General features: G+C 42.2%; 3 protein-coding genes and 1 pseudogene across 3 annotated transcripts; 3 read left to right on the top strand and 1 right to left on the bottom strand.

The window, feature by feature from the left end:
- Positions 1–42,044: 42,044 nt before the first annotated feature.
- Positions 42,045–44,113, top strand: LOC138605290 (uncharacterized; annotated as a pseudogene).
- Positions 44,114–46,987: 2,874 nt separating this feature from the next.
- Positions 46,988–57,182, bottom strand: mkrn2 (makorin, ring finger protein, 2). The gene is made up of 10 exons (XM_069678938.1): positions 57,096–57,182; positions 54,612–54,740; positions 53,237–53,367; positions 51,625–51,756; positions 51,302–51,477; positions 49,376–49,441; positions 49,152–49,300; positions 48,480–48,590; positions 48,252–48,396; positions 46,988–48,151 (listed from the first exon to the last, which is right to left on the bottom strand). The coding sequence occupies exons 1-10, from the start codon at positions 57,119–57,121 to the stop codon at positions 47,993–47,995; spliced, it is 1,224 nt and encodes a 407-aa protein (XP_069535039.1). The 5' UTR covers positions 57,122–57,182; the 3' UTR covers positions 46,988–47,992.
- A 2,188-nt stretch (positions 57,183–59,370) lies between these two features.
- Positions 59,371–61,107, top strand: LOC138606552 (MKRN2 opposite strand protein-like). Its single transcript, XM_069679018.1, has 4 exons — positions 59,371–59,573; positions 59,745–59,794; positions 60,302–60,470; positions 60,873–61,107. The coding sequence occupies exons 1-4, from the start codon at positions 59,371–59,373 to the stop codon at positions 61,105–61,107; spliced, it is 657 nt and encodes a 218-aa protein (XP_069535119.1).
- A 2,567-nt stretch (positions 61,108–63,674) lies between these two features.
- tsen2 (TSEN2 tRNA splicing endonuclease subunit) lies at positions 63,675–70,473 on the top strand. Its single transcript, XM_069678677.1, has 12 exons — positions 63,675–64,041; positions 64,262–64,328; positions 64,419–64,458; positions 65,094–65,357; positions 65,673–65,832; positions 66,389–66,463; positions 66,656–66,706; positions 68,024–68,168; positions 68,384–68,420; positions 68,604–68,715; positions 68,789–68,878; positions 70,057–70,473. The coding sequence occupies exons 1-12, from the start codon at positions 63,871–63,873 to the stop codon at positions 70,114–70,116; spliced, it is 1,272 nt and encodes a 423-aa protein (XP_069534778.1). The 5' UTR covers positions 63,675–63,870; the 3' UTR covers positions 70,117–70,473.
- Positions 70,474–72,089: the final 1,616 nt, after the last annotated feature.

Below are 72,089 nucleotides of genomic sequence, written 5' to 3'. Positions count from 1 at the left end.
CTGAAAACCTTTGGATGAGAACCACAATTATTTGGGGTATCTAACAGGTTCTTTTATTTTTCAAATATGACCAATTTTTATTCTGATTAAAATTGACGTGCCTTGGATTGGAACCAAAATTGTTAGCCTTAGAAACATACCCATTTCAATTGGAACAAAAATCATTGGTATGTACCCGCAATTCCAAAAAGGTATGACCATAATCATTTGGAGTGGAATTGAAATCTCTTGGATTTCAATGGAAATCATTTGGATTTTAACGTAAATCATTTGGATTGCAACCAAAATTGTTCAGGATTAGAACCAAAATAGTCTGGATCAGAACTGAAATCACTTGGTGGGAAAAAAAAGTATTTCCAATGGGAATTGAAATCTTGTTAATTTACAAACTAAATCATTTGGATTACAGCAAAAGTAATTGGATATGAATGCAAATCTTTTGGATTGAAAATAAAATGATTTAGATTTGATCCTAAATTGTTTGGATTAAAATGGAAACAATTTCTGTCTTAAACTGGCATTATTCAAGATCAAAGCACAAGTTGTTATGTTGGGATATCAATGATTGCGATGAAGAATAAAAAGTGGTGATTACCGTTATTTGCCCCACATGTTTTATGTCCACCTCAGGTAATCCAAAACTACAACACAAGACACAGGAGCATTTTCATCAGTTCAAAAGCAGACAGTCACACTGTCCATTACAGTAAAACTCAAACTAAACACCACAATCTTATTTATTGCAAACTCCTTTGGGGTCCTACTCCCAGCTAAGCTTGTATCACTCCTTCCCTACAATCTGTCCTCTTCCGGAAAATAATGTTTCATACCTATATCCATGCTCCTTCTTATGACCCTCTGGCCAAGCCCACGTCTCATGCTCGGATGTAGCAGACTGAAACCACATTAACAAACCATTCAGATGGATTAACACCTACATCTGATAACTGAAAACATTTTGCTTCCAAGTGACATCAGTTGAAGTGAATGGAAATCGTCTTTTTAAGAAGAAGCATATAATCACGATGGTAATAAAAACCCATTTGGATTACAGACTTGATATTGGATTAGACCCAAATCTTTTGGGTTATAACAAAAACAAATTTGGATTAGACCTGAAATCATTAAGTTTGAAAACAAAATCCTTTTTGATGGGAAGTGAAATTCTGTAGATTAGAAACAAAATAATTTGAACCTGATTGGAAATTATTTCGATTAGAAAAAAACCCCAACTCATTTTCCAAAAAATTTAAGACCACCAACATTTGGATTGGAATTAATATCTTTTGGATTTTAATGGAAATCATTTTGATATTAAGAGAAATCATTTTTGGATTAGAATGAAAATATTAAGGATTAGAAATTAAATACTTGGATTTCGAATATTTTCTGGATAAGAACAAAACATTTTCGGCTTAGAACTACAAACTTTTAGATTAGAACCCCAATTTCGTAAGGTTTAAAACTGGAAGAATTTCAATGTGACAAAGTTTCATTAAGATTATAATTGACGTAACTTTGATTGGAACAATAATTGTTAGCCTTAGAAACATACTCATTTAAATTGGAACAAAAATCATTGGGATGTAACCGAAAATCCAAAAAGGTAGGACCATTTTCAAGGGAATTGTAATCTTGTGAATTTCCAAACCAAATCATTTGGATTACAGAAAAAACAATTGGATATGAATGCAAATCATTTGGATTGAAAATAAAATGATTTAGATTTGATCCAAAATTGTTTGGATTAGATTGGAAATGATTTGCCTTCCAACTTAAACCATTTCTGGCTTAAAGTGGCATTACTGAAGATCAAAGCACAAGTTATGTTGGGATTGTCACACAGCGTTTACAGAAATGATTGTGATGAAGAATAAAAAGTGTTGATTACCGTTGTTTGCCCCTTATGTTTTATGTCCACGTCAGGTAATCCAAAACTGCAACACAAGACGCATTTTCATCAGTTCAAAAGCAGACAATCACACTGTCCATTACAGGAAAACTCAAACTAAACACAATGATCTTATCTATTGCAAACTCCTTGGGGGTCCTACTTCTTTTCTTCTCCTTCAAGTAACCTTGTAGCACTTCTGCCCTACAATCTGTCCTCTTCCCTAAGATAATGTTTCATACCTATCTTCAGGCTCCTTATGATCCTTTAGCAAATCCCACATCTCGTGCTCGGACGTCGGAGGCTGAAACCACATTAACAAACCATTCAGACTGATGAACATCTACATCTGATAACTGAAAACATTTTGCTTCCAAGTGAAATCGGTTGAAGTGAATGGAAATCATCTTTTGAAGAAGAATATCATCATCTCGATGGTAATAAAAAGCCATTTGGATCAAAACTTAAAACATGTGCAATTTAAACCAAATCCATTTGGAACAGAACGCAAACCATTTGGATTACGGACTCAATATTGCATTAGACCCAAATCTTTTGGGTTATAACAAAAACAAATTTGGATTAGACCTGAAATCATTTGATCCAAAAGTGTTTGGATTAGATTAGATATCATTTGCATTACAACATTAAGCAACGCTGGTTAAAAGTGGTCAAATTTAAGGTCAAAGCAGAAGTTGTTATTGTTTGGATCGTCACACAGTGTTTACAGAAATGATTGTGATGAAAAAATAGAAAAGTGTCCATTACCGTTACATGCTCCAGATGTTTTAAGTCTACCTCGGGTAATGGCAAACTACAGCAGAAGACACATGAGCATTTTCATCAGTTCAACAGCAGACAATCACACTATCCGTTACACTAAACTTCAAGAAAACCCCAATATTTCATCTATAAGCAACTACAGTCCGTCCGCTTCCCTTACGAAAAGTTCCATACCTTCCAACAGATCCCAATTTATGATGCCTCAACCATAGCCACATCTGGTACTGGGACATTGGAGGCTGAAACCACATGAACAAACAGTTCAGACTGATGAACATCTACATCTCATAACTGAAAACACTTTGCTTCCAAGTCAAACCACTCAGTGGAACTATTGTCACCTTTTCAAGAATTATAATCGCCCAGATGATAATTAAAAACTATTTGGATTCAATTTAACACGTTTGGAGAAAAACATCAAACATTTGCATTGGAACCCAGACCATTTGGAATAATACTGATTTAATTTGATCATCATCTAACTTTTGGCTCAGAATGGAAATGTTTGGACTTCAAACCAAAATAATTTGGATTAGGACCAAAATTGTTTAGGATTAGAACTAAAATCCTTCAGATTGGAATATCTTTTGGATAAGAACCATAAAGAGCTTAGAACTGAAAACCTTTGGATGAGAACCACAATTATTTGGGGTATCTAACAGGTTCTTTTATTTTTCAAATATGACCAATTTTTATTCTGATTAAAATTGACGTGCCTTGGATTGGAACCAAAATTGTTAGCCTTAGAAACATACCCATTTCAATTGGAACAAAAATCATTGGTATGTACCCGCAATTCCAAAAAGGTATGACCATAATCATTTGGAGTGGAATTGAAATCTCTTGGATTTCAATGGAAATCATTTGGATTTTAACGTAAATCATTTGGATTGCAACCAAAATTGTTCAGGATTAGAACCAAAATAGTCTGGATCAGAACTGAAATCACTTGGTGGGAAAAAAAAGTATTTCCAATGGGAATTGAAATCTTGTGAATTTACAAACTAAATCATTTGGATTACAGCAAAAGTAATTGGATATGAATGCAAATCTTTTGGATTGAAAATAAAATGATTTAGATTTGATCCTAAATTGTTTGGATTAAAATGGAAACAATTTCTGTCTTAAACTGGCATTATTCAAGATCAAAGCACAAGTTGTTATGTTGGGATATCAATGATTGCGATGAAGAATAAAAAGTGGTGATTACCGTTATTTGCCCCACATGTTTTATGTCCACCTCAGGTAATCCAAAACTACAACACAAGACACAGGAGCATTTTCATCAGTTCAAAAGCAGACAGTCACACTGTCCATTACAGTAAAAATCAAACTAAACACCACAATCTTATTTATTGCAAACTCCTTTGGGGTCCTACTCCCAGCTAAGCTCGATCACTCCTTCCCTACAATCTGTCCTCTTCCGGAAAATAATGTTTCATACCTATATCCATGCTCCTTCTTATGACCCTCTGGCCAAGCCCACGTCTCATGCTCGGATGTAGCAGACTGAAACCACATTAACAAACCATTCAGATGGATTAACACCTACATCTGATAACTGAAAACATTTTGCTTCCAAGTGACATCAGTTGAAGTGAATGGAAATCGTCTTTTTAAGAAGAAGTATATAATCACGATGGTAATAAAAACCCATTTGGAACAGAACGCAAACCATTTGGATTACAGACTTGATATTGGATTAGACCCAAATCTTTTGGGTTATAACAAAAACAAATTTGGATTAGACCTGAAATCATTAAGTTTGAAAACAAAATCCTTTTTGATGGGAAGTGAAATTCTGTAGATTAGAAACAAAATAATTTGAACCTGATTGGAAATTATTTCGATTAGAAAAAAACCCCAACTCATTTTCCAAAAAATTTAAGACCACCAACATTTGGATTGGAATTAATATCTTTTGGATTTTAATGGAAATCATTTTGATATTAAGAGAAATCATTTTTGGATTAGAATGAAAATATTAAGGATTAGAAATTAAATACTTGGATTTCGAATATTTTCTGGATAAGAACAAAACATTTTCGGCTTAGAACTACAAACTTTTAGATTAGAACCCCAATTTCGTAAGGTTTAAAACTGGAAGAATTTCAATGTGACAAAGTTTCATTAAGATTATAATTGATGTAACTTTGATTGGAACAATAATTGTTAGCCTTAGAAACATACTCATTTAAATTGGAACAAAAATCATTGGGATGTAACCGAAAATCCAAAAAGGTAGGACCATTTTCAAGGGAATTGTAATCTTGTGAATTTCCAAACCAAATCATTTGGATTACAGAAAAAACAATTGGATATGAATGCAAATCATTTGGATTGAAAATAAAATGATTTAGATTTGATCCAAAATTGTTTGGATTAGATTGGAAATGATTTGCCTTCCAACTTAAACCATTTCTGGCTTAAAGTGGCATTACTGAAGATCAAAGCACAAGTTATGTTGGGATTGTCACACAGCGTTTACAGAAATGATTGTGATGAAGAATAAAAAGTGTTGATTACCGTTGTTTGCCCCTTATGTTTTATGTCCACGTCAGGTAATCCAAAACTGCAACACAAGACGCATTTTCATCAGTTCAAAAGCAGACAATCACACTGTCCATTACAGGAAAACTCAAACTAAACACAATGATCTTATCTATTGCAAACTCCTTGGGGGTCCTACTTCTTTTCTTCTCCTTCAAGTAACCTTGTAGCACTTCTGCCCTACAATCTGTCCTCTTCCCTAAGATAATGTTTCATACCTATCTTCAGGCTCCTTATGATCCTTTAGCAAATCCCACATCTCGTGCTCGGACGTCGGAGGCTGAAACCACATTAACAAACCATTCAGACTGATGAACATCTACATCTGATAACTGAAAACATTTTGCTTCCAAGTGAAATCGGTTGAAGTGAATGGAAATCATCTTTTGAAGAAGAATATCATCATCTCGATGGTAATAAAAAGCCATTTGGATCAAAACTTAAAACGTGCAATTTAAACCAAATCCATTTGGAACAGAACGCAAACCATTTGGATTACGGACTCAATATTGCATTAGACCCAAATCTTTTGGGTTATAACAAAAACAAATTTGGATTAGACCTGAAATCATTTGATCCAAAAGTGTTTGGATTAGATTAGATATCATTTGCATTACAACATTAAGCAACGCTGGTTAAAAGTGGTCAAATTTAAGGTCAAAGCAGAAGTTGTTATTGTTTGGATCGTCACACAGTGTTTACAGAAATGATTGTGATGAAAAAATAGAAAAGTGTCCATTACCGTTACATGCTCCAGATGTTTTAAGTCTACCTCGGGTAATGGCAGACTACAGCAGAAGACACATGAGCATTTTCATCAGTTCAACAGCAGACAATCACACTATCCGTTACACTAAACTTCAAGAAAACCCCAATATTTCATCTATAAGCAACTACAGTCCGTCCGCTTCCCTTACGAAAAGTTCCATACCTTCCAACAGATCCCAATTTATGATGCCTCAACCATAGCCACATCTGGTACTGGGACATTGGAGGCTGAAACCACATGAACAAACAGTTCAGACTGATGAACATCTACATCTCATAACTGAAAACACTTTGCTTCCAAGTCAAACCACTCAGTGGAACTATTGTCACCTTTTCAAGAATTATAATCGCCCTGATGATAATTAAAAACTATTTGGATTCAATTTAACACGTTTGGAGAAAAACATCAAACATTTGCATTGGAACCCAGACCATTTGGAATAATACTGATTTAATTTGATCATCATCTAACTTTTGGCTCAGAATGGAAATGTTTGGACTTCAAACCAAAATAATTTGGATTAGGACCAAAATTGTTTAGGATTAGAACTAAAATCCTTCAGATTGGAATATCTTTTGGATAAGAACCATAAAGAGCTTAGAACTGAAAACCTTTGGATGAGAACCACAATTATTTGGGGTATCTAACAGGTTCTTTTATTTTTCAAATATGACCAATTTTTATTCTGATTAAAATTGACGTGCCTTGGATTGGAACCAAAATTGTTAGCCTTAGAAACATACCCATTTCAATTGGAACAAAAATCATTGGTATGTACCCGCAATTCCAAAAAGGTATGACCATAATCATTTGGAGTGGAATTGAAATCTCTTGGATTTCAATGGAAATCATTTGGATTTTAACGTAAATCATTTGGATTGCAACCAAAATTGTTCAGGATTAGAACCAAAATAGTCTGGATCAGAACTGAAATCACTTGGTGGGAAAAAAAAGTATTTCCAATGGGAATTGAAATCTTGTGAATTTACAAACTAAATCATTTGGATTACAGCAAAAGTAATTGGATATGAATGCAAATCTTTTGGATTGAAAATAAAATGATTTAGATTTGATCCTAAATTGTTTGGATTAAAATGGAAACAATTTCTGTCTTAAACTGGCATTATTCAAGATCAAAGCACAAGTTGTTATGTTGGGATATCAATGATTGCGATGAAGAATAAAAAGTGGTGATTACCGTTATTTGCCCCACATGTTTTATGTCCACCTCAGGTAATCCAAAACTACAACACAAGACACAGGAGCATTTTCATCAGTTCAAAAGCAGACAGTCACACTGTCCATTACAGTAAAACTCAAACTAAACACCACAATCTTATTTATTGCAAACTCCTTTGGGGTCCTACTCCCAGCTAAGCTCGATCACTCCTTCCCTACAATCTGTCCTCTTCCGGAAAATAATGTTTCATACCTATATCCATGCTCCTTCTTATGACCCTCTGGCCAAGCCCACGTCTCATGCTCGGATGTAGCAGACTGAAACCACATTAACAAACCATTCAGATGGATTAACACCTACATCTGATAACTGAAAACATTTTGCTTCCAAGTGACATCAGTTGAAGTGAATGGAAATCGTCTTTTTAAGAAGAAGTATATAATCACGATGGTAATAAAAACCCATTTGGAACAGAACGCAAACCATTTGGATTACAGACTTGATATTGGATTAGACCCAAATCTTTTGGGTTATAACAAAAACAAATTTGGATTAGACCTGAAATCATTAAGTTTGAAAACAAAATCCTTTTTGATGGGAAGTGAAATTCTGTAGATTAGAAACAAAATAATTTGAACCTGATTGGAAATTATTTCGATTAGAAAAAAACCCCAACTCATTTTCCAAAAAATTTAAGACCACCAACATTTGGATTGGAATTAATATCTTTTGGATTTTAATGGAAATCATTTTGATATTAAGAGAAAACATTTTTGGATTAGAATGAAAATATTAAGGATTAGAAATTAAATACTTGGATTTCGAATATTTTCTGGATAAGAACAAAACATTTTCGGCTTAGAACTACAAACTTTTAGATTAGAACCCCAATTTCGTAAGGTTTAAAACTGGAAGAATTTCAATGTGACAAAGTTTCATTAAGATTATAATTGACGTAACTTTGATTGGAACAATAATTGTTAGCCTTAGAAACATACTCATTTAAATTGGAACAAAAATCATTGGGATGTAACCGAAAATCCAAAAAGGTAGGACCATTTTCAAGGGAATTGTAATCTTGTGAATTTCCAAACCAAATCATTTGGATTACAGAAAAAACAATTGGATATGAATGCAAATCATTTGGATTGAAAATAAAATGATTTAGATTTGATCCAAAATTGTTTGGATTAGATTGGAAATGATTTGCCTTCCAACTTAAACCATTTCTGGCTTAAAGTGGCATTACTGAAGATCAAAGCACAAGTTATGTTGGGATTGTCACACAGCGTTTACAGAAATGATTGTGATGAAGAATAAAAAGTGTTGATTACCGTTGTTTGCCCCTTATGTTTTATGTCCACGTCAGGTAATCCAAAACTGCAACACAAGACGCATTTTCATCAGTTCAAAAGCAGACAATCACACTGTCCATTACAGGAAAACTCAAACTAAACACAATGATCTTATCTATTGCAAACTCCTTGGGGGTCCTACTTCTTTTCTTCTCCTTCAAGTAACCTTGTAGCACTTCTGCCCTACAATCTGTCCTCTTCCCTAAGATAATGTTTCATACCTATCTTCAGGCTCCTTATGATCCTTTAGCAAATCCCACATCTCGTGCTCGGACGTCGGAGGCTGAAACCACATTAACAAACCATTCAGACTGATGAACATCTACATCTGATAACTGAAAACATTTGGTCTTTAAGTGAATTCATGTTGGTTTGGATCGGAGTGTTGTTTCTATGGGTTCTCCAACAGTACCTTTTCGTGCTGCAGGTTTTGTAACTCAAGCTCAGATTCTTCTAAACTACAGCAGAAGACACAGAAGACAAAAATCACACTCACCACCAAATAGGCCTTTACAAAAATGCACATGATATTATTTAGTACACTTCTCCTTCTTCTTCCTCAGGTTAGACTGCATTCACTGTTGGGTACCTAAAGTTTCTAATGTAAACACATTACTTTTGGCCGTAACGAGTAATGTAACGCATTACTGTCTTAAATTCAGTAATAACATTACCGTTACTAATCAAGACCCCATCACTGACTGCATCACTAATTATCCATCACCATCATATCTTAAAGAGCTCATAGTGCCACATTACCCCTCTAGAACATTGCGCTCCCAGGATGCAGGCCTGCTTGTGGTACCTAAGAGTCGTGTGGGAGGAAGAGCCTTCAATTACCAGGCCCCCCTCCTCTGGAACAATCTACCAGTCAGGGTCCGGGAGGCAGACACTTCCTCTTCTTTTAAGAGTAGGCTTAAAACTTTCCTCTTTGATAAAGCTTATAGTTAGGGCTGGCTCAGGCTGGGACCAGCCCATAGTTATGCTGCTATGTTAGAATCATTATTATCAGCCATTACTATGCTGTTCATGAATGTTTATCTGTTGTTGTTGTAACAAGAACATTTGTTGTTGTTGTTGCTCTGTCTCTATCCTGCATCTCCTTCTATCCCATGTTCGGCCCATCCAGTCGAGGCAGATGGCTGTTCAACATGAGTCTGGTTCTGCTCGAGGTTTCTGCCTGTTAAAAGGAAGTTTTTCTGCCAATGTGCCGAATGTTGCTAAGTGCTACTCATGATGATTCATTCTTTAAATAACATAAAAAGAGTACGGTCTAGACCTGCTCTTTCTGTAAAGTGTCTTGAGATAACTTTGGTTGTGATTTGGTGCTATACAAATAAAATTTGATTGATTGATTGATTGATTCTGTCCTGCAATCTGTTCACTTCTTTAACTTTTCATACCTTTTAAGACAGTCCTCTACTTCCTCCTCATTTATTTCCTCGGACATCTGAGCCTGAAACCACATTTACAAAGAGTTCAGACTGATGAAGTAAACTGCATCCGATACCTAAACAATTCAGTTTGAAAAAGAATTACTTTTGTTTTACTGTTCAGACTGTGTTGACAGAAATGATGATGATGAAAAATTAAAATGTGTTGATTACCGTTTCATGCCCCACTTGTTTTAAGTTGACCTCAGGTACTTCCAAACTGCGGTGGAAGAAAGACAACATATGTTGTGGTTCTCTTTGCCACTGCTGCCAGATGTTGCCAAGTACTGCTCATGGTGGAGCACCACCTAAGTGGTGCGCCACTTTTAAATTAAACTTTGGGATTTATAAAAAACAAAATGGAGGGGAAAATATGCATTCCTCCACGCCAGCTCTGACCCATGCGCACGAATCTTTTGGCGACAGGGGAACTTGGCGACACAGATGGTGAGGTGGTGAACTGAAGCCAAGTTGTATATTGATGTCTTTCACACATTTAATGTGTAATGTGAGCGTGTAGAGGGTGGAATAAAGAGCTAATTCAAGTGTGCACATTTCAAGGTGGATTGTGATTTATAAAGTGAAACAGACGTAGGACGTGTGTGCACACAGTTTTATAAATCTGAATTATTTTCGGCGTACGCCATTTCCAGGTTTGCTCCGTACAGACAGTTTTAGTCTGGATTCTATGCTCTTTTATAAATGTGACCCCTGCTCTTTTTGTAAAGTGTCTTGAGATAACGTTGGTTCTGTTGGGTGCTATATGAATACAATTTGATTGATTGATTGATTGATTCTGTCTTAAAATTTGTTCACTTCTTTAACTTTTCATACCTTTCGAGACAGTCCTCTACTTCCTCCTCATTTAGTTCCTCGGACATCTGAGCCTGAAACCACATTTACAAAGAGTTCAGACTGATGAAATAAACTGCATCCGGTACCTAAACAATTCAGTTTGAAAAATAATTACTTTTGTTTTACTGTTCAGACTGTGTTGGCAGAAATGATGATGATGAAAAATGAAAGTGTGTTGATTACCGTTTCATGCCCCACTTGTTTTAAGTTGACCTCAGGTACTTCCAAACTACTGCAGAAGAAACAGTGAAACAATGGCAGATGCAGAAACAGATGCACAGGATTACTGATTTCATACATCACAATCTCTGACTTTAATCCAGATTAGGTCAAATTATAAATAATATGAATAAATATTAACTGATAAACTAATGTACTGTATTAAAAAAATGTAAATTAGTGTAATTGCAAGAAAACATAAATATTTTAACAACAACAAACTGTTAAAAACACAAAAAGAATGAGCAACATTAACATGTAGCAGGATGAGATGCCTCATCTGTGCTGCTTTTGAGAGGTCCTTGTTAGCCAATCGCCGCCTGAGGGCATCCTATAAAGAGAGGTAGTGTGTGATCTTGTCGCCCTCTTTGCTTTTTGAGCTCGTAGCACTTCCAGGTTGCTCTGCTACCGTCCGCTTACTTGCACCGGTACAGGTAGGTTAGCTGTTGCTGCCTCAAGGCTGTTTGGCTCTTTGTGGCATGAGTGCGAAGGCTCTCTCCTCCTCTCCCTTTGAGGCGTGAGCAGACGCTGCCTGATTGGTATGTATGCCCCACAATAATTATGATGGCATGTAGTTGTAGCTAGCGGTATTAACACAACTCATTGTTTTCTTTATTGTGATAGGGATTGTCTGCCAGGTCTGAGAACGTTTGCCTGCTGCTGCAGCGTTCAGGCTGCTTTGCTACTTGGTTTGCTTACCCTGCTTTGTTACCTGGCTTTGCTTCGCGGCTGTTTGGCGTCACAGCTTTGACCTACTGCTTGCTTGCTTCGCCCCGCGTGATTTTGCCTCGCTCTGCTTTGTGTTCATCTTAATCTCTTTTTTTTGGTGTGTATCCTGTGTTAACCACCAGCCCCCCATTAGCACAGGGCTAACTTTTAATGACTGCATGGGGATTGGGAGATCTGTTGGGCTTAATTTGGGTTAGGTTTGCATTTCATTGATTACTATTAGAGTTTCTTGTCTTTTTCTCCTTTTGCTGTTTATTTCCTTGAGTTGGTGATAATTTGTCTTTTGGTTTATTACTTTGAGTTTGTTGATTGCTTTGAGTTACTCTCTTTATTAGCAAGGCTATTTCTTTGTATTAGCAATTTATTTCTTATTTATTAATTTCTTGTAATAGCAATTGTTTCCTTTGTAGTTCATTTTTTTATTGGAATTAGCAATTGTTTGTTTTGTGATTTGCCTTGGAATTGTTTTCTTTATCAATTTATTGATTGTTAGTTATCAGTTGCTTTAAGTTATGGTCTTTTCTGCAACTGATTATATTTCTTTTTTTGGTTTAATTAAATTCGGTATTTATTAGTTGAGGGGATCAGTTAGTCCCCTTAATTAATATAATTTATTCTCTTTAGTTTTGTTTCCTTTCTTTATTACTCATGTTGGCAGCACATAACATTGGCTCATTTATTAGTTTAGTTTGTGTATTGGTGGCTGCCAGTTTCGATATCTTTGTGTTATGTTCTTTTGGGTACATTGATAGTTTTTTTGTTTTGAGTGCGACTCCACTAATTTTCCTTTTTGTTCTTTCAGTTGCTGAGAGCCACGGTTGGAGGTGTTGGTGTCCTGGTGGCGGTGTCCCCTTCTGTGTGCTGTGTCTGGTTTGGGCTACCTCACGACTGTGTGCATGTGTGTGCGACTGGCACGTGTGATTGGGGGTGGTTTACTTTTTGTTTTCCTTGGTTTCCTGGGATTTCCCCCTCACCTGGCGTCAGCTCCTCACTAGCGGTAAGCCTCAGCAACTGATTGGTTCCCTTCCCCTCTTTTTCTCAAGTCCCCCTGTTTTTACTGATTTTATTGGTTGTCAACTTTATATTATTTAATAAACTTTGTTTTACTTTTTTCAACTGGAACCACATCTCTTGCCTCTCAGTTTAACGTACCCGAGTGCCTGTTTTAATTCCTTGGGTGCAATTCCCAAGGTGGCTTTGTCGGACTGGTGAATATATAAAGTTAGCGTATACCTCTACCTAATAAACAATTAGGGTTGCCACAAATATAACAAATTAAAAAAGTAATTACTATCTACATTTATATATTACAAACTATTGTGGATGGACAGGCTTTCATCCACGGGCCCAGGTTACACTCAGCCTGAAGGGATCGGCATGGGGTCAGGTACCATGCAAGATGACGGCAGGCAAGGCGAGGACCTTGGCCAGGTGATACCTGGCTCTCGTCACATAGAATGTCATGTCTCTGATTAGGAAGGAACTAGAATTGGTGCGAGAGGTGGAGCGTCACTAGTTAGATGTAGTTGGGCTCACATCCATGCACAGCATTGGTTCTTGAACCAAACTCCTGGAGAGAGACTGGACTTTCTTCTTTTGTGACCTTGCCCAGAGATAAAGGTGTAAGGTCGGTGTGGGGATACTCAAAAGCTCAAAAAGAAAGGGCTTTGCCAGGGGACTCTATATTATGCTTGGGGACTTTAATGCCCTCGTGGGCAATGATGGAGAAACCTGAAGGGGGTGATTTGGAACAGTGGCTTGCCCGATCGGAATCACATTGGTGTTAAGTGAGGGGACTGAAAATGTCTGGCAGAGGCCCCAGTCTGCAGGGTCTTCAACTCCCACTCCCGAATGAATTTCTCATGCATCCCGAGGTTGATGGGGGTTTGGAATCTGAATGGGCCCAGTTCAAAGCCTTATGTGTGGAAGCAGCCTCAAGGAGTTGTGGCCAGAAGGCCTTCGGTGACTGAAATGGCCACAACCCAAGAGCCTGTTGCGGGACACTGGCAGTGAAGGGAGCCATCAGGCTGAAGAAGGGTGCTTCAGGCTTGGTTAGCCCAGGGGTCTCTGTTAGCAGCAGACAGGTACTGAGTGGCTTAGCCGGCAAATGACTGTCTAAGTCCATCCAACACTACCCTCTATTTTAAATATACAGATGACACCATCTTTGCACTGCTCATAAATAACAAAATCTGTCTCTGTGCCTGTCTACATCCCATGTCGCATTTTAGCACATTTTCCAACGACAACTTTCGTCAACTTGACATCTCATCAAATACAACTGCCATTCAGGACCTTCATTGAACCTTTCTTTAGTTTAGTAATTACTGAAGGATGCTTTCACAGCTGGTGGACCATGCTGCTGGCTGTGGAGCTCTGGAAAGGGAGCTGGAGCATGTCCTATAGCTCTCGGCACAGTGCCTCAGGGCCAGGGATTTTGTCTGGTACCAGTGTTTGGATCTCTCGAATCTTCCTGGGGGCTCTAACCACATCCTCTGTCTTAATGACCATATATCTTCCCGGGAGTTTTTGAGCTCCCTCGTCTCGTAGGTTCCTGGGGATCGTTGCTGAAGACCATCTGCTGCCACAGACTTGCTTGACTCCAACTGCTGCAACTATTAATATCAATCTTCCCCATAGTGTCATTATTATAGTTGCTAATACTAATAATTGACCTGTTAACTTCAACTGTAACAATTACTGTATTTGTTTTATTACCTCTGTCCTGCAATCTGTTCACTTCTTTAACTTTTCATACCTTTCGAGACAGTCCTCTACTTCCTCCTCATTTAGTTCCTCGGACATCTGAGCCTGAAACCACATTTACAAAGAGTTCAGACTGATGAAATAAACTGCATCCGGTACCTAAACAATTCAGTTTGAAAAAGAATTACTTTTGTTTTACTGTTCAGACTGTGTTGGCAGAAATGATGATGATGAAAAATGAAAGTGTGTTGATTACCGTTTCATGCCCCACTTGTTTTAAGTTGACCTCAGGTTCTTCCAAACTACAGCAGAAGAAACAGTGAAACAATGGCAGATGCAGAAACAGATGCACAGGTTTACTGATTTCATACATCACAATCTCTGACTTTAATCCAGATTAGGTCAAATTATAAATAATATGAATAAATATTAACTGATAAACTAATGTACTGTATTAAAAAAAAAGGGAAAGAAAACCCAAATATGTAAAACTAATTATTATCAATATATTAACAAAAGAAAATAAAAGTAATGGAAAAACAAGAAATTAGATTCAAACATTTAAAAAATAGATGCAACTAAATACTTTATTTAAAATCTGATTTTTTTAATGTAATTGCAATAAACATAAATATTGTAACTACAACAAACCGTTAAAAAAACGAAAAGAAGGAGCAACATTAATATAACAAATTAAAAAAGTAATTACTATCTACATTTATATATTACAAACTATTGTGGATGGACAGGCTTTCATCCATGGGCCCAGGTTACACTCAGCCTGAAGGGATCGGCTTGGGGTCAGGTACCATGCAAGATGGTGGCAGGCAAGGCGAGGACCTTGGCCAGGTGATACCTGGCTCTCGTCACATAGAATGTCATGTCTCTGACTAAGAAGGAACTAGAGTTGGTGCGAGAGGTGGAGCATCACTAGTTAGATGTAGTTGGGCTCACATCCATGCACAGCATTGGTTCTTGAACCAAACTCCTGGAGAGAGACTGGACTTTCTTCTTTTGTGACCTTGCCCAGAGATAAAGGTGTAAGGTCGGTGTGGGGATACTCAAAAGCTCAAAAAGAAAGGGCTTTGCCAGGGGACTCTATATTATGCTTGGGGACTTTAATGCCCTCGTGGGCAATGATGGAGAAACCTGAAGGGGGTGATTTGGAACAGTGGCTTGCCCGATCGGAATCACATTGGTGTTAAGTGAGGGGACTGAAAATGTCTGGCAGAGGCCCCAGTCTGCAGGGTCTTCAACTCCCACTCCCGAATGAATTTCTCATGCATCCCGAGGTTGATGGGGGTTTGGAATCTGAATGGGCCCAGTTCAAAGCCTTATGTGTGGAAGCAGCCTCAAGGAGTTGTGGCCAGAAGGCCTTCGGTGACTGAAATGGCCACAACCCAAGAGCCTGTTGCGGGACACTGGCAGTGAAGGGAGCCATCAGGCTGAAGAAGGGTGCTTCAGGCTTGGTTAGCCCAGGGGTCTCTGTTAGCAGCAGACAGGTACTGAGTGGCTTAGCCGGCAAATGACTGTCTAAGTCCATCCAACACTACCCTCTATTTTAAATATACAGATGACACCATCTTTGCACTGCTCATAAATAACAAAATCTGTCTCTGTGCCTGTCTACATCCCATGTCGCATTTAAGCACATTTTCCAACGACAACTTTCGTCAACTTGACATCTCATCAAATACAACTGCCATTCAGGACCTTCATTGAACCTTTCTTTAGTTTAGTAATTACTGAAGGATGCTTTCACAGCTGGTGGACCATGCTGCTGGCTATGGAGCTCTGGAGAGGGAGCTGGAGCATGCCCCATAGCTCTCGGCACAGTGCCTCAGGGCCAGGGATTTTGTCTGGTACCAGTGTTTGGATCTCTCGAATCTTCCTGGGGGCTCTAACCACATCCTCTGTCTTAATGACCATATATCTTCCCGGGGGTTTTTGAGCTCCCTCGTCTCGTAGGTTCCTGGGGATCGTTGCTGAAGACCATCTGCTGCCACAGACTTGCTTGACTCCAACTGCTGCAACTATTAATATCAATCTTCCCCATAGTGTCATTATTATAGTTGCTAATACTAATAATTGACCTGTTAACTTCAACTGTAACAATTACTGTATTTGTTTTATTACCTCTGTCCTGCAATCTGTTCACTTCTTTAACTTTTCATACCTTTCGAGACAGTCCTCTACTTCCTCCTCATTTAGTTCCTCGGACATCTGAGCCTGAAACCACATTTACAAAGAGTTCAGACTGATGAAATAAACTGCATCCGATACCTAAACAATTCAGTTTGAAAAAGAATTACTTTTGTTTTACTGTTCAGACTGTGTTGGCAGAAATGATGATGATGAAAAATGAAAGTGTGTTGATTACCGTTTCATGCCCCACTTGTTTTAAGTTGACCTCAGGTTCTTCCAAACTACAGCAGAAGAAACAGTGAAACAATGGCAGATGCAGAAACAGATGCACAGGATTACTGATTTCATACATCACAATCTCTGACTTTAATCCAGATTAGGTCAAATTATAAATAATATGAATAAATATTAACTGATAAACTAATGTACTGTATTAAAAAAAAAAGGGAAAGAAAACCCAAATACGTAAAACTAATTATTATCAATATATTAACAAAAGAAAATAAAAGTAATGGAAAAACAAGAAATTAGATTCAAACGTTTGAAAAATAGATGCAACTAAATACTTTATTTAAAACTGACTGAAGAACTCCTTTGTTGACTGAAGAACTCCTTTGTCCCTCATGCCATCAGGCTGTACAACTCCTCACTTAGGGGGAGGAGGTAACAGGGACAGACTCTCTCACAAGCAGTAGCCACTAATTCACCTCACAAAGTTAATAGTAATTATCCTCCTTTATTCAATAGTAATATTTATTTATTTCTCAAAGGGTCATATGTGCAATAAAAATCTGTCAATGTGCAATAATCTCTCACCACAGTGCAATAACCTAATACCACAGTGCAATAACCTAATTTAGTTTAATTGAACTATTACCCACTGTTTACTTGTACATTTTCTAAGAGTGTATATTTTATATATTTTGTTATCTAATTTTGTACCTTTTTATATATATATATATATATCGATAGATATATATATTTTGATCTTTATTTTTTACCCTCTGTGTGCTGATTCTTTCCTATTGTATTGTACTGTATAAGCTGCTGGAGACTGAATTTCCCAGAGGGAGTCATCCCAAAGGGATCAATAAAGTTGAGTCTAAGTCTAAGTCTAAGTCTAAAATCTGATTTTTTTAATGTAATTTCAATAAACATAAATATTATAACCACAACAAACCGTTAAAAACACGAAAAGAAGGAGCAACATTAATATAACAAGTTTAAAAAGTCATTACTATCTACATTTATATATCACAAACTATTGTGGATGGACAGGCTTTCATCCATGGGCCCAGGTTACACTCAGCCTGAAAAAGCTACATGGAGCCACCACCCTGTGGGCCCACCACCTGCAGGAATCGGCATGGGGTCAGGTACCATGCAAGATGGCGGCAGGCAAGGCGAGGACCTTGACCAGGTGATACCTGGCTCTCGTCACATAGAATGTCATGTCTCTGATTAGTCAGAGGTAGGTACCATCCTGCAAGAATGACTTGGGCATCCTGAGGAGGTTGGGGAGGTTGGTGTTCAAAGCCTCCAATATGGAAGCAGCTTCTAGGAGTTGTGGCCAGAAGACCTTTGGTGCCTGACATGGCCCCAACCCAAGAGCCTGTTGCTGGACACTGGCAGTGAAGGGAGCCGTCAGGCTGAAGAAGGGTGCTTCAGGCTTGGTTAGCCCAGGTGTCTCTGTAAGCAGCAGACAGGTACTAGGTGGCTTAGCAGGATAGGACTTTTGTAGATGCAGAAGCAAAAACCCAGGTGTTGAGGGACATTGGGGAGGAAATGGAGAAAGACTTTTGGTTGGCCTCAAGGAAGTTCTAGTAAAAAGTTACATGACTTTGGCTCAGACTGTTTTCAGCAGGCGCGTGGAACTGCTGACCCAGATTAGGGATAAAATAAGGCAGCGGAAAGAACTCCTCAACCCAACCAACAAATCCTCTGAAGAGGAAGCAGAGTTTGAAAATGCAGAATGAGCCTTACTTATATCCTTGGCAGAAGTCTCTGAGGTATTCAAGAAGCTCATCAGTGGCAGGGTGCTAGGTGTAAATGAGATTCGCCCTGAGATGCTGAAGGTGAGTGTGATCTCAGCTGTTTTGGCCGAGAATTCAACACTCCATTGTAAGTGGGTGATAGGTGGTGTCTTAGGCCATCGCTTCTGTTAAGGGATGATTTTTCCGTCTCCCATCACTCCCATACTTTGTATACTTGATTGTGAAATCATATAAGTACCTGGGTGTCCACCTGAACAATAAACTGGACTGGTCAGACAATTCAAACGCAAGAAGGGACAAAGTACACTCTATCTGCTCAGGAGACCCAGGTCTTTTGGAGAGGAGGGGACACTTCTGAAGTCCTTCTTTGACTCTGTGGTGGAATCAGCCATGTTTTTTAGTTAGTAGTCTGCTGGGAGAGCAGCATCTCTGCTGTTGACAGGTAGAGACTAAACAAACTGGTAAAGAAGTGCCAGCTCTGTCCTGGGCTGCCCTCTTGACCCTGTGGAGGTGGTGGCTGACAGGAGAATGATGGCCAAGCTGTCGTCTCTGACGGACAACACGTCCCACCCCCTGCAGGAGACCCTAACACTACTGGGGAGCTCGTTCAGTGACCGGCTCCTTCTCCCGCGGTGTCTCACAGAGAGATACCGCAGGTCTGTTCTTCCTGCCGTGGTCAGACTCTATAATCAACAGTAAACACCAAAACGGACACAAAGTGCAGAAACACTCCTGTTAAGAGTGCTGCTACATAATCTACATGTGCAATACTTAATTGTTTTTATTTATTTTATTAAGGTGCAATATCACTATCTCTCTTCTCAACATGTGCAACACTTCTCTCATATTATTACATCAGGTCCATCTGTTCATTCATTCATGCTGTACACTTGCTGACTTAGTTTTTCATTTGGTCTGTTGCATATTTACGATACATTGTTCACTTATCTTATCAGTTCTGTACATATTTTTTAGGATAGACTTGTTTACTTACTTATTTGTATATGCCACTATCCACTTTGCTGCTGTAACACTGTAAATTTCCCCGTTGTGGGATGAATAAAGGATTATCTTATCTTATCTTATCTTATCTTATCTTATCTTACTTAGATCCCTCACTGGCTCCCGGTGAAGGTTTAGAACTGAAGAAGCCTTTCATATGACCTGGATGACTGAGAACTTTCACAGATATCTCATAATATAGTACCCCCAGTAAATAAAACCCCCACATTCACCTAAAACATGAAAAAAAAATAACAGGATAAATAAATCAAAACCTTCAGATAACCATCAATTCTACTATTTAGTAGATACAGAACATGTTCAGAAGGGAGAACGAGGGAATGAAACAGATGGGGATAGAAGATAGGACAGAGAAAGAAAGAAAGATCAAGATTCATTCTTACCTTTCGTAATGCCCCCCTAGGGTCGGTCGAGCATCTAAACACAGGATCAAATGTTTTTTTTACCAGTTTGAACATCAACCCACACATGCACATCGTCTTTATTTACAGGCAGTTTTCCGTTTTGCAGAGTCACTACCTCTTTTCATCGGACCCATACTGTTATTATCAGGATAAATTGAGCTACTCAGAAATGCCTGCTGTATGTGTATCATACAAAATATGTTTTAGGACAGTTTTTATGAACTAATGAATGTGTATTCTTAGATAGAGGGCAGCGAAACTGTTTTAGATTATCCGGGTTGATAAGACATTCTGACTCTAAGGCCGGGCTGAGACTTTAGGAAAAAACATTTTAAAACTCGGGTCGCATCACGTGTGCATCTAATGTCGAACATGCACACACTGCAATATTTGAAAATAGGGGTTCATCAATCACCAAAGGATGGGAAAGGTTATCTTTTGTACCTAGGGAGCATCGTACCACCTCACAATTTCTTGAGGTATCTCATGTGATCTCAAAGTGAAGCAGTTGTAAACAAACAGACTGACTACAAGCGGCTGTAGTGATGCTCTGCAGTAAGGAACAAAACAAAGCAGAAGACTAACTGAGTCTGCATGTGAAAGTGTTGGTGGAGACTCATTCAACACTACTTGTCAATTCTGCAGAGAGAACTGGAGGTGAGACTGTACCTGTTTGTTTTCTGTCAACATCAGTATGCTAGTGTGAACCTCGAGCGCTAGAATGTTTACCATTACTTGTGAACACAATCCTTTGCACCGCCTCCTCCTCTACCTCTCTCTTTGGCAATCATAGTCCCACTGAGAGAAAGCCGACATAATCAAGGTTTAAGACTTTATCTATAAAGCCCTCACATTACCTCACATGAAAGGAGGGGCAAATCTCACATTATAGGAGGGGCAAATCAGGTATGAATCGTCCTGTAGTGTGAGTCTGACCTTAGTAGCATTAATAACTCATTTATAGTGCCACATTTTATACGTCTTGGGCAAAATGTGTAGGATCTGTCGGTTGCAGATTGTAAACAAAGTTCAAAGTTGGCCCCTCCTAGCTGGTTCCACGACACGAGCTTCCTTTTGTGTGCTAAGGGTATGTCACCTGGTCGCTACATTTCTATAGAGTCCCATTCTCAAACCCTGCAGGCTTTTACATCCACTGCCCAAAGGTCGACATCCAGAAACATCCCAACAATACAGAGGGCGGGGTCTCTGCAGCACCTCGAGAAGGAACTGAGCCGATTGGATAGGGATGCTGGGATGTCCCTGCCACCTGAGTAGGCTTGGCTGTGGTGGAAGCAGCTGCCATCTTCAAGTTTTTGCTTCACTTCCTCTTTATGTTTCAGTTTTAATGGCACACTTCTTTAGTCTCTGAGCCAGTGAAGAAGACTTTCTGTTTCTCCTTGAGGATTTCCACTAGTTTTCAAGAAAAGGTTATTGTTTGGGAATAATGTTATTCTTGCTCGTGGCTTTAAAGAATCCTTGTAGCCTGTTAATGCTATCACTGGTCCACTGGTTTAATTACCTTCTCAGTCTAGACTGTCTCACCAGTCCCTGATTACCCTCAGCTCCAACTGTATTTAATCGTAAGCCTTTTTTTAAATAAAAAATCCTCTTAAAGTCAGCAGTTGTGTCCTCTCCTTTTTTTCTTTAGTACCACAAACAAACTGGCCAAAAATGGACCGAGCAGACTTTGTTGAACTTTATGAACGAATTTCAAAACTTATTTGAAAAGAAAGACATTTAGGGAAAAGCTTTCTTGGAAGAAATAAAAAATTCCACCATATCAATGGCACGCAGGGAAGTTTCCTCCAACGCCTCGGCTCAGAAAATCACTTCCTGTATGCACCACTCACTTTTTTTCAGCACACCAGCACCTCAGCCTGTTAGCTTCCATCGTGTTAGTCCCAGCCTAGAAGCCAGCTGCCTTTTTCCCAGCCACCTCTTCAGTCTTTTAGGCTTGGCCTTGTGAGCCAGCAACTCTCCTGTGATGAGCAGGCTAGCCTTCCCAGTGTGCCCAGCGAGGGTCCAATGCTAAATGCCACAGAACTTCCGCCAGCCCTGTACGGTTGACAGGTGGTAGCCCAGTCGGCCCCTGCCCCAGTGTTCCAGTTGGCGTCCGGCCTCTGTGCCTCCGGCCTCCTGCTCAGCACTCCTCTGCTTTGCCCATCCTACACCCTGCCTTGACCTTCAACCACATCATGAATTACCACATCTAACCTCAGAGTGGTTCGCTCGCACTGCCAGTCGACCCCCCTCCTGCCTGTCCACCAGGTCAAACCCCTGCCCCCCGGTCTGGTCGATCTCCTGCCGTCCTCTGAAAGCTCCGCCAGCCTGGTCCACCACCTCCTGCCCATCCTGCAGAGAAGCTCCCCCCGGTCTGGTCGATCTCCTGCTGTCCTCTGAAAGCTCCGCCAGCCCGGTCCACCTCCCACCCATCCTGCAGAAAGGCTCCGCCGGTCTTGTCGATCTCCTGCCCATCCTCCGATTATTAAAATTTTCCATTTATTAAAATCCTCTTAAAGTCTGCAGTTGGGTCCTCGTGATTGTTCCTATTGAGCCACATTTCAGTGAATGCAAAAACTGTAGGCAGTCTTGTTTTGTAAAGTGCAAAAAGTGTAGAAAAACAAAAACGGTGTTTCCACGAACAACTTTACTGGATTAATTTGATACTGAAGACAACTTTGAATTTTTATGATTATCGGGCAAGTTCTGAGGCTTCTTTTTTTCTGCAATTTCTTAGTGATTTAATGAACATTTATTTTGGATCTACACCCTCTGGAAGTGGAAGTCCCACTGAATAACATGAAGATGTGTTTCATGTGTTCAGTTTTGACAGGTATGACTCGGAGTTTTAAAGCAGCTGCTGCCTTCCTTTTTCTACAAAATGCTTATTTCTATTGTTTGAAACAGATAAAAATTATCTGCAGTTATTTCACTCGTTTAAAGAAGACACGATTTATATAAATTCTTTACTGAAATGACTTTAGATTGAGATATACTAAAGTAAAGATCACATGGATGCAAAAGAAAAGTAAAAAAATATCTGATTTCTTTTGAATGAATTTGCAAAAAGGATGAACATTAACACATTATTTCATACAGCCATGTGTACGTGTTTGCAGTACAGACAATTAAAGTTAAAGTTGGTAACTTTACAGAACTGATTCTTTAGTTGTCAGATTATGAATAATAAAATGAAATCAGCCAGGGGCTGCACATATACAGTAAATGACCTGAACACAGAGGATGAATGAACCTTTGAATACGTCCCATAAAGATAATAATAATGTGAGGGGGAAAATGTATTTGTGAAAACATACATGTGCCCTTTTCACATTTAGATTTATTGTATTCTATTTTTATAGGTCAAACATTTTCCCACCTGTTCTTCATGTTTTTCAATTCTCAAACTCTTTAAAGCTTCTAGATTTAGTAATGTGTTTAATGTATACAACCAGAACATTTCCGGGGTAAAATCACGAGTGTGTTTGTTGCTGAAGGTTCAGTCAGTGTGGTTTGACTTCTCACCAGTTACAGAAAGCAGGAGGAATCCAGCTGCCAGGGCTGAAATACAAAGAAAATACAAAGGAAAGTTTGAGATTTTTCGCTTGTCGTTTTGTAAAATGTGGAAGAAAAGCTGTGGATGAGATTCTTTGGGAGGAAATAAATAAAGAACAAGTTGATAAGATGTCATCTGTCTTGTATTTATACTCTACATTAGTAATACTGTCGCTCACACAGACTCAGGATGCAGCTTCATGCAGAGTCTCCTTTTCAGCCCAAACTCAACTCACTGTTCAAACATGTCAAATTAGTTCTGATGAAGAAAATTAAAAATATCCTCAAAAACTCACCAACAGTCAGGAAGAGCTCTGATGTCATCATGTCTGCAGCCAGGCATCTCACTTCACGGCCAGACACCTGTTCAGGTATATACTACCTTAATCATGTGGGTCCTCCCACTGACTCCTCATATCGTTTCTTTATTGAGCCGCTGCTACGCTCACTCTGTTAGATTCCAGTGGATACAGCTTCAGTCAACAAACTGACTGCTGGAAGCTGTTTGAACTTCTTCATTTACACACTCACCTGTCAACATCAACACCACTATAACTGATTTTGTCAGTGTTTGGTTATTATGATGTCCTTTTTTCAGCACGTTCTCACTACCAACTCGTCATGCACAGCGAGTCAGTGGCCTCCAGGTGCTCCTCCACCCTCAGTTTTACACGTGCAGGGCTTTGTGGTCAAGTAAGCAAAAATAAATATGGAGCAGTCAGTTAGAATCACAAGATTAAGGAAGGCAAGGCGAGTTTATTTACACAGCACATTTCAGCAACAAGACAATTCAAAGTGCTTTACACATTTTAAAACAGGACATTAAAAAGCAAAGTGAAGATAAAATATAAAGAGTTAAAACAGGAGCTTGAATATAAAAAAAGACAGTTATAAAATATAAGAGTAAAAGCTAAAGTACAGATATAAATAATTTAAATAGTTATTGAAATAAATGTATTAAAATAATGTAATAAAAAGGCAGCTGTGAACAGGTGAGTCTTCAGCCTGGATTAAAAGGAGTGTTTCAGCAGACCTGCATGTTTCTGGGAGTTTGTTCCAGATATACGGAGCATAAAGACTGAACGCTGCTGCTCAATGTTTGGTTCTGACTCTGGGGACAGAAAGCGGACCTGTCCCTGACGACCTGAGGGGTCGGGAAGGTTCGTACTGTGTCAGTAGATCACAAATGTATTTTGGCCCTCAGCGCTTTGTAAAGCAGCAGTAGTACTTTGAAGTCTATTCTCTGACAGACAGGGAGCCAGTGTAAAGACCTCAGAACTGTCCTGGTCTTGGTGAGGACTCGAGCAGCAGCGTTCTGAATCAGCTGCTGTTGTCTGATTGATTTTTAGGGAGACCTGTAAAGACACTGTTACAGTAATCGAGTCAACTGAAGATAAATGCATGGACCAGTTCTTCCAGATCCTGCTGAGACATCAGTCCTTTAATCCTGGATATATTCTTGAGGTGATAGTAGGCCGGCTTTGTAATTGTTTTAATGTGGCTTTGAAAGTTCATGTCTGAGTCCATGACTACGCCCAGATTTCTGGCTTGGTCACTGACTTTATATCGCTCCTGTCATGAGTCATTCTAGTTTAGTTATGTTGTTGTTGTATTTTGGTGTATTATTTCCTGTTTTCCTCTGTCACTTTGTCTTATTGTTTAGTTTGTATATTGTGTTCCTGCCTTGGTTTAGTCTGGTTTAGTTGTGCATTTCATTTAGAGAATTTCCTGTTTTACTTTGTAGTCCTGTCAGTCCTGAGTTTGGTTTCTAGTGTTTCCTGTTTTATTTTGTAGTTCTTGCCCCTTGTATGTCATGTCTTGTTTTACTTCCCTCCTTTGTTCTGTTTCCCGCCTTTCAGATTGCGTGCCCGGCCCTCATTGTGTTCACCTGTGTTAATTAGTCTCACCTGTCCCTGATTACCCTGTGTGTATTTAGTCTCTGTGTTCCTACCCTGTGCCGGTTCATTGAGTCTTTGTCCGTGACCTTCCTGCTGTGAATTTGTTCCTTGTGTGTCTACATTTGGATTATCTTGGCGCCTCCCCTAACTAAGTGTTTTTGGAGTTTGCCTTTTTGCCTCTTTGTTTGTACTTTCATTTGCTCTGCCTTTTTGGATTTTGCCTTTTGTTTTCTTTAATAAATTATTTTAGTCTGCACCTGAGTTCTCCACCTTTTTGGTTTACCCTCAAACCTTGACAGCTCCTCTTTGGCTCCAAAAACAGCCACCTCAGTTTGTCCTTGTTTAGCTCATACACTGTATAAAAAGATGGATGACATGACAGCTCTCTAAAAGGGAAGCCAAAACATCTCGGGCGCCCCCTGCTGACTGGCTGCAGTATAGCTCATAAAGCCCGCCTCCTCCATGTTAACAGATGGGACATGAGTCAAACTATAAAATCAAAATACACGCCCGATAAATTTTTCTCAAACATGGTTTCTGTCATTATAGCTAGTTATTATCATGCTGATTTGACAAGTTTATTTTTAATTAGTTATTTGATGCTGTCAAAATGATGATTGACAGCTCTGTTGACAAATTTGGCTCCTGCAGCCGATCAGTTCCGGGTGAGCAGAGCGGAGGACGATCTGCGAGTGGAAACGTCACTAAAACAATCACTACAGTCATTGAAGTTTCCATACCTGTGAACTTTAACCTCAGACCAACACAAGAAGCTGTTCTGCTGTTAAACATGCCGGTGTGCGGGATCCTTGCTGTGTTTTCAGTAAGTTAAGTGTGTGTTTGGGTTAGCGGAAGTGGCTACGGCCACGCCACCCACTACTGCGCAGTCTCTGTCTCCGTATGACGTCACCATCGCAAGATGGCAGCGCCTATCACAGGGGCTATTTTGGCATCAATTACGTACAATGGGAGCAGATGGAGACGCTTTGTTCATCTATATATACAGTCATTGATTTAGCTGAAGAAAATTCTGGCACATCCACTCATTGATTTGTTCAATGCTTTTAACAGGTGCTTGTATGAGGCCATGGTCCCCTGGTGACGTTGTGGTGTAGATCTGTGTGTCGTCTGCGTTGTCATGGTTACTACTTTTGTTGTAGTCAAGTTAGCATTTTAGGAAACATCCAATCAGACAAAAAGCCTGCTGAGAAACATTTCACAGTAATGACTCCTGGAAATGCAAGAATAATTACCAAGTGGTTACCATGAAGGCCGGCTCGCCTTCTTCCCATAGTGCATCCTGGTGCCATGTCTTCTCCAGGTAAGAGACGCACACGCACCCGACCATCCACATGATGTTAAAGGAAACGTGATTCATCAGACCAGGTCGCCTTCTTCCATCGCTCCGTGGTCCACTTCTGATGCTCACGTGTCCATTGTAGGAGCTTTCAGTGGTGGACAGGGGTCAGCATGGGCACCCTGAGCGGTCTGCAGCTACACAGCCTCATACACAACAAACTGTGATGCTCTGAGTGTTCTGACACCTTTCTATCAGAACCAGCTTTAACTCTTTCAGCAGTTTGAGCTTCAGTAGCTCTTCTGTTGGATCGGACCACACGGGCCAGCCTTCACTCCCCACGAGCATCAATGAGCCTTGGCCGTCCATGAACCTGTCGCTGGTTCTCCAGTTTTCCTTCCTTGGACCACTTTTGGTAGGTCCTGACCGGTGCAGACCGGGAACACTCCACAAGAGCTGCAGGTTTGGAGATGCTCTGACCCAGTCCTCTAGCTGTCACAGTTTGGCCCTTGTCAAACTCACATCTTTACACTTGCCCATTTTTCCTGCTTGCAACCAAGCGGCAACCTCCGGTGTTGAAAAATGAAGCCAATGCGGAAGTGCAAAAAAGTTTTGTTATAAATAGCTAATTTTATTGTTCAGGATAACTGTACAGGGGGTGAATTTTTTTATAACATACCCGTTTTAATTATATTAAGCCTGAAATGATAGGGACAGGATCACTTGATTGACAGGTGGATCCTGCTGGCTGTCTGCTAGACGTCAACACAGACACAGACACTGAGCTTAACTTCACCTGTTTGTGTTGTTGGAGCCTTTTGAGGACAAATAATCTGCAAGAAGTCTGAGCTCCAGCTTTTCAGTGAGTTAAATGCGAGTATAATTGTATTGACATCGCTTTAGTTGCTTGTTAGCCTGTTCAGTGTTTATCAAACATTTATTTAATCGTTGGCCAGTAAACAGGAGTCAGCAGTTGTTGGCTTTTCCCCGGAGAGATTACAGCAGACCGTAGTGATGAGCAGAGCGGTTATTTTACGCTCTCTCACCGGGAGAGCGAGCAGCGAAACCGCTACTTCTTTAGTCTGACAACTAAACACCTGCAGTCAGTCACCGTCACAAACAGAATCTCCTCCTGGGAAACTCAAACTAGCTCATTCGTTATTTATACAGGCTATGGCTAATAACCGCTAGCTACGCTGAGGAGCATATAGCCTAGCTTCATAGCCGTAGCTGGCTGATTCATGCGGCCCGCCCATAGAGCTCAGTCATAGGCTTTAGCTCGGTCGTGCTCCGCCTCTTGCCCCGTCTCTGGATTAGCCGGCTCTGGCATTTCCAATATGGTGACCACTGGCGCACTTCAGGCTTCAAAGCACTTCTTCAGAAACCATTGGGTGACGTCACTGAGACTATGTCCCTTATTTTTACAGTCTATGGTTCCAACACATCAACTCTGAGGACAAAAAGTTAACGTGCTGCCTAACATATCCCAGCCACTGACAGGAGCCATGGTGACGAGATAATCAATGTTATTCACTCCACCTGTCAGTGGTCATCATGTTATGGCTGACTCCTCTCTGTGTTTGGTGAAGCTTCTTCATTATTGATGTCACGGGTTTAGGGTTTAAACAACCCTAAACCCGTTGGGTTAGGGTTGTTTAAAAAACATCGGCGGTCCGACGGGGAACCAGAACCAGGTGCAGGTGTCAGCCGGACCGCCGACGGAGAACCAGGAGCAGGTGTCGGCCATCATCGACGGAGAACCAGGAGCAGGTGTCGGCCAGACCGCCGATGGAGAACCAGGAGCAGGTGTTGGCCAGACCGCCGACGGAGAACCAGGATGGGAATCCTCCAGCTGGGCCAGAGGAGGTGTCGACCGAGATGCCGACGGAGAGCCAGGAGGGGAATCCTCCTGCTGGACCAGAGGAGCCATCTGGACCCGGGGCGCAGGAGTCGACCGTGGAGCCGACTGGACCCGGGGAGCAGGAGTCGGCAGGGGAGCCGACTGGACCCGGGGAGCAGGAGTCGGCCTCGGAGCCGACCGGAACACAGGAGCAGGAGTCGGCAGAGCCTCCGCCCAGGACACAGGAGCAGGAGACGGCAGAACCTCCGACCGAAACACAGGAGCAGGAGTTACTGGGGAGCTAGGCAGTGGAGGCTCTGGGGAGAGGGGCTGGGGAGAGGGGCGAGGAAGACGAGAGCCATGATGGCCATGCCTTTTCCTGTGGTCTCCACGTAAACCAGGGAAAATGGCCAAGCGAGTCCCAGTCCATGCTGACTGGGGCTGAAGGGCAGGCTGAGCCTGAAGGGAAGAAGACTTTGATCCAGGCTTGCAGCTAACAGTCTTAGGGACAGGCTGTTTGGGGCCAGAGAACTGGGAGCCATGACAGCTTATAAAATCCTCAACCCAATCAGGCAACAATGTCTTTAACCAGGGCTTAGAAAAAACTTCCTGGCGGGCCCGTAACAGAATTGCCTCCCTGTCCTCATTAGTACAAGCGTACTTAAAGTCATTTTTTAAACAAATGAGGTTATGTGTTACCTCATGTTGTCCATATAAAAAAAATCCATCTGCTGGGTCCATTTCTGGCTAGTTCGTTCTGTCACGGGTTTAGGGTTTAAACAAATGGTTGAGGACCCAGATGCAGACTGAAATAAGTATTTATTGAAACAAAAAGGCACAAGGAAAAACAAAAGGCTTACTGATATGAGGAATCCAAGAGGGGCAGGCAAACAAAATCCAAATAAATAAAGTCCAACAAAACAGGCGATAAGTAATCCTAAATAAATCAGAAGGTGAAAAATCCAGGGAACACTGAGATCAAGATCAAGAATTACAGGATGCATGGACATGGACAGACGACACTGGATGGACGACAACAAACTAGCACCGGGACAAGGGAAGACAAAGACTAAATACACTGGGGAGGTGAAACTAATCGGGCACAGGTGAGACAATCAAGGGAGCAGGTGAAAACAATAAGGGCAGGGCACGCAATCAAACAGGTGGGAAAACACACAAAGGCAGGAAGTAAAACAAGACAAAACATACATAAGGCAAGAACTACAAAATAAAACAGGAAACACTTAAACCCAAACTCCGGACTGTGATAGCAGAACTCAAGCAGAAAATCTCTAGACAATGAAACACAAATGAATTACATTACTAAACAAGACTAAATCAAGACAAGAACACAATATATTAAATACAAAATTAAACAATAAGAACTCATGACAATTGAACCCTGCAGTAAAAACTGTCCATCAGTGCCTTCATTGGTATTTTTGCTCATTGTGATGACTTGAGTGTCCCCAGAGACCGCCCTGCATCTGTACGACCTGAGGTTGTAGGTTTTGTACTAGTTTTACTTAAACAAAGAAACAATGACTTTTTGTTTTAGATCAGGTTCAACTGGAGTTTGCAAACAACCATCTCCAACGACTAGATCGTAGTTGTCCTCTCTCTTATGCAAGTTGTCACCACATTTAACCCACACATAATGATGTAACATAAGATCATCAATTAATTTGCGAAATGAAGACGAAAAAGACGCCTTCGCTTTCTAAACAGGATCATGCCAACCTGCAGCCTGCAGGTCCATTTTGAGGACATAAGGTAAATTTCTGATGTAGGAAACATTATTGATAACTCTTTGTTTATTACCTTTTTAACTCTGTCCATTCATATTTCATTCCCAAACACTGGGCTGTTTCTGTATTGTGGCTTTTAAGGTCCGTACAGGTCGCATTAGGGGGTCTGTAAGCATCTGTCTGCTTCAGTGTGGGTCCTGTGTTTCTGTACCTCAGGGTAAAGGTCACCTGTCTTCTGTTTAAATAAGTTGGAGGCATTTTGGAGTAAACTTTGAAAACCAACATTGAGTTGTACACAGATACCAAATATTTTCCTTCCTCTGTTTGTTATAGTACACAAGATGCAGCACAGTCAACAGGCTGGAAGCTATTTGAACTTAATTATGTGACTCTAAGTTGCCTGCTGCCATACTTTAAGTCGTTTTTAAGTGTAGTTGTATCTTTGTACATAGAAAGGATTTAAATCCAACAGAACATATATTATATAATGTCTTGCCTCTTGTACCAGTTGGAGGCAATTGTTCTGGTTTACAGCGGTTACAGCTGCTCTGTATTTATCTACTCATGAGGTTAAACAGGCTTCAACGTGTATGCATACAGTCCAATCTAAGAGATGTGTCATAGATAAGAAAGCCTGAGTGGATCAGCTGCTGGCACAATTATCCAAATTCAGTTGATTATGTTATTACACATGTATTGTCCCTGACACGCTGAGTTCCTGAGCTGGCAGGAAGTACATGCTCTACTGGGCCTTTTTCCTGACAGTGTCTATGTGGGAGTCCCACTTCAGGTCCTTGGACATAGTGGAGCCCAGGAGCCTGAAGGTGTCCACAGTAGACACGGTGCTGTTAAGGATTGTGGCTTCTCCTAAAGTCCACTGTCCTCTCAACAGTCTTGAGCGCGTTGAGCTCCAGGTGGTTCTGACCGCACCAGAAGACCAGCTGATCCACCTCCCATCTGTAAGCAGACTCGTCTCCGTCCTGGATGAGGCTGATGACCGTCCTGTCACCTGCAAACTTCAGGAGTTTCACAGAGGGGGCCCCTGAGGTGCAGTCATTAGTGTAGAGGGAGAAGAGCAGTGGGGAGAGCACACACCCCTGGGGGATGCCAGTGCTGATTGTCCGGGTGATTGTGATGTTTCCCAGCCTCACCTGCTGCCTCCTGTCAGTCAGGAAGTTAATCCACTGGCAGGTGGGGGCTGACACAGAGAGCTGGGTGAGTTTGTGGTGGCGGATTTCGGGGATGATGGTGTTGAACGCCGACCTGAAGTCCACAAACAGGATCCTCGCGTAGGTCCCTGGGGAGTCGAGGGGATGCAGGATGTAGTGCAGTCCCATGTTGACCGCATCATCCACCGACCCGTTTGCTCGGTAGGCAAACTGCAGGTCTTTGGGTCCTTTGTGTGTCCTTTGTGGCTTTGTTTCCTTCTTATTTGATTATCTGTCCTGCCCTTATTGTTTTCACTTGCCCCTTGATTGTCTCACCTGTGTGTGATAAGCCTCACCTTACAAGTGTATTTAGTCTATATGTTCGCCTGTCTCAGTGTCGGTTCGTCGTATGTCTTTCGTTGTGATACCTCTGTATATCTTTGGATTTTTGTTTCCCTGGACTCTTTGAAGTAAGCTTTTGTTTTTGCCTGTTTTTGTATTTTGTTGTTATATTAAATACCATTGTCTGCGTCTGGGTCCCCTCCCTTTTTGTTTAAATCCTAAACTGTGACACCAGGCAGTGTAGGCGTCAGAATAACATGTTCCAGAGTTTCAAGAGTGCCTACGATTACAAAAGGCACAACCTTTTCTGTGCTTCAACCTAGATCTTGGGACAACCAGAAGAACTGGTCCGAGGACCTGAGTGACATTAATGAAACATGGGATCTTAAAAGGTTGAAAGGTGAAGGCAGCCGGTAGGAAATGTGCTCTCTTTCATTCCTCTTGTTCAAAGGTGAGAATTTGGACAAATCTGTAAGTGTGACAGGTTCCTGGCCAGAATAAGGGGCCTTGTCTAAAAAACATGTGTAACCCTTTGAAAATCACTGAATGATAAGAAGGAGTGGACCTCGGAGAAGAGACAGACAGAAAAAACATTTGATCACTGAGATTACTGCCCATTTTCACACCCAGATTTCTTACAGTGAGTTTTACATGTGGTTCCGGGAAACACGTCCATGTGATTTTCTGCTTCCAGGTCGATTAATTATTTTCCTTCTGGGTTCCTGAGCTTTACTTATAAACATGGTTGTCTTTGGGCAGTTAAGGTATGCCCTGGAAGACAAAGGGAACAATGAGTTTTGTAGGTAAAGGCATGATGGAATAGGTACCAAGGAATATGGAAGGAAATGGGCACCGTGATACCAGGCAGGAAAGAGAACCATAAATTGGTACCATGGAGGATCAATGGTGCAGAGCACTGTGTCATGTTGCAGTAAACTAATCATTAATGTTGCAGGAAAAGGGATGTCCTGCGAGATTGTGGGTACCATTTGAAATGGAAAGAAAAGGTACCTTGATTAGATCGGGTAAATAAGATTCTAATTTAACGACCTTGCACAAGAAGAAGTAGGAGGTGTCCGATCACCGCGAGACTGAGATGGGCTCATTCTCAGCATCACAGACGGATTTAAGGGATGTGAAATGTTGAGCTCTTGGAAAGGGGAGGTGCATGCTCTGTGGGCCTGGGGAAGGCTTCTGAATGTGTCTCCCGGATCCTTGCATGGGTAACTGCAGGATTATGGGGTACCGGGGCTGGTCCCATTGTCTACCTGGTATATATATCTCAGCTTATGTGTGGCTGATGTACTCGACTCTGATGCTTAAGTAAGTAGTTGAGCTGTTGGAATTTACTAGTTGATCTACAAGTCAGCCCAGAGGAGGCTGTTGTGACCTGTGTGTCCTCTGGATTGGGATGCTTAGAGGTGCCCAGAGACGTTGGGGAGCAGGGTGTGAGGACTACCCTGCTGAGACAGATACCCAGCAGTAAATGGTCAGGTGGACTTTTTATTGAGTCTCATTTTCAGCAACAAGTAAAGGTTGTTAACACTTATGTTGATTAAAATAAAAAACATATCCAGAGTCTGAAGGTTCTTTTAAGTCATTTATTGGCAGAGGAAAAGAAAGCATGAGCCAGGTTTTCTTTAGGTTGTTTAAAGCACATCTCCTCTTACAGGCTGTTTCTCTGTGGATGCTACATAAACCATGTTACAGAGACCTGTCAATAATAATGCAGTACATAGCCAATTTTTACACTTTGGCGACAGACGTGTTCCATCGAGAGAAATTCATCCGCTGCTTCTTCAAGTTCCTCCACACCAAGTGGGGCCGATCATGTCTTTATACACTGAACAGGATCAGAAGGAGAAGACCAGAACTTTGTGTCAACAGTGACATTTGTTCTGTAAAAGCTCAATCCATACGTCTTTGTTTTTAATTATTAGTCATATTTATACGCTTAAACACTGGAATCCTGTGTTTCTCTGGCGTCTACATGTCCGACATGTATCAGCTCGGCTTCACATTTATTGTGAGTTTCAGAATAAGTTAGCCAACTGAGTAATTCCTTTCTTTTGTGTGTGTTGTGTTTTACATTGACGATATCAGTGACAAAGTTGAAGATAAAAAAAGTTGAGTTTTTGTATTTATGTCCACACAGATTACCAGCAGTTCCCCTGGTTCTTGTTGTTAACAGGAAGTATGTGCATGTGTCAATTTAGCATTACCATGGTGAGTTAGCTGTTAGCTGTTCCATGGCAGAACAACAGACAACGACCAGATAACTGTTCTAAAGTTTGGTGATTTCTAAACAGATTTTTCAGAGGTTTATTCCCGATGGAGTCAAACTGAGTGAAAATATAATGTCCTGTTTGTGTGTTGGCGGTGGGAGGAGTCACAGTGAATACTTATCTACACACAGAATCAATATTTGATAGAAAAGTACTTTTTGGCCTCATTCTCATATTCTTCACCCTCTCATGTTTTCTCTCAGGACGCCCTCAGCGTTTCATACCTCATGGTCTCCATCTCTAAACACTTGGCCAGCAGCTCAGCAAACAGCTCCTCCCCAGAATTCTCCAGCTGAAACCAAATGAACAGATTATTGAGACTGAAATCATTTGGATTGGAAACTAAATGAGTTTGAATTTAAATCATTCTGATTTTAACAAACATCATTTTGGATTAGTGTTGTCAAGATTTTAGATACTTTGATACGTTTCGATACCAAGTTTCAAAACGATACGATCTCCATTAGCTTTAAAAACAACAGATCTACAGTCAGAGCAAAAGACAGAGAGCAGCTGTGGTCAAACGACAGGAAGTGAAGAGAGCGAGCGCCGTTAATGTAAGTAAAGCAGTGAAACAGAGAAATAAGACGTTATTTTCTGATTGTTTGACAGCGGTTAAACAACAAACTAACATGCCAACACCTCCGTACGACCCCGCAGGAAGGGACAGGGTTTAGTTTTTATAGTCTGTCTGCTCCGGCCTCCGTCACACCTGCAGCTCTGATACAGCAGCGACACAGCCGACTGTTCTCATTCACAGAACGACACATGAAGACGATTTGTGACGTCCCTTTCACGTCTCAAGATGCAGAAGTTACGATATTGTCTGTTACAGAGCAGAGACACACAGACAGAGAGCAGAGAGACAGACAGACAGAGAGCAGAGCAGACAGACAGACAGACAGAGAGCAGAGAGACAGACAGACAGAGAGCAGAGCAGAGAGACAGACAGACAGAGAGCAGAGCAGAGAGACAGACAGACAGAGAGCAGAGAGACAGACAGACAGAGAGCAGAGAGACAGACAGACAGAGAGCAGAGAGACAGACAGAGAGCAGAGCAGAGAGACAGACAGAGAGCAGAGCAGAAAGACAGACAGAGAGACAGAGAGCAGAGAGACAGACAGAGAGCAGAGCGGAGAGACAGACAGAGAGCAGAGCAGAGAGACAGACAGAGAGAGACCAAGGACAGGCTGAACAACACGTTTGCAGATTGGCAGGTTTGAGACGTCCCAAACGTAAGGAGCCAATCCCGTTAATGGACGGGGTCACGCTATGCATATCATTATGTGTAACCTATGGCAACCACTTCAGCGATGTGTGAGCCAGCTGTAACAGTCATTGTAATGTTTGCAAACTCACCACTGACTGCTAACATTAATGTTACTACTAATTACTTCATTTCAAGCGAGCTAAGTTTCAACAAGTCACCGTAAACGATGGCAGAGACGCGTTTTGTTTGGCAGTCGGAGATTTGCATTTGAAGTTTGAAATTCTGATATTAAGACGAAATGATTTTTTTAAATGAGACAAAGTAAACCTAAAAAAGATTTAAAAGATGTAGAAAATGTGTTAAAGGGTTAAATGATTCATTATATTTTATCATCAGTAAAAAGTCATTAAGTTGAATGTTAAGATGCAAGAAGTTGAATTTCTTAATTAAGTCCGTCATGATTTGAGACATCACATCATCTTTTATCCATCCGTCCACTTATTAAGTTAAAGGTTCATTCGATCTAAATTAGATTTTTCATTCTGAAGCTCTTTCTGCAGAAACCCGTGACTGACCAGACAGTTAAGACTGAAGGAGAAACTTTAAACAGTGCTCCAAACCTTTGCAGCTGCCTGTCCGGCGAGCAGGTGCAGCTGCTGCGTGGTCATGTGGCCCTGTAACGACACGAACTGATCATCAGACTGATGAGGAAAACAACATCCGACCACCAGACCAGGATCAGAACTGGAGAAGTTTTGATGTTTACACAGTGTTAACATAAATGATGGGAAAACATGGATTGATTACGTGTTCAGCCTTCAGCTGTTGAACAGCCCCGTCAGATGTATCCAAACTATGGCAGAAGAGAAAGGACAATTTTCATCAGTGTAACAGGAGACAAACATTCACAGGTCACTGAAACTCACAATAAACCACGTCATCTGAAAAGGTTAAAATAAGATACGACACAGGAAGCTGATATAGGTCTTATTCAAACTGTGGTCCACCCTTTTGGTCATCTTTTCTTTGTGCACATGTAATCTCTGTTACAGATATTTGGTAGTCTTAGAGGTAAACAGTCTGTGTGCAGAGCAAACGAGGTGGACTGCATCGCCCAAAAAACAATCCCGGAACCCGTCGTCAACTCACAATCTATTCAAAGACGTTGTCTCTCAACTCCAGATCCATCCTCACTTCTCAAGTTGATAGAATGATAAAGGGAAACAGTGTTTCCTTTATTGCTTATCTTGCAACACCGGAGGTCCTGAAAATCGCCCGTCACTTCCAGAGGATACATCAGAGTTACGGTATGACAGCGCCTGTGCTCTCAGTGAACTATAAACTTTTATATGGATGATAAACAAGTTAGCTGGATGTTGGAGCCATCCATCCATTATCTATACCTTATCCTGTTCAGGGGGCTGGAGCCTATCCCAGCTGTCATTGGGCAAGAGGCGGGGTTACACCTGGACAGGTCACCTGTCAATCACAGGGCTGACACATAGAGACAACCTTTCACACTCACATTCACACCTACGGGCAATTTAGAGTCACCAGTGAACCTAACGAGCATGTCTCTGGACTATGGGAGGAAGCCGGAGTACCCGGAGGGAACCCACGCATGCACGTGGAGAACATGCCGGCTCCACACAGAGAGGCCCACTACGTATGAACCGGGATTCAAACCAGGAACCTTCTAGCCACTGCACCACCGTGCTTCTCTAAAAAGAAATACCTTCTTCAAATTCAGATGATTGTGGGGCGCTGGTTTAGCTCAGTTCATAGAGCAGGCGCCCCACATACAGAGGCTACAGTCCACGTCGCACTGATCACAGGTCCGAGTCCCAGTTTGCTGATCATCTGGTGCATGTCATCGCCTATTCTCCACTACCCACACTTCCTGTCTATCTTCAGCTTTCCAATCCAATAAAGACAAAAAGCCCCAAAAAATAATCTTTAAAAAAAATAATGTCGATGATTAATTGTTTACGTCCTGTGTTGTGTGTGAGTGATGTGTGTGTTTGCAGCGGCCACAGCCATTGTCACGTGTTAATGTGTGTGTCTGGATTTTCATCATTGGCTGTGGTTTGTTTTGATTGCTTGGTAGAAATGTAGTTTCTATTTTCTCACTCTTTTCTGTTTAATGTGGTTTTAATTTCCTTTATTCACTTTGTATTTTGAGCCAAACAGTCGTGCATTGTTTGCAGCAACAGTTGTTTGATTGATCAGCCAATAAAGATTTAAAGTAACGTTAAATTGGGTTTAAAAAAAACAGCATTTTAAGTGTGATTCATTCATTTGGCTGTGAAACTCAGAGGAAGTAACATCACACACTGAACTTTGCCAAAGTAGTCAGCTGTCCTGGGTGTGATTTGTGACCCAGTCATTGTGAGTGGGTTCGTACCGTGCCAGCCGAGACATCGCGCATTTCTTCAGCAGATCGAAAATGTCCTCCTCCGTCATCTGAGGTTAAAACAACATTTCCCTTCAAAGTCAGTTTGATTGGAGCTAAAATGATTCTTGTGTTTGAGGTTGAGACAGAAATCAAATGAAGACGGTACCTCCTCAGGCTCCATTCCTCCCATAGAACTGGGAGCCATATAACTGGGAGGAATGTCTGCCCTGCAGCAGGAGACAGAGGAGGACGTCAGTTAGTGCAGCCAAAAACATATTAACAAGTACCTGCATGAAAATGAATAAAGATGCGATAACAACAATGATAAGCAACTTAAAAAAGTAAGAATTAAAAACTTAAATACTAAAGAATTAATAAGAAAATGAAGAATTAAGTCAAATAATTAAACACTACATGATTATAATGTAAGCAGCTGTAAAGTCTTAACAGTGTCAAAGTGACGTGTTCGAGTTAAAGTACGAGCTAGAAGGAGGAGAGGATGACACAGAATGAGAACTGAGAAAGACGGAGGTGCTCGGATCCAGACTTACGCTTTCTCCGGCTTCGGGGCGGGTACAGCATCTAAAAAGACAATATGCTCAGATTTCCCGGTGATCATGAAAACAGTTCCACCTTTGTGCAACCTCATCAACAAAACCGTCGGTAGTTACAATCTGGAAATCATATTTTCACAGCATTATTGAATATATTGAATCTGTCCAGTACTTTTTAAAACAACGACATTTAATCTGAACATGTTTATAACCTGGGGACATTTCAGGAATAAAACGATGAGTGTGTTTGTTGTTGGAGCTTCACTCGGTGCGGTTTGACTTCTCACCAGTTACAGAAAGCAGGAAGAGTCCGGCTGCCAGAGCTGAAAGACACGAAGACAAAGAGTTTGGTTAAAATCTTGATCAGTCTGACTTTTCTCTTTGCTGTTTTTTATTTAACATGTGGAAGAAAAGCTGCACATCAAATTATTTAAAAGGAAGTAAAAAGCTGGTTCGCTGTGCTCAGCCCTTCACTATTTAAGCTCTGCAATAAAGAGTTGTGATGTGTTTTTATGCAGACGATACAGTCTTGTATCCATCTGGCTCCTTTTCAGCTTAAACTATATCAAAATTACAGTCAGCCTGTTGTTCAGCTGAGGTCTCTGCAGAATCCGTAGCTTGCACTAAATTAATTTAATGGTCATAAAAATTGTTTCAGTTTTATAGATAATGTTCATATCGATTCCACGTTTCAGCTCCTTAATGCTGAAAGATAAAAAGTGTATCAAATGTTTATATATTAAAAATGTATTTAGCCTGACTTTCTGCTCATCAGCTTCTTATATGAACACACTATAACTGTGTGATGATGTGTGATGTAGCAGACAGCGACATTCCTCTTAGCAGATCAATGACTGTATAAATAGACAGACGACGCGTCTCCATCTGCTCCCATTGTACGAAAGTGATGCCAAAATACCCCCCATGATAGGCGCTGCCATCTTGCGATGGTGACGTCGATTTGACTGCGCAGTCGAGATCGGCGGGTGGAGCGGCCGTAGCCACTTACCGCTAACCAAAACATACCGAAAAAAAAGCAAGGATCCCGCACGCCGGCGTGTTTAACAGCAGAACAGCTTCTTGTGTTGGTCTGAGGTTAACGTTCACAGGTATGGAAACCTCAATGACTTTAGTGATTATTTTAGTTACGCTTCCTCTCGCTGATTATCCTCTACACGGCTAATCCGGAACTGAGCAGCTGTAGGAGCTGCATTGGTCTCTATCGCCCCTAATAAAGCCCGCCTCCTCCATGTTAACAGATGGGACATGAGTCAAACTACAAAATCACAATACACGTCAAACACATTTTTCTCAAACATGGTTTCTGTCATTATAGTTAGTTCTTATCCTGCTGATTTATGTCCACAAGTTTACTTTTAATTAGTTATTTGATGCTATAAAAAGGGGGTGTGGCCTCATGATTGACAGCTCTGGCTGAGGCTTCACTTATGTACGACGACTGGAGGAGGAGACGCGTCATCCATCTTTAGGTTTCTCCTCACCTTGCTGTACTGAGGTCTGTTATGCAAATTAGATTTGACCTCATTTGCCTTCAAAACTTTTAATTGCCGTCACAAAAATATCTGCAATGTGTTTACACCAAAATTGCAATTTTAGTCACTGAAAACAGAGCTCTGATAAACACTTACATATAACAGCAATGGTTGACAGTCATTTTGTTTATAGTTGATTAGCAGGGCGAGGTCTTATTCAGAAGATGTCGGGCGACTACAAATAAGATGAGCTTTATTGATCCCCACAGGGGAAATTTACTCGTTACCGCAGCTCACAAAACAGGCAAATTAAAAAAGGCACTCAAGTAATAAAAAAAATGAAAGTAGGTGGCAATAAAAAGATTTTAAAAAATGACAATGTAAATAATAACAGTAACAAAGTAATAATAAAAAGACTATTCACACTGTACACAGTTTTCCTTGTGGAAGGATACTCGGGTCATTAAAAATAGTTTGGATGAGGTTCGATTTCTCCTCTTAACTGAACAAAATGCTGGATGAAAAATGTCTGTTTAAAGCGAACACAGTAGAACAACAGTACAGTAGCGAAGCCTCATGAGTGTTAAAAGCGTATTACAGGAACGACGGCACACAGCTTGAAAAGGTGTGTTACTGTTTGACCAGCTAAGACCGTTGTGATGAGGTTAGTGTAAAATATCAAACAGCAAACTCACCGACAGTCAGGGTGATCTTTGATGCCATCATGTCTGCAGCGAGGCCTTTCACTTCACTCCTCTTCAAAGTGTCAACGTTGCTGATCTCCTCAGACACCTGCTCAGGTATATACTGCCTCCAAACCCTTAGGGCCCTCCCCCACCCCAGGCTCTCGGATGTTGTTTTAGCATTAAGCTTCTTCTTTGTTGACTTTGTTATATTCCTGGAGCCACAAGGCAGGTTCCAGAAGCAAGAACCGCACCGTCAACAGGATGCGACTAAACAGTTTATTCATTTTTGATCATGATGATGTTTGGACTTGGAGAGGTCAAAGTTCAGGTTAGGGTTTTTGGAAGGCTTTACTGGGGATCTGTAGCACCCAGGCCTGACGAACCCCCTGAGGGCCCTACAGATAGGAGGACACGTATGGAAACCGAGAGTGCAAAGGGTGAGAGGAAGAGGTGCAGAATGCGAGTGACAGAGGAGGAGAGGTTTAGGTTTGATCCTGCTCCTGAAACTTTGCTATACGGCATCAGTTAACAAACTCTGACTCTGAACTCTGAGTTGACTAAGCCAGAGATGGAAACTCAAAGCTCCAGCTCTGGATTTGTTCACACACAGACATTTGTTCTGAGCGATTGGAAAAACTGATCTGATGATTGTAAGGAAGATTGACTGGCATGAGGTCTCATTACCTCACAGTAAATGTTACATCACTTGGAGCGACGTTAGCTATTTTCCTGTTCTTTGCTTTGGAAGCGTCAGGTCATCCTTGTTTCTCCTAATCAATCAAACTGGGAACCATTTCATCAACATGATGACTGATGGTTGTTTTTATTCATGTTAATGACTGTGTTGGGCAAATGGCCATATTGTAATCCTTCTCTTTGCAATAGCTGCACAGATTCAATAAAATACAAATGTTATCATGTCTCCTGTCTGTCATTTGACTTTAGCATAAGTCAGTCAGATCATTTAAAAGTACTTGTAGTAATAATCTGGAAGATTCTCATGTAAATAAATGTCTGTTAAGTCGACTGGGTGTCTGCGGCGACTTCTGTGGAGAAAAGCACAAGCGGCGCCCAGTTAGTGTGCTCCTGCAAACACCGTTTATCAGCCAAAGAGAACGAAACTGAGATCTTCAAGATTTTAACTTTAAACTGGGGTTGTTGTGACGGTTCCAGTGCTTTGGGTTGTGGTATAGGACACATCGGCCGATGCATACCAGAGACCACACTTGAAGCTGTTTGTTGGCTCTTACTGACTTTGTTCCTTCCAGTCGTGATCGTTGCTTGTGTTGTATTAACTCTCAGATGCACGTCGTCATGATTCCTGTCAGTCGTGTTTCCTATTGGTTGTGCTTTTGCGTGTTTCCTGTCGGACATGTTAATGCAGTGAAGCAGAGTGTTGAATAGTGAATGGGATGTAGGATGATACTGATGTGATCTACAGTATCAGTCAGTTCAGAGGGGCAGTGTACTCCCTACAACTTCTTTGTCACAAGCGCTATTCTGTGGTGCTCAGAGGTACTGCAGGATGACACGTGTTACAGAAACTAACGTTTGTTCGTTAACGACTCCCAGGATTTCACAAAGCAGGTAAGGGACGTAATAATAGGTTCTGAAGAATCCACAGTTTCCTATGATGTGACCTCCCTGTTTACCTGCATCCCGACCATGGAGGCAGTCAAGACCATCAGGAAACGTCTGCCACAGCACCCTACCTAACTTAACCACTCTCACACAGGACCACGTTAGGACCATGCTGGACCTCTGTTTGAACACCATATACTTTCAGTACCATGAAGGCTTCTACAGACAGAAGCATGGCTGTGCCATGGGTTCGCCCGTGTCTCCAATAGTGGCCAATCTCTACATGGAGGAAGAAGAGAGGAGGAGCTACCCCAAGCCTTTGGTTTAGATATGTGGAAGACACCTGGGTCAAAATCTGATCTGAAGAAGTGTAAGCATTCACTGCACACATCAATGCAGTAGACAGCAACATCAGGCTAACAGTCTGGCATTCTTAGACTGTGTGATGCTCATTGAAGAGGACAGATGCCTCAACATTGAAGTTTACAGGAAACACACAGACCAGTACCTACTTTTTGATTCTCACCAGCCACTAGAACAAAAGCTAGGAGTCATTAAAACCCTACACCACAGGCACCCACACCCTACACCCACCAGGACAGAGGGGAAGAAGGAGGAACAGGAACATCTCAGGGAGGGACTTAAGACGTCTTCAGCAAGACCTCTAAGAAACACAACTCCAACAGGGAAGAACTGTATCAAAGAAAGGGATATTTCAACAAACACAATATTCCGGTACACTTCAAACCATCGAACACACTCAGGCAGAAGTTTGTCCACCCAAAGAACACAAACAGAGTAATGTAGTGTGTGCAGTACAATGCAATGAGGAATGCAGGGACCTGTACATCACAACAAAACAACCTCTCCACAAACGCACGGCCCTGCAGGGGAGAGCCAGCTCCTCAGGTCAGGACCCGGCTGTCCACCTACATCTAAAAGGTCAAAGGACACTCCTTTGAAGACAGCAAGGTTCACATCCTGGCCAGAGAAGACCGCTGGTTTGAGAGGGGTCTCAAGCAAGCCATCTGTGTTGTGTGTGATTATGGTATTCAAGGGTCAGATAAAAGACTCATGAGGCCCTCTTCACAGGTAAACTGGACGTCTCTAAACTGGCCTGGGAGTGCGTTTCGTTTTATTTTGGCTTTAAGAATCATTGAATCACTTTGCTTTTCATTTGTGGTATAACCATTAGCAAGCTTTCCCTTTGTTGTATTCTGTCATCTTGTTCTGTGTTTCTGTCCCGACAGGAAACTGGTGCAGATGATGGGTGGGAGGGAAAACCACTCAGGGCAAAATCAGTAAAATGATGGGAAGAAAGACGTGGTCCTTTGGTGTACTTCACATCTGCATGTGTTGTGTTTCAGAAACGGTGAGAAACATTGTGGTAAGAAAGACAGAACATGTCAGTTAATTAGGTTTGCCTTCCTGTTCCCTTTACAGGGCCTGATGGGGGGAGGCCTTGGCAGACTGCTGTCATTGGTTTCTTCTGGTGCTTGTGGCAACTAGCTTAAAACCATCCATAACTCCTCAACTGAACATTGTTTCCTGCAATGGGAGAGACAAAACCAACACTAGCAGGCTGTCTGCCGAGATCCCCTGAGCCCAACTCCATCATCGAGAGGAACCCCATCCCTGCAGACTCATCCAGAAAATGTGAGGGGCGAAACCTACAATAATATGATATGGCCTTTTTATTTGTAATCAAATTATACACAGATCAGCCATAACATTATGACCACTGACATTTGAAGTGGATAATCATTATTATCTCATTACAATGGCCTTTGTCAGTGGTTGGGATATGTTAGTCTGTGTTAATGTTGAAGTTAATCTGTTTGAAGCAGGAAAAATGGGCGAGCATGAGCGACTTCGACAAGGGACAAATTGGGATCGCTAGACAACTGGGTCCGAGCATCTCCAAACCTGCAGCTCTTGTGGGGTTTTCCCGGTCTGCAGCGGTCAGGACCTACCAAAAGTGGTCCAGGGAAGTAAAAGCGGTGACCCGGCTAGAGGGTCATCGTGAGAGGGTCAAGACTGCTTAGCCACAGACTGGTCAAAGTGCCCATGCTGACCCCTGACCACCGCCAAAAGCGCCTGAGATGAGCATGTGAGCATCAGAACTGGACCACGGAGCGATGGAAGAAGGCGGCCTGGTCTGATGAATCACGTTTTCTTTTACATCATGTGGATGGCCAGGTGCGTGTGCGTCTCTTACCTGGGGAAGACATGGCACCAGGATGCACTATGGGAAGAAGGCGAGCCGATGGCAGTGTGATGCCAGAGGCAGTGTGATGCTTTGAGCAATGTTCTGCTGGGAAACCTCGGGTCTTGATTCATGTGGATGTTACTTTGACACGTACCACCTACCTGAACATTGCTGCAGACCAAGTCCACCCCTTCATGGAGACAGTATTCCCTAATGGCAGCGGCCTCTCTCAGCAGGATAATGTTCCCTGCCACACTGCAGACATGGTTCAGGAATGGTTTGAGGAACATGACGAGTTCAAGGTGTTGACTTGGCCTCCAGATTCTCCAGATCTCAATCCAATGGAGCGTCTTGGTGCCAGATACCTCAGCCCACCTTCAGAGTTCTAGAGGAGTCCATGCCTCGACGGCTCAGGGCTGTTTAGGCAGCAAGAGAGGATCTACACAATATTGGTCAGGTGGTCATAATTTAATGGCTGATCAGATGTCTACAGACTTTGTTTCCCTTTGTACAAATATTTTGAGACGATTCCCCCCATCTACGTGTCCTTGCACCTCATCTGCATTGAAGGTGTTTCTTTGCTCATTGGTTCTTGCTTCAGTCCTGTCCTTGTCTGTACCTGGTGGGAGGTGAACAGGTTCAGAGTGCTCTGGAAGCTTCTTCTTACACAAACAGGAGTTTTATAATGAAAACAAATATTTTCTCTGCTTCTGTTATATATTTGGTGTATTGCATGAGATGGAGCTTAGTCCATAGGCTGACTGTCTGAAGCTGTTTGCACTTCTCTGACTCTCACGCCGTCACATTCATTTTAATGCATACTTATTATAATATATTTTCACAAGTAAATATATAGAGATGTAAATATAAATCTTTAGTATTATATTTTAGATATTTACAACAACACAATAAAAAGGATGATGACATCATTGTGGGTAATAGTTATTAGACCTCTAGAACCGCAAAATGTCCTGTAATGAGTCACAGATGTATTGCTCTAACCAATGAGCACGGCAAATCAAACACAACTGCAATGCTGCCTGATGTAAAGGTTAGGCCTGCCCCCAAAGAGTCAACCTAAGTGATGTAAACAGTCTAAGGTAGTTTTAATCGGTTGGTTGCAGAGAAAATTTAATCTCCAGGAGCTGCACCTTGTCTGTTGTCTGGCAAATCCTCCCCCTTTAAGCAAGGTGGGCTCGTGAGGTAACGTATGCATGTGGCAAAGTCTGCTTGGAAGTGAGTCTCTTGTGTGTGTGTTACAGAAAAATAGGAGGATGTGCTGCAGACGCAGGTGTTGTTCAGTGTAGTGGCTGTGAAACGTGGTAAGAATTGGTGAAGGTTTAAGTTCATCGTGCTGGCAGGGTAAGGTTGATGTAAACAAGGATTCAGACACTTTTCCACCATTAAAAAGCTCCTCAGGTTAAGTAAACTGGTGACACCTCTTCCTCCTCAGGCTATTTCCTATTTGAGCATTTAACTGGAACCAAACAACATAAGTTTGTTTGGCTTCCCTGAAGGCATCTTACTGTTGTACTTTAACCTCAAGCTGTTGCACTGCACAGGTAAGTAAATAAATGGAGTTTCAATCATACACCGAGTGCTGGAGGCAGTTTGAACTCACCTGACGTGTGAAAAACAAGGTGATGACATCATCCTGAGCTGATTAATCACTCGTTGTTTCAGATGATGTTGAAGTAAAAGCACTGTGAAAGAACTGCTCAAATAAAATCAGTTTAAATCAGTCCGAGTACGTAATGAGGCAACATGACTACATTTATTATTTTAAGTATGGGGGGGCAAAGAGAGATGTTACATGATCATGAGGTGCACTAATGGAACAACAGCAGCAACAAACAGAGTTTTCATGTCCAAACCTACAATTATTTTCATTTCTATAGACGGCGCTTTGCAGCCTGTGTACGACTGATTATCATTAACATGCAGCTGCCTTCCTCAGCGTAGCCTCGCTACAACAGGAGGTCGAGCCTTCACTTATCAGGAATCATCTTCCAGTCAGGCTCCTGGAGGCAGACGCCCTCCCTCTTCTTTTAAGAGTAGCTTCGAACCCCCCTTTGTGACTAAGCTTATAGTTCAGTCTGGCACCAGCTCCTAGTTATGCTGCTATAGGCTTAGACTGACACAACGAGCTCCCGTCTCCTCCTCTCTCTCATCAATATCAATATCATAGATGTCACTGCCTACACAAGACATATTTTTACTATTATTATTATTATTATTGGTATGTAATCTCTGTTATGTTATTTTTTTGTTGCTGTTTTGTTTCGGTCTCTATCCATCCATCATCTATACCGCTTATCCTGTTCAGGGTTGCAGGGGGGGTGGAGCCGATCAGTCAGCTCTCATTGGGCGACAGTTCACCTGTCAATCACAGGGCTGACACATAGAGACAGACCTTTCAGGCTCACATTCACACCTACGAGCAATTTAGAGTCACCAGTGAACCTAACGAGCATGTCTTTGGACTGTGGGAGGAAGCCGGGTACCCAGAGGGAACCCTATGTGCACGGGGAGAACATGCAGACTCACACAGAAAGGCCCACTACGTCTGACTCGGGGTTCGAACCAGGAACCTTCTAACTGTGAGCACCGTGCAGCCCTCGTCTTTGTCCATATTATAATCTGTCTAATTAATTCCATCTTGATGTAATGTGTTTGCATGATGCATTAACAGTTTGTGCCACTAAACACATGATGATGAAAATATATTTATTTTCCCACAGAAACAGCGTTATATAATAAAGTTACAGTTAATACAGAGCCTGTATACAGTTGACCACACACAGACTGAAGCTGATCTGTTTGAACTGGAGTACATGAACAACACATCATTTTTCAAACCGTCAATCACTCCATGGTTCCATCCACGCCGGTGTGAAAGTTTGCAGCTATTTAATGTCTAACATGAAAGCAAATGAGATCTTTTAATGCGTCGGACTGTTTCCAAAAACATCTGGAGACAAAAATGTGCTCAAAGTTTTTTCATGTTTCTTTCATTTTAATTCTGCTGATCACAAAGTTCTGGTTGGTTGACAGTGAAATGTGGAGAGCAACAGTTGTTCTACTGAACTTATTATCACTAAATCTAATTACGTTATTGAAGCCGCTTTAAAGCATAAATACAAAAAAATCACAAGTTTTAAATTTAGACTTTTGCTGGCTTTTCTTGGTAACTTGAAGTTTGTGTTTGGACAAAACAAGATGCTGGAAAATCGATGGCCTTTGTCAATATTCTGACATTTCATACGTGAAGCTGTTGGCGTTTAATAAATAAAACAAACAGAGGGATTAATGAATAATGAAGATAACCGTACGTTGTCGCCTAACGTATATACTGTATGCAAACATCTGTATGGATTCATAAATGTTTGAACTTTTCTTTCATGTTTAACTGTTTCTTTGTTCACAGTTGGAGCTCGACTGGGACGTCTGGGTTGGGGGGGATAACGGTAAAAATAATAGAGAAAAAAAATTATTGAATACAACACCACTGAATGACTTCACACTGACTCTGTATTTACTTATTTACACTATAAATTAAATGGTGATTATAGATCAACTTGTTGATGGACTGAAACAAACCGGAGAACTGCAGAGTGATCACATGTTTTATATTTCAATTACTTGTCCACAAAGATGGCCGTCATGTCTCGTCTCCCCCAGTCTGACCCCATGAAGGTCTGGTCAGGACTGGTTCCTACTGGTCTGCACTGGTCTCCTCCCCATCGTTGCTCGGCCCCGACATCTGCATGAAGAGCTCTCTCAGCTCTGTGATGTCATCATCGAGGGCCTGCAGGGGCGGGGCAGGCCGCTCGCGCTCCTCGATGAAATCCCACAGACGGACGTTGTTCATGAACTGGAAAAACAAACATGGACACTTTCTATAAACTACAAATCCCCAAAAGTACTACTCTGATGAACTACAACTTTGGATCTCAATCAGAGGGGTGTCTGACCCGGACGTTGCCCTCGGAGCTCATCTGTTTGCGCGGCCTGTCGGCTTCTGCTCGGCTTCCATCTGGGAAGGCGTGAAGATACAAACACTTCCCTCCGAACGGACACGAACCACGACCCTGATCGAAGTACTTACAGGCCTTCTTACTGCAGAGACACATAATAACCACATGACCTAATGATCAGCTGATAATAGAATACGGCTGCTCAATGACAGACAGCAAGCTCACCCGACTCCAGACTTAAAGAGTTCTATCAGGTGGTCCTTGTCGTCCTGGTCCTCCACCCAGTAGACCGAGGGGATGACAAACTCTGAGGCGACTCGACACTCTGGACACGCCCTGAGAGAGAGAGAGAGAGAGAGGGGGAGACAAATCTCATAGACCCTGTCCCAGTATCAAAGCATTAGCCCCAACCCTGTGCAAACTTCACAGACCCTGTCCTGACTCTTCCACGATCTCTTCTGACCTCAAAATCACTGTTGGGATTCCACAGACCCGCTTCCGGCTCTGTCCCTACCACACCAAACCTCCCACAGACTCAAAGACCCTGTCCTGCTGTCATGACCTCATAGAGTCCGTCCTGACCTTATGCAGCTTGTCCTGCTGTCCTAAACTCATCGCTTCCAACCGAGTGCCTGTCCTGGACTCAAAGACCTTAAGGATCCTGTACTACTTTCCTGACCCCACATATTCTGTCCTGTCCTTCCAGACACTGTCCAAACTTTAAAGACCCTGTCCAAACCCTGTCCTGATCTCACAGACCCTCCACGACCCTGTCCATTGGTGCTGACCATGCAGACCTTGTCCTAACCCAGTCCAAACCTCACAGACCCTGTCCTGATCTAACAGGTCCTGTCCCAGGCCCACAGACCCTGTCCTGGAGTCTGGGTGGACTCTTACTTGATGATCTTGTTGCTGAAGTTTCTGGTGCAGCGCCACTGTCGGATGCAGGCCAGACAGAAGGTGTGACAGCAGGAGGACAGAATGCCAAACCTGCGGTCAGACGGGTTCAGCTTCTGCACCACCACCTCCATACAGATAGAGCACACCTGCACAACAACAACAGTCACTGTTACTGTCACCACACCACATGAAGACCCTGATTAGCAGCTGACTGGACCCACCTTGTCCTGGCTGAGCTGGGCTGCAAACGCCTTCTCCATGTCAGCCTCAAAGGCCAGCATACACATCTGCAGACAGACAGACAGATAGAGAGACAGACAGGTATTATTGGTGATATCTGAGGAACCGGCCAATGAAAACTAGAGCTCAAGAGCGACTCTGTCAGGCTAACAGTAACACAGATTCAGTTCTGTAATTCACAGTATGAGGCGATGTCGTAGAAAAGGGTTGACACAACTTCAGACACGTTCATACATGTTTATTAAATCCGCTGCCTGGTGAGTCTGCATCTGACAGGAACATGAAGACATGAGGGTACAGCCGAGTGTCCTCCAGTATTCACAACGAGTATCATCTTCACTGTAAGAGCTTCACGTCCACCTGCAAACCTGACTATCATGGGGTGTTAATGAAGTCATACAACCGCTCGACTATCTGCATTAAAGTTAGAGCAGCGTAACACGTCTCTGCTGCAGCTACAAAGACAAACTGTACATCAGGGACACAAAGCAAACCCGGAGCTGGATGGTTTAACTTGTTTGCACTCTCTAGTGGAGAACGTGAGTCGGACACACAGTCAGTCTTGTGTTTACAGAGAGCACATGGGATTTCTTTGGAGTCTATATTTTGATATTATATATTTTGCCCTTGTGCAAAAAAAATGGAGCTGGAGGAGAAGAGATTAAAGTATAAACTAGCGAATTTGTGACATTATAAAGTCATACATTTGTGAGAAACAAAAAGTAGTTTGGGGTTCACGGCCCCCTCCCTCTGATCCACCTGTGTCTCTCCTCTGCCCTGTTGGCTCTGCTGCTCACACAGGCGTGCATGGCACGGAGCTCGGAGCATATTTAGCATATTTTCTCTGCACACAATGCTTTATAAGGCCTCAACAAATACAGTTAAAGCCCCACTACGACTCCCTGCTGCTGCGTAGCGCTGGTGCTTTTGAGATCTTAGGTGGGATTCAACAACTTTCACCTCCTTGATCCCTGACGAGGATATCTTTCGTCATAATTTGCACCTCGCGTTGTCATTTCTTGCTAATGCCAACCACCTCCAAAACCTCTCTTCTTCCAAACATGTTTTGCTAAACCTTCATCTCCCCATCTGAGCTCAATTATATCAAAGCACAAATCATGACTGACAACAACAGTGCTTGTGGAGTCTCTGAGACATTACCGTCAAACACCTTAGATTGCTATTCTTTTTGTTACGGTGATGTTGGACCACTGCGTGACAATCTTCCCATCAGGTTTAAGCGCACTATCCGCAAATTTAATACCTTCAGCAAATTTAGAGTAAATGTAAGACAATTGATGACCTTAATTTCCCTGATTTTAATTTAAGCTGCAAGTTACCCTGCGTACTCCGGACGGATACTGAAAGGAAACATGCCTGCATGGATGGAGGCTGATACAACAAACAACCACCCCAAGGTTTGTGGCTGATATATTGTGTTACGCGCTTGGGTGCGTGTTCAGAGAGGATTCTTGCGCAAATTTTTGACTTTATAATCTCAGAAATGTGTTTATTCTCCAATCTCAGACAATCAAGGCCACAAACTTGGTATAGATCATAAACTAATGAATTAAAATTAAACCCAATGTGAGAAGTTTTTATCTGGTTACGGAACAGACTGAAATAATATTGATGCCTATATATGAGCTACAAAAGCAAAGAACACCACCAGGAAGAGGACTCAGTATTTCTATAAGGTTATTTCTAATCTAAAGACGGGAGGCTTCATTTACGTTTTCCACAGATAGATTCACAGTATGTGATATGTTTGACTGTGAAACACAGCAGGAGGACGTTACTGCTCACAGACAAGATCAGAGACTCTTAGTCCACAGGGGGCGCCAACATCCACACAACATGAAAGTTCCTCACAGCAGCTTTAAACTAAATTAAATCTACATGAACACCTTTTCATGCGCTCTCCTCTGCTCGGCGTCATGGGGGTGGAGCACCTGCAGCCCGCACACCTCGCACCGGTCGCCATGGAGATAGGTACAGGTTTCCTCGTAGTAACAGTGTCCAGCAGCTGCGTAGGGACACAGCTGGGGGAGGTCCTGGTAAGCCCCGCCCACTGGGGGAGGGGCTGCAGAGAGAACAGGTAAAGGTTAAACACAAATCTGAACATGAGATGATGTCATCCTTCCTGTTCATGGATCAGGATATCTGATCATATAGTATTGATAATATTACATACACTGAAGAGCCAATCAGAAGTGAGTGTTTGCTGTACCTTGTTCCTGTGCTGACGCGTCAAGACCCGTTCTGATGGCGTCCACATACGACTGAGGGGCTGCTGCTGCTGCTGTGAGCCCTGACCCCAAACTGTCCACTGGACCCCCGTACATGCTGTCTACACCCAGGACTGAGAGACAGACAGGCAGAGAGAGACAGAGACGGAGACACAGGGAGAGAGACAGACAGGCAGAGAGAGACGGAGACACAGGGAGAGAGACAGACAGGCAGAGAGAGACGGAGACACAGGGAGAGACAGACAGGCAGAGAGAGACAGAGACACAGAGAGAGAGACAGACAGGCAGAGAGAGACGAAGACACAGGGAGAGAGACAGACAGGCAGAGAGAGACGGAGACACAGGGAGAGACAGACAGGCAGAGAGAGACGGAGACACAGGGAGAGAGACAGACAGGCAGAGAGAAACAGAGATGGAGACACAGGGAGAGAGACAGACAGGCAGAGAGAAACAGAGATGGAGACACAGGGAGAGAGACAGACAGGCAGAGAGAGACAGAGACGGAGACACAGGGAGAGAGACAGACAGGCAGAGAGAGACAGAGAGATATCAGTCTCAGGATGGTGTCCAGCACAAAAGCCAAAAAGATTTCTCACTTCCTGGTTTGGTTTCATGTTGTACGTCAGGGCCACAAGTTAGTTTTTCAAAAGGGGAGGGGGGTTACCTGCTTCTTACCTGTAACTGTCGCGATCTCTTTGTCTGTATTATCAGAAAAAAGCCAAACACATTGTGAAACATCTTATTTAGTCTCTACTCAAGAAGGTTGTTCAGGAAACCACCGAAGACAGCCACAGCCCTCTACATTAGCAAACTACTGTGAAAGTTAATGTTAGACAACATTAGCATTAGATGGCATATAAGCTAGCATTACCTCAACAGAAAGATAGTGCTGCTCTCACTACACTGGTGTGTTAAGCTAACATTGAAGGTGCTTTCTTAGAGAAAAAAACAACTCTGCTAAAGTTGGGTACGGAGCTGAGTCAGGTAGTCTGTTCCCCTTTTCACTAATGAGCAGCCCAAAGGATCATTTTCATAATATAAAATACATAAAAAACATTTCATAAAATACAAAATGCGTTGTGTTTTTTCACTCGCGATCTTGTTTTCACAGCAGCAGGTGAGCGGCGCGTGAAGGAGGCTCGTTGTTACGTGTCGAAACGATCAAACCCGACTAATGAGACTTACAATCTTTTAAAAAGATGGTCAGTATTTAACAGAAAATGTTGCACCTCAATCAATGCATTTTCAGGAGGGACTAGCAAACGGAAATGTGTGTGTGTGTGAGAGTGTGTGTGTGTGTGTGTGTGTGTGTGTGTGTGCGCGTGCGTGTGTGTGCGTGTGTGTGTTTCTGACGAGCATGTGGGAAATGCTGCTCCAGGTATGGAGGAGACAGAACTCGAGGGGCGAGTATCCAGTAAGTTAATTGATCAAGGATGACGATCTTTTCGACAGATAAAAAAAAGACATGATAACATTACATTACAAAACATGATAGAACATGTAATTGCCCCCCTTCCTGTCCCTCCGTGTTCGCCAGGGACAACCTCCCACTGTGAGGGACATGTGTGAAAGGGGCTTGTGTGTGTCAGTCACCTCTGTCTCTGAGGACCATCGTCTTCTTTGCTCCGCCTCTGACAGAAGCCCCGCCTCCAGCTCCTCCAACACCTGAATGATTCTCTGGAGCTCCTCCCCCTCCTCTGAATGAAGATTTGATGTGGTCATACCTGCAAACAGGTCATACACACCTGAATACAGGAAGTGATGTGACCACTAACAGGGAGGGATGTACTTTCACAGGCTAGATACACAAAAACACAGGATATGATTGGATGTTACCAGTCAGGTGAGTGTAAGCTGTGAGGTGAGCGTAAGCTGTGAGGTGATGAGTGTAACCTGTCAGGTGATGAGTGTAACCCGTCAGGTGATGAGGTAACCTGTCAGGTGATGAGTGTAACCTGTCAGGTGATGAGTGTAACCTGTCAGGTGATGAGTGTAACCTGTCAGGTGATGAGTGTTACCTGTCAGGTGAGTGTTACCTAACAGAGGAGCATTACTTGTCAGGTGGATCTTTACATGTCAGAAGAGTGTTACCAGTCAGCTGTATGTTAACCTGTCAGGTTAGCGTTACCTGTCAGGTTAGCGTTACCTGTCAGGTTAGCGTTACCTGTCAGGCAAGTGTTACTTGTCAAGCAATCTCGGATTCCATCGGCTATAGTCCGACGACGATATAGCCTCTATGGACACCTGTGAACATGCTGGGGCATGTAGTCGGTGGTTAGTGATAAACGACTTCCTTTTCCGCGTGCTGCATTGTTTACAGAAGAAGAAACCGTTTTTCTTGTGATCGACTTAACGGCTCTTCAGTCTGCTTTAATAACAACATCGTGATGCAGATTAGTAACAAGTCAACATGAAGCTCTGTCAGGTCTGTCCTCAAGAGGAGGAGAACACTACTTTAAAATGCTCGTTTGTTGAAAGGAGGTCAGATTGATAATTTCTGATGCGTTCAAGGAAGTCCGGAAATCTGAACGCCGAACAATTTTGTGACACTGCGTCAAGGGAATTTATCTCAAGTTGAATTTTAGATCTAGCACAGATTGCTAGCTGTTAGCTGTTAGCATGCAGATGTCTGTTTATAGAGATTAATAAAAAGCTAAATCATCATCAGATGACGCTGATGGGAGCCGGGATGTCATTATGGAGGATTACGTTCCGCCTGCTTTTGCTCTCCACACAGACTGTTTTCCCTGCATACACTGCAGCCTGCTGATACATACTTGGTCAATACTACTCAGACTACAAACGTACAACAAATGGAAACCAGAACACTTGCCATCCCGGAAATCCACGTCCCTGCCTACAGATTCTACATTTCTATGTAGAATCTGAAAATAGAGATTACCTGTCCTTTACCTGTCAGGTGAGTGTTACCTGTCAGATGGATCTGTACTTGTCAGGTGAGGTTTACCTGCAGCGGTCTCCGTAGGCACACACTCCTCTCTGGTAGAACTTGCAGATGGTGGAGGGTTTACTGTTGGTCGGGTCGTGAGAGAACATACAGCGGCTTCCCTCCCTGCACACACCGTGGAGGAAGTACCTGAAACACAACACACCTTTTACACCTGCCACACAGGAAGTGACATCCTCAGTTTCAAACAATCACACACTCACTATAGTAACAGAAAAACAACTGCACTGTGATTGGCTGACAGTTCAGGCAATTTAGCTATCATTCTAAATCAGAGCTCCCTGCAGGTTACCATAGCAACTCTTGATTATTCACTGAAACTTTAATTAAAAAGGTCATTCTTATGTATTTAGGATGTTTTGATACTACAGTAACATTGGGGCGACTTGGATATAAATAAAAGTGTTGTACACATTTAAATGTTGACCTGACGATTGAGCAAAATCACACGTGTCTATAATTCATCCTGAGGGGAAAATGAACACATGAATCACATTTCTTCACAATCAGTCTGTTGAGTTATTTTGCTTTAAGGAAGTGGAAGACAGACAGACATTTGTCAACATCCAAATAAGGTGCAGCCTGACCTCTGACCCCTGAGTTCTAACTGCAGTGTTAGCGATGCCGGTGTGCAGATCTACTTAAAACCATTGATTATATATAAAGATGGACGACACGGAGCGGGCGCTGCCATCTGGTTCATTTGTTTCCAGAGTATGTGCAGTAGAGATCGGCTGGTGGAACCACAGTATTGACGTCCCACCCCTTCCTCTCACCAAAACACACCTTAACCTTGTGGCCCTACCGTGTTGGAGCCCTCAGGTGGGCTCAGTCTGCAGCAGAGCAGCTTCTTGTGTCGGTCTGAAGCAGATATTCACGCTTATGGAAAGTTCAATGACTGTAGTGTTAGTGTTAGTTACGTCTCCTCTCGCCATTCCTCCTCTACTCTGCTACTCGGGAACAGAACGCTGCAGGAGCCCCATTTGTCCACAGAGCTGTCAATCATGAGGCCACACCCCCTTTTTATAGCATCAAATAACTAATTAAGAGTAAACTTGTCAGAAAAATTAACACTTGGACACAAATCAGCATGATAAGAACTAACTATAATGACAGAAACCATGTTGGAGAAAAATGTATTCGACGTGTATTTTGATTTTAGATTTTGACTCATGTCCCATCTGTTAACATGGAGGAGGCGGGCTTTATGAGCTATACTGCAGCCAGTTGGCGATAGAGAGGGTTTGACTTTGACTTCATGTCGTCCATCTTTTTATACAGTCTATGGTTAAATGAACAATTTGAAAACAACAGGTCTGAGATCAGTGTTCTTTAGCCTCGTTGTGAGTAATGTTCAACACTTCCAACTATCGTGTACAAAAGTCACCTAGCAAATTTAGCAATCTAGCTGGTTAGTAAAACAGATACTTCCTGTAGGACATATAGGGATCATTTTAATGAGTAACGGTAAAACTTAAAACTTTTTTTGGACAGCCAAATGCCGAAGGTGATAAGAACGTGGTAAGAACCTTCTTGACCCCAGCTGGCAAGCACAACATTCTTGGTACAGCCAGGACTTTTGTGAATAAATGACTTACTTATTACAACACATTAGCCACTCATACTTTGAAAGTCTCCAGTCAGCTGTTAGCATTGATTCTTTGTAGGTCGCATCTCTGGCCGTCTGTCCCTGGTCCCTTAGACATTTTAAACTAACAAGTGATAACACATGGGAATCACTGGAGCAGACACTGCAACTAATTATTATCTTTATAAGCAATTATTTTCAAGATTAACTTTTGTTAGACAACAGATTCATTTGACTGTCACAGAAAACTGAGAAAAACAGCAAGTATTATTGCAGTTTAATTTTCTAATTATTAATTTAAATCAATTAATTAATAAACAAATATGAAGCTATTTGTGTTGCAGAATATTTAAATGTTCTTCCTTAAAGTATGTATTAATCTATTTATATCTACATACTGTATCTGTACGTATAATAGGAAATGTGTTTATGTGAATATGCACAAATACACGACCATAGGAGTAAATGTCTTTGCATGTGCCTGTGTGCGTATTTGTACATAGTTTATGTATGTATGAATGTATGTACCATTAAATCTCCGTCTCTGGGCTATTTGTTCATTTTGATCTCGAACAGAACCGGACTATGTTACAGTGTATGTGTTTCTAATATCTTGTCCAAACTCCCTTTGCATAATTGTAAATGAAGTAAGCAGGAACACAAGAGACGGAACAGGTAAGTTAAGATTTGTTAGTCTGAGTTTTCTTCAAAATAACTGAGGAGACAGCGGAACACAAGCTAACAGCTAGCAGCTAACAGCTAAAAACATTAGCACTAGGCTAACGCGTCCGCCGTGATCTTCATCAGAAACAGATCGCGAGACCCACAGACAGAAAGGTAGGAGACTGACCGACAGGTAACAGAAAGACGTGGGCCATGCAAAGCGAAAGACTCACCTGCAGGTCACCTGTTTGGTGCTCATCTTCCTCGCGGAGCTTCACAAACGACGGCTGCTTCTAAGTTGTCACGTTGGTGTCCCGTTCAAACAGTTCCGATTGACATCCGCGTCACAGCAGAAAGGTTCCTACGAAGTTTATCGGAGGTAACGAAGTACATTTACTCAAGTATTGTACTTAAGTACACAGGCAAGGTACCCTATTTATACATAATGCCCCTTTATGCTAGTACTCCAGTGCATTTCAGAGGTACACATTGTAGGCCTACTTTACCCAAATGCGTTAGACTCTGTTTTGTTTTTTACAGGAAACTGTTCATGATCCCCATGATGATTTTAAATGTTTTTGAAACAAATTGAAGGATTAAGTTTTCCTTTTAAAGTTAGCAAATTCTCCTACTTCTTAAATTAAATAACTGGTACACTAAAATTAGCATACCTCCCTGAAGTCTCCCTAAAACTTGAACTACTGGAGATAAATTATGCCTCATGCATGACCCTTATTCCCCCTGGATTAACTGGAAAGGCATCACCAAGCTGAAAACAGGGCTTTTTTACTGTGCACATGATGACTTAGAGATACCAGCTCATCACAGAACAGAGACACTACAAATATATGAAGGTCTTATACAATATGATGCATTCAACTCTCAGTTTGTAAATAGGGACATAAATTAGATGATAATTACGGATGCAGTGAAGAAAAGTGAAATTATTTAGAGCATTGAGCAGTCTGTATAAGTTTGCTTAACATATCAAAATCGTGTAGGTTTTTCAGCATATTGGACGGCAGTTTGATCACTGTCAGTGTCCATGGTGAAGATAGCAGCTGTGTCATGAGACGTGTCTGAGTATCAGTAATCAGTAAATACTGTAGTTATGGTGACTGAAAGAATTTAAGTAATAAGTAAGACGTAAGAAAAATGTAAACTTTCCATAAGTTCAGTTGAATTAACATTTAATGTACATGTTCCGCTGTGATGTTTCACAATGTGGTCACGTGTGAGGCTGAAACATAATAAAGATACTGTTTCACACGTGACAATTGTCCCCAGACTGTCTGCACACACCTGATCTGACAGGTCAAACACGCACACACGCACACACACACACACACTCACACAGTTTGACAGCTGAGATGGAAAAAGTGTTGGCCTACATTCAGTCTGTCTGCTGAGCCAACCAGATCACAGGGTCTTTAAAGTTGCAGATAGTCTTTTATTTTGAAGGTATCTGTGGTTCATGCTGTACTCAAGTTCAACATGTCGGAGGAATCAGTTATTAGTTTGTGTTTTTTATATAAAGCTGCAGAGACAAATTAAATGCTGCAATAAATTCATGCTGCATGATGTAGCAGCCAGCTACGCACAAAATATATATATTATGATATATTATAATTCCCTTCTTTTACTCTGAAGGCCAGAAGTGTTTCCTCTTTTTAATATGCATTTGATTTTATGCACTTGGTGCTTTCTACATGTTGGTTTTTATTTTTTTACTCTCATTTTATTTTATTTGTTTTTATTTTATTTCTGTGTCAATAATTTATTCCGGAAAGCTCTTAACTTCAGACCGACTAGGACTCCGCCCTGCAGATCATCGACAGTCTCCATGACGACACTGCCAACACAGTCCGAAGGTCACCTGTTCAGACTGAAGCAGGAACAGGTGAGCCCGGGTCACATGGCTGTCTGTCAGATGGCACTTGCAACCTGATAGGCCGGAGCCGTGAAGTGAAGTCATTGTATAGGCTGTCACATAGCAACCAGGTGTGAGAAGGAGGAGCGAAGAAGAAGAGACAGACAACGAAGAACTGAAAAGAGGAGGAGAGAAGAACAAAACAAGTCAATGAGGAGTGAGAGGGGAGAAGAAAGGAGGAGCAGAAGATTTGAGGAGTTAAAGTAGGATTGAAAGGACGAGTAAAAGAAAGACAGAAGGAGAAAAGGAGCACTGGAGGACTAATAACAAGAGTAAAAGGAGGAGTTAGGAAGTAAAAGGAGGACAGGAGCAGTAAAGGAGGAGAATAAGAGGACAGGAGGAGTAAAGAGCGGAGTAACAGAAGGACTGGAGGAAGAAAAGGAGGAGAAAAAGAAGGGCTGGAGGAGTAAAACAGGATTGACGGGGGACAGGGAGAGTAAAAACAGGAGTAAAATACAGAGCAGAGGAGGAAAAAAGGAGTAAGGAGCACTGGAAGAGTAAAAACAGGAGTAAAAGGAGGACTGGAGGAATCAAGACAGGGGGTGAAGAGTAAAAGGAGGAGGTGAGGATTTGAGGAGATGGATCAGAGTGTGATTCGGCTGAGTCACTGTCGGAAGGAGATCTTCTGTTTCTCGGTCCCGGAGGAGTGTCCGAGCTGTGGGGAGGAACTGAAGGGGAGCAGACTGCAGGAGGCACCGATCAGCCTCCCCTCCCCATTCACCAACGGACACAAGACCTCCTGCTGCCTGCTGGTGGCACCGGCACATGACAACCTCAACAGGTATACACACTGAAACAAGTAAATACCAACAGGTATACACACACTCAAACAGGTAAATACTCACATGTATACTATCTTCAGTTGCTGTTCATTCAATTTTTATTTGTATTATGTTAATCCCAGTCTACACAGTTGAGATCAGTCTAACCAGAGTGTGTGTTTACTCCTCAGAGAGTTTGATGGGACGTCAGATCTGCACACCGGCATCGCTAACACTACAGGTAGGACTCAGGGGTCAGAGGTCAGGCTGCACCTTAGTTGGATGTCGACAAATGTCCGTCTGTCTTCCACTTTCTTAAAAACAAAAAATCTCAACAAACTGATTGTGAAGAAATGTGATTCATGTGTTCATTTTCCCCTCAGGATGAATTATAGACACGTGTGATTTTGCTCAATCGTCAGGTCAACATTTAAATGTGTACAACACTTTTGTTTATATCCAAAACCTGCAGAACTAATGACACTCCCATCAGCCTCAGCTGCACTCTACTGTGTTTACTGCTTCATAGCACATGCATGTTTACATATTAAACTAAGATAACCAACATGATTAACATTATACCTGCTCAATATCAGCATTCAAGCAATGTTATTGTTAGCATTTTAGTATGCTAACGTTAGCACTACATTCTTAATACACAAGGCTGCTAGCATAGGCGTGGGCTGTGGGTGATTTGTGTGTGTGTGTGTGTGTGTGTGTGTGTGTGTGTGTGTGTGTGTGTGTGTAGGGGTTGTGTATAACTACACTCGTGGTGGAGTTCGTAGAGATCAGAGTGGGTGGGAGCGCTGCGTCAGTGTTCCTCTGGTTCGACCCGACATGTTCCACCTGCTGGCTCAGTGGGACCAGTATCTGGACCGCTTCTCTGACGGACCCATGTGGGACCCTGCCTGGCACAGGTACACCTCACACCTTACACAGGTGCACTTCACACCTGGAAAAGGTACAACTCACACCTGGCACATACACGAGTCACACCTGGCACAGGTCACACTGTCTCTCCAGCCCACATGTCTCCCCCTCTCTTGCACATCTGTCTCTTATTTTGTGTCTGTGTCTCCCGGCCAATTGTCCGTCTCTATCCCTCCACCTCCCACCTACCTGTCTGTCTTTTCCCCTTTGTATCTCCTGCCCCACACCTGTCTCTCCTACCCTCATTTTTGTCTCTCTCTCCCTTCCACCTTACTATATATCCTTCCCACCTATCTCACTCTCTTTCTTCCTTGCCCACCTGTCCATCACTTCTGTCAACATGTCCCCCCCCCCTCTCTGTCTCTCCTGCCCACCTGTCTGTCTCTCAGGTTCCATGAGGAGGACCATAACTGCTTCAGTTTCTGTCTTCAGTTCATGAACAGCGTCCTGGCAGCGGAGGGGCGGGGCTCTCTGAGCAGAGAGACCTTCACTCACAGCTTCATCCTGCCGAGGATGAGGAGGGTCTCCAAGTACAACACGCTGTATGAACACATCCAGAGACACCAGTACTACATGGTGGACAGACAGGAGGACAGACAGGAGGACACACAGGTCACCAGTTGAGCCCGTTTTAGTGCAGTGAAGCAATGTGGACTGACAGTTTGTCTGTTTGGCTTCTCCCTTTCTCTTTCACACTGGAAAGGCTCAGCATCTTTTGGTTGATAAAAGTTGAGTATTTGAAAACATCTATCCAACAAGTGCTGTAGTCTTTTTGAACAACTTTGGCACTTCATTTTCTCCTGTTAAGTATGGTGTACTGCAAGGGTCAGTGTTGGGGCCACGTCCTGAGCTTCAGCCCTCAGGACTGTAGTTGTGAGGCCGCTAGTTTGTTTCAGCTCATCTGAATAGCTTTAGCCATGTTAGCTTCTAACTAGCTCACTAGTTAGTTAGTTCACTACACCCATCACAAATCAAATGCCTTACTCAGACTACCCAATGTAACAACTCCTCACTTCAGTGGTGCACTCGTAACGTCTTTATCTCTTGTGCTCTTGTTGATAATATTACATAAAATCTATCCGGTTATAGTTTATTTCTACTAGAAGGACCTCAAAGCTCCAGGATAGATACAGTATGACTTAGAGTACATTTCCTCTTCTCCATGTTTTCTTCTTCTGTGGTACAAACCCCTCTTGCCCCCCCCCCCCCCTCCCTTTTTGTACAGTTCCCCTGAGGGAGTGGTCGATGTCGTTTCTTACAGCCAAATTTGAAAACCAATCCCTCCCATTATTTCTCGTATTCTTTGGTTTGTATTTATGTTTCCTGCAGTCTCATTATGTCTATCCCAACCTGACAATAAATTGATGAATTGTTTGCTGCTGTCATTTAGTTGCTGCATACTAAACAAACTTACTTTTTGTATATTTATCTTATCAGTGCGGGAGCCAGAGCAGGCAGGAGCATTGGCATGGAGAGTCTGTTTTCATATTTGAATGTCAGAATAAACGTTAGTCAACCATAAAGAGATCCAGGTGTCACAGAGTCTTTCCTCTCACACCAACACAACACAGAAGCACACCGGTCATCAGGACGTCAAACACACACTGGACTGAAATCATCAGCAGCTTCAGATTTCAACGTATCACTTCTTTCAGTCCAAGCAAAGAGTCAGAGCTTTGTCTGCTGCCCCCCACGTCTACAGAAACATTACTTAAAGTCATTTTCATGTAAAAAATAAAAATAAAAATACATTTCATAGTTACAGCTTCTCAAATGATCCTCTGAACCATTTTCAAGTACTTTTAAGATCAATCTATTAAGAGAAAAATTAATAAGCAGCTTTAAGTCGAGATGAAACGACATTTCGAGAGTATCTAGCTTCCGTATTGTGACGTATTTCCAAATGAAACAGGACGTGCAGGCGGGACATATCATTAGAGGGATTTGATTTGATCGTTGAGAAGTGGGCGTAGACAGACGTTCTCCACAGCGCAGTAGCTAGCTAACTGACCGAGCGTTCTTGGTGCTCTGCGGCTAAATGTTGCAGATTGATTGACAGGTGGATGTCATGATATTATTGGTTTAAATTGGTTGGTACTAGCTTACATAAGCACACGTGATATTTTGTTTTACAGGAAGAAAAAAATGATCAGATTTTGATATAAGAATAAGAAGAAACGGATTTTCTGTATTTTTTTTGGCCTATATTGTCAAATAAATGCACAATATTTCCGGGGATGTGATCTAAAAGGATTAAAATGACATTTTTCATTTCACCTGGACTTTAATCCAGAAGGTAAATAATCATTAGCCGCAATCTCAAAATGAGCTCCACCTCAAACAACTCCAACATTAAAAACCTGCTTTGACATGATTGCATGAGTAATAATTGAACGATAGAAAATGATAAAGATGAATATTTTGCACTTTTAATAACTGAACTGTTTCCTGTTGAAACGTCCATACTTATACTGAAGAAAAAAATTAAACGCAGTACTTCTACTTGTAACAGACTATTTACGGCGTGGTATTTGTACTTTTACTAACTGATATGAATACTTCCAACATCACAGGCTGAAAGTATTAATGCATTAACACGTTTTTGATATTGAATGTGAAGATGCAGCTGTGTACAGAGGACCAACCACTGAGGGGCGCCAAGTTGCCAACTGTCAATAAGATATCACATTCATACCCGTTGGCAATACCACCGGGAGCAATTTGGGGTTCAGTGTCTTGCCCAAGGACACTTGTAGGCTGAGGGAGTTGGGGATCGAACCTATGACCTTCCGAGCCACAGCATGTTACTTTTATGGACTTTGGACACGTCGTTGCTCTTACTGATCTTATGTCAGAAATGTGTCAATCACTGCTAGCCAATCAGATCATAACACACAAAGGAGTTTTTCGGCTGATAAATGTCGTATCACTGACTCTGAAGTCTGAAAGTTTTTGCTCTTTAGGATCAAATATATTGTCTATGATTTAAAGTTGATTCTTACAGACTTCTGTGCTGCTGCTGAAAAAAACTTGGAAGACTTCACCCTACCATTGTCGAAACTGAGGGCGGAACCATAGGAGGAGGCCGAAAGTTCCAGTCGGACACAGCGTGGGTGACACCGCAGCGTCCCTCATCAAAACAAACCCGACCAGAGCGTTTGTGAATGAATGAAGGTAACTGATGTAACTTCAAACGAGCGCCTGTTAATAGGCTTAAAGGCTAACGTGCCAACAGTGCCATTAGAGAATAAGGTAATGAGCTAAATGCTAGGCTAACATATTTACAGGCTAACAGTTCATCAAGTTTACATCAACAGAGTCCAGATAAAGCAGAGGACTGCCAAACGTGCGACCTGGGCTGACTCGGTCCGAGCCGGTCCCGGCAGCATGCAGGCAGAGTTTCGGGCTCCGAAGAGACGCACCCGGGTGTATGAAGAGTACGAGGCTCCGCTGCCGGTGAGCCGCAGCCCGGAGGAGAGGAGCAACTTCAGGGCGGAGCTCATCAACCAGCACGTGCTGGTCTGTCATCCGGACCACATCCAGAAGATCCACAATCAGGTCTGAGTTAATCCACATTATATATAACCTGGTCAGAGTTAATCCACGCTATATTAATATATTTAAGGCCCAGTTTAATCCACAGCACGTAAAACCAGGTCTGAGTTAATCCAACTCGGGTTGAACCAGGTCTAAATTAATGCTAAATTAAGCATGATTACATTGGTTATTTTGCCCTGAGGTTCGTCTCTCAGGCTGAATAGGTTTTGTTTTGTTTCAGGGTTATTTCGGAAAAGGTATCCTGTCCAGAGCCAGACCAGACCACAGTATCTCTGACCAATGGGAGCGTGAGTTTACATCTACGTTATGACATCATCATCAGTCTGGTCCAATCAGTGCTGTTAGCTGCAGTCAGCTGCTTTCTGTTTCTGTTACAGAACATGAAGGATTGTTGTTACCTGTCATCTCACAGTCCAGGTCAGTGACATCACATCCTGTCAGTTTACATGATGACATCACACATCAGTCATATTGAGATGAGCCTCTTCCTCCTCCTACTCTTCTCTTCTTCCTAACTCTCTCACTGCTCTTCTTCTTTCTCCTCCACCTCCCCACCTCCTCCTCCTTCCTTTCTTCTTTTCCACCTCTCCCCCAAATCCTGCTCTTGTTTCCCCTCTCCTGCTCCATCGTCTCTTCCTCCTCTTCCTCTTCTCCCTCTTCCTACTCTTTTCCTCCTCAAACTCCTCATCATCGTTTTCTTCTCTTCCTCCCCTGCTCCTGCTTCTTTTCTTGTCCTTCTCTACTGCTCTCCCTCCTCCTCTTCACCCTGTCCTTTTCCCCTCCTCTTCCGCTCTTCTCCTCTTCTCTTTCTATCCACTTCCTCCCCCCTGCTCTTGTTCTCCTCCTTTTCTTCCTTTCTTCCTCCTCCCCTGCTTCTCCTCCTGCTTCTTTCCTTCTCTATCTCTCCTGCTCCTTCTCCTCTTCTTCTTCTCTTCCCCTTCACCTCTCCTCATACCTTCTCTTCTTCTCCTCTACTCTCCTCAGCCTCGTTCTCTTTTCCTCCTCCTCTCCTTCTCCTCTTATCTCCTCCTCTGTTCCTCTTCCTCCTGCAGGTACGATGAGCTCCTCAGGTGGGCGGGCTCAGCTCTCTCTGCTCAGGGATTGGATGAAGACACTATAAATCAAACCTTGCTCAGAGTCTCTAAGCCGGTAGAGATGGAGGAGGTGAGGAGGGAGGTGAAAGGAGGGGAGAACGGACAGAGGAGGGAGGAGGAGGAGAAGGTGGAGGAGCCAGGAGCAGAGGGTGGAGTCTGTACCCAAACAAAGAGGCTGCGGCTGGGGTCAGAGGTTGAGCCAGAGGCAAAGAGAAGCAGCAGGTAGAGTCAATTGTTCTCTTCTCTGTCACCAGACTCCATTGAAAAAACAGACAACTTTGTTAAACTGTGTTTTTACGTAAAACTCACAAATTAGACTCTTAAACTTGACACTGTTTTATTTGTAGTTTGGTGTTCAGCTGAACTCGGCTTGTTTATAATCACAAAAAAGGTACAGGTATTAAAAGACACAGTTGAGACACAGTTCTGTTGTGATGCACGGCACATTCAGACACACAGTCTCTGTCACTCACCTTAAGTCTTTTCCTTCTGTGAGTGAAAACATTAAACCATGATGAACTCTATTTTAACATTCAGGTTGGAGCCTCAAGACCTAAACCCGGACCAGGACCCTGACCCCAGCTCAGACCAGGACTCTGACTCCAACTCTGACCCCACCTCTGACTCTGACTCTGACCCTGCTCCAGATCCTTTGGTTCCAGGTCCTGGTTTTGTCCTGGTGGTCTCTGACAGTGAGGTGAGTCTTCAGGCTTCAGAGGCATCTTTACTTTTGACATTATGGTGGGAAAAGTTACATGTTTGAGGACGAACACATCGGCTATAGTTACAACCTCTTAATGCTCAATGATAAATACATACAAATACATAATTCCACATCTAGACTGTAAAGTAGACACATTTCTAATGATGGGAAGCAATTAAAAAAAACAAGAGTTTTTTTAAAGCTGCGACTGAAGATTATTCAGTTGGTGGAGTCAGTGCAGACGCCTGAAGGCAGCAGGACACGTCGATAAATCTGCAGCCTCTGATTGGATAAGTGACATCACTATATCCATGAGTTACTAAGTCTTCATCTCACACTGAATCTGATCCCAACCATTGAACAGCAGCAGCTCCCTCATTAATCCATCAATTAATAAGACATCTCCCTGCAACAGAAACCAAAAATAATTGATGGATCAAAGATCGAATGAACCCAGAGAGCTTAGCTGTTTGATTTCCAACATGGCTGCCATGTCTTTTAATGTCCTTTTAATGTGTGTATTTTTGTGTGTGTATGTGTGTGTCCACAGGTGTGTGAGGGGGTCAGGGAGGTACGACGTTCTCCGCTCTCTCTCACAGAGAACCTGCAGCTCAGTCTGGAGGAGGTAACACGTCGGCACACACATTGTTCATTTACACAGAAACAATCAGCTTCCTTCTGTCTATAAACACTACATTACCCATGAACCTTAGCTACTGTTAAATGAAGAAGGATGCAGGATGAGAAAGTAAACTGTTCTGAATGTTTGATCTGACCTGTACCTGGACAGCAAGTGACTGTCTGTCTGTATCTACAGGCCTTCTTCCTGGTCTACAGCCTGGGCTGCCTGTCTGTCTACCTGAACCAGGTATCTGTCTGTCTGTTTGTTCAGTTAACCTGTAGTCTTATTTACCTTTTTAAAGGAAACTGTGAACCAAAGACTGTACATAAATACAGTGGGGCTCTGATAACCTAAATAATGACTCTCTCAGGTGTTTAGCTCACCTGTAGATGCAGCTTGTTTTGGCCAGGACACTCTTGAAAAAGAGATTTTTAATCTCAAGAGCTTTTTCCTGCTTAAAGCTCCTGTGAGGAGATTTTCGCTGGTTATGAAACAGACTGAAATGAATTCTGATGACTCTATATGAGCGACAAAAACAAACCAGACCATCAGCGACAAGATTGATTATTTAGTTTATTTTTAAGGCCTCAAACTGCTGGCGGGGGGGGGAGGTATCAGACGAAGTGATTTACTGCACGCTGCCTTTGTTTACATTTGTGAGTGTTACATGTGACTGTTGAAGGAAGCAGGTTTTTTGTTAAAATCTTAAACTTGAGCATTTACAGGGCAAAATCAGCAAAGAGATGGGAGGTACGGCTTTGTCCACAGGGGGCGCCAAAATCTACACAAACCGAAAGTTCCTCACAGGAGAAATAAAGATAAATAAATATATTGGACGATGAACCTCCCTTTGAAGCCTTGACTTTGGCTTTTTGGGGGACTTGGTTGAAGTTCTTGAAAACGTTTCACCTCTCATCCAAAAGGCTAGAAGGAGCTAGAAATATAAGCCTCTGTAGGTCATTAGCGTGCTAATAGATGTGTAATCAAGGGTGAGTCGACCACAGACATGGTGCATCATCATTATAACATCTCTATCGTGGTAATCGGGTCGCTTTGTGGCGACTTGTCATTCACAGGCAGTCATCTCATTTACTTTAAGTTACACCATAAATGACTAAATGACTAAATGAACATCATGCTGTTTGAAGAAGACTTGAAACTAAAGATCGAGACCATAAACTCATTCGGACAAAGTTTACTGAGGGAATAAATCACGAGAGAAGGAGGACCATTTTCTCGTAGACTTCTATAGAATCAGACTTCTTTTTACAAACAGTGGCGTCGCCCCTGCTGGACATTAGAAAGAATTAAGGTTAAAGGCAAGGCTGCATTGACTTCACTTTTCAGACCCAGAGGCCACAGTCACGTCTTGTCTGCAGTCTGCGGTTAAAAAAATATAAAATAAAATCAGTTTGACTTTCTTTTAATTTTGTATAAATACGTGAATGTGTCAAAGTAACAAATAGATGAATGAATGAAAACATTTCCTGTGAATCCAAACAAAACATTTCTGACTGAGAACCGAAGATGACCTCATACATGTCTTGTCCTGTGATTGGTCAGGAGCCCCTGTCAATCCTCCAGCTGTGGAGGAAGTTCCGTTCCCTGCGGCCCGACTTCATCAGCTCTTTCGCTGCCTATCAGCACTTTCGAAGCAGGGGGTGGGTCCCTAAAGTTGGGGGCGGGGCCAAGTACGGAGTCGACCTCAGTAAGAGACACGTGCACGCACAACCACAGACACCCACAAATATCCAAGTTTAGAAGGAGGATGGCCATGACCACTGAAACTTTGATCATTTGACAACATGTGATTGACAGCTGCCAATCATCAGAACGCAGGAGGCAGAGGCTGAACAGAAAAATTTTAGTATGTTTTTTGTGACGTCTCTTTTTATAGGATTTACTTTTTCTGTCTGTTTTCAGTGTTGTACAGGAAAGGGCCCCCTTTCTACCACGCCAGGTAACACACACACACACACACACACACACACACACACACACACACACACACACACACACATCTTAACCCTGTTCAAATAAATCCTCTCTGTCCAAAACTGTTTGTTATTATACGGTAATAATTTCTTTCTGAAGTAGTGAAACAAAGTCAATTTCACAGATTGTCCCTCTTCTCTTCCTGTAGTTATTCGGTGGTAATTGAGCGGGTGGATGATGAGTTCAGGGGCACAGCATTGCGTCCGTTTTCCTGGCGCTCTCTGGCGGCTCTCAGCAGGATCACCTCCAACGTCTCCAAGGTAACAAGGCGTCAGACTCTGTCGGATCAGCTCGGATTCTGACTGCTTATTATTTTCATTGTTTGTTCTACAGGAGCTGATGTTGTGTTACATCATCTATCCAGCCGACCTATCAGAAGCTGAGCTGGACTCACCTGTGTGCCTGAGCACACTGATGGTTCAGGTAAGAGACAGGAATATAATTTGTTGACCTGAAGAAAATGTTTTAACAATTTTCATTTTGAAGAAACTTTGATCAACAGAAACTTCACAGAGTTGCAGTTTTACAACTTTTTCTGCAGAATATTTTCAGGTTTTGAAGAGTTAAACCACTGGCTGTAGGACAGAATATATCCATCCCATCTGTGTGGTGCAAAGTGTAGACTGTTCCTCACGTTAATACATGAAACGCAAACGTCGTATTTCTACATGTTTTTTGGAGCCAGAAGTGAACATGTTCTGACGACAGGGTGGATAAACATTCTACGTCCTTCCCTGTGTTAAGGTGATAATCTGGAAGATTTTCATGTTAATAAATATTAAGTCTCAATCTGAATGAGGTAACACAATGGTGATTGAGCCTATGACCCACTGATGAAAGCCTGAGCATTTGCAGTATATAGTATTATTATGGACTGGCTGTCTGTGGTGACATTGGCGGAACAAACCCCAAGCGGCGCCCAGTTAGTGACATGTTTCCCATCAGCCAGCAGTGGTTGGTCTGCCAGAGAGGGTAGGTGGAGCTAAGCGGCTGCTTTTCCTCTCTCTGCAAGTGTTGCGAGTAAACAGTAATCTACTATGGCTGAACAAACAAAGAAAAGATGGATGACTACAGATACAACTTCAACAAGAAGTGAAAATCCAAAGAAGAAGAAACAAACTCGACGCTCAGATGAAGCAAACAGTCTGAAAAGGAAAGTGAGGAAGTCTGACAGTCGATGTCTGGTTAAATTAGGGAAGTGTGCTCCCGCAATTACCGTATATCACCATTAGGGGGCGTCCAAGAGAAAGAAACTGAAATCTTCGTGATTGTCATTTAATGAAATAAAAAAAAGATCAAAGTGGCACTGAGAAATATAAGACAAAAACTGTATATATACAACATCAGCACTGCAGCTTAAGATGGCTCTTAATGGTGATCAACCTGCTAATTACTGACTTTAATAACTGTCCATAAAGAATCATTAAACCGTAAAAAAACAGCTGCTGTTGAAGTTTTGAAAACATGAATCTTTTGTTTGCATAAATAAGTTGTGGTCATGTTTCATTCAAACACCTGTGAGGATTGTCCTGGATATATTTAGTGCTAATGAAGTTTGATCAATCAGGACAGGAAACAGTGAAGATGTGTTTTCTCAACAGGAAGTGATCGTCAGCAGGTGGGTTTCCTCCAGAGAGCGAGTGGAGCAGGACGACATCTGACTGACCTCGGAGACTGATGACGTCACAAAGGGACAGCAGACAAATGTAAAAAGAGGATCAAATTATGTTTCCATGAACAATTTAGAGACAAAAAGACAACATGGACGTCACGAAGAGACTGACTGTGTGTGAAAGCTCAGATGTCAGAGTGTCCTTGAACGCAGCAGCTGGTTGGCTTCTGTTTCTCAGTGAGTTTGAAGTTCAGATCCGTCGATGAAGTGTCCTGTTTTTTTAAGAGGTCAAACAGGAGCTGAACTTCCATCACATTGATAAATCAAAGATGTACAGTCACACACACAGTCTGATGTCTCTCAAACAGACATTGAAACAAACATTGAACCTGTTTTAATACAAACTCAGCACCTCAAACCGTCGACATGTTTGTTTTTTTCAGTTTCAGCTAGTTACTGAGGGTTACTGAGTCACCTCGTGTCAGTTAATCAGTTACTTGTCCATTATTCAGATACAATCAGTCAATTTGAGCATTTGTATGCAAAGGAAACGTCTTATATCGTAGATGATTTATCTAAACTTGTTAAAAATACGAGCAAAAACTTTTAGGAGGACTTACGAGTAGAGCCGCTTCTCCTTCATGTCGAAAGGAGCCATTTGAGGTGGTTCGGGCATCCGATTAGGATCCTCCTGGCCGCCTCCCTTTGGAGGTTTTCTGGGCACCTCTTGAGCCTGCTGCCACCGCGACCCAGCCGAGGCTAAGCAGAAGATAATGGATGGCTGGATGGACTTATGTTTATATTTTTGTTCAGTATAGTAACTGGAAGCTGTCGTCCAAACTGTCAGGAAATGAAAAACACAGCAAAGAAGCAAAGGGAAAATGAATAAAAAAGCAGTGGTGGACAGAGGAATGCAGGGCAGTCATTAGAGAAAGAAATTAAAAAATTACAGGCAACCCACAATCAACTATTAGTAATGTATGGGGAATGATTAGGAAGATGAGGGGAGTTCGAATGGCGATACCCAGTCTTGAAAGCTGGAGTAGAGACGGCAATATCAAATGAAGATAAAGCTGAAATGATGGCTACAACATTTGCTATAAGCTCTGAGGGATCCTGGGAGAGATCGCAAGTCATGCTAAATTACTGGGTAAATGTACAAGACGATGAGGAAGAAGACCATCCGACGTTTGAGGCCCTTAGACCTAGTTGGGAGAGTGAGAAGGCAAAGAAAGATTGTTTTGTTTGGGCTGCTTTAGAGTGCAAAAGAAATGGGATTACACAGGAAAGCATGCTGTCCCACAGTGCCTTACCCAGTAACGCCCATATGGTGAATTTGGATTTTTATACAAAAGGAAATAAATAGGAAAAAAGGAAAATGGGCAGATGTAGTAGATCAAAGACTAAGAACAGTAAATAAATCTTGTATGTAATGTCATTCAGATCAAAAAACCTCCAGAACAACTGGATTGGCTTTTACTATACCAGAACTAGAAATGAATATCAATGTAAGAACACCAGATTATCTTACAGTAAATACAGTATACTTGTTGACAATTGTAGAGGCACTACAGTGGATAGAACAGAATAGTATAACAAAGGTCATTTTACTTTCAGACTCACTATATGCATGGTATGGCTGCAATCTGTGACATTTCAATACAGACCAGATTTAATATATGAAATATATGACGGAGTCTTCAGACTACAGAATAAGTCCTTCCATCCATCCATCCATTATCTTCCGCTTATCCGGGGCCGGGTCGCGGTGGCAGCCTACTCAGCAAGGTGACCCAAGCGTCCTTTTCCCCAGCAACATTTTCCAGTTCCTCCAAGGGGATTCCGAGGCGTTCCCAGGCCAGACTGGATATATAATCCCTCCAGTGAGCTCTGGGTCTGCCCCGGGGTCTCCTCCCAGTTGGACGTGCCTGGAAAACCTCCAAAGGGAGGCGCCCAGGAGGCAACCTAACCAGATGCCCGAACCACCTCAACTGTTTCCTTTCGACACGAAGGAGAAGCGGC

Source organism: Semicossyphus pulcher, unplaced genomic scaffold (genome assembly GCF_022749685.1).
Source record: "Semicossyphus pulcher isolate SPU_LCO1_2020_fin unplaced genomic scaffold, fSemPul1.0.p SCAF_3, whole genome shotgun sequence".
Lineage (NCBI taxonomy): Eukaryota > Metazoa > Chordata > Actinopteri > Labriformes > Labridae > Semicossyphus > Semicossyphus pulcher.
This window is presented reverse-complemented; position numbering and strand designations above follow the sequence as displayed.

Coding starts and splice junctions, on each gene's coding strand:
- mkrn2 (XM_069678938.1), bottom strand. CDS start 57,121: ATGAGCACCAAACAGGTGACCTGCAG. Junction 54,741..57,095: donor ACCAAACAGGTGACCTGCAG/GTGAGTCTTTCG, acceptor GTTGTGTTTCAG/GTACTTCCTCCACGGTGTGT. Junction 49,442..51,301: donor AGAGGAGAGCGCATGAAAAG/GTGTTCATGTAG, acceptor GTCTGTCTGCAG/ATGTGTATGCTGGCCTTTGA.
- LOC138606552 (XM_069679018.1), top strand. CDS start 59,371: ATGGATCAGAGTGTGATTCGGCTGAGTCACTGTCGGAAGGAGATCTTC. Junction 59,574..59,744: donor GCACATGACAACCTCAACAG/GTATACACACTG, acceptor TTTACTCCTCAG/AGAGTTTGATGGGACGTCAG. Junction 60,471..60,872: donor TGGGACCCTGCCTGGCACAG/GTACACCTCACA, acceptor TCTGTCTCTCAG/GTTCCATGAGGAGGACCATA.
- tsen2 (XM_069678677.1), top strand. CDS start 63,871: ATGCAGGCAGAGTTTCGGGCTCCGAAGAGACGCACCCGGGTGTATGAA. Junction 64,042..64,261: donor TCCAGAAGATCCACAATCAG/GTCTGAGTTAAT, acceptor GTTTTGTTTCAG/GGTTATTTCGGAAAAGGTAT. Junction 68,421..68,603: donor CCCCCTTTCTACCACGCCAG/GTAACACACACA, acceptor CTCTTCCTGTAG/TTATTCGGTGGTAATTGAGC.